The sequence below is a fragment of the Mustela erminea genome, chromosome 18 (genome assembly GCF_009829155.1).
Source record: "Mustela erminea isolate mMusErm1 chromosome 18, mMusErm1.Pri, whole genome shotgun sequence".
NCBI classification, from domain to species: Eukaryota; Metazoa; Chordata; class Mammalia; order Carnivora; family Mustelidae; genus Mustela; species Mustela erminea.
Window position 1 is genome coordinate 8,130,712 of NC_045631.1, and position 72,089 is coordinate 8,202,800.

Consider the following 72,089-nt stretch of genomic DNA (forward strand, 5'->3'; position numbering starts at 1 on the left):
TTCTGTGGAATCTAAAATATTGCACGCCCAATGTCAGCCCGAAGGAGATTGGAGCCTATATTACAACACTAATACGGTACTGAGATCATCGGAATGGATTTATTTTTTAACTCCCCAATTCAGAGTTTTTCTTTTGTGAATTTTCTTTTCCTTGTTTACTTTATTGCAGGCAGAGGTATGTTTTTATACTGATTTATAAGAGCTCTCCTGAATGAGTCAATTAACAACTTGACTGAATGGAGAATTCTTATTTTATTTTATTTGTTTATTCCAGAGAGAGAGCAAGAGAACGGGAGGGAGAGGAGAGAGAATCTGAAGCAGACTTCATGCTGAGCATGGAGCCTGAGGTGGGGCTGGATCTCACCACCATGAGATCATGACCTGAGCAGAAATCAAGAGTTAGCTGCTTAACAGACAGAGCCACCCAGGCACCCAACTGAGTAGAGAATTCTTGAAGCATATTGCTATCCTTCAAAACTCTGTCAACCTTGCTTCCCAGAACCTTGGTACCTAATGCTGTAAATGTATTTTTTGATTATATGTTTACTTCCGGAAGTGGATCTCAACCCGGGCTAATTTTGCTGGTGGGAGATGTTCTTGGCTCTCACGTTTTTGCCAGTAGGAGGCGCTACTGGCACCGAGTGGGCTGAGACCAAGGATGCTGCTCTCTTAATGCATTCTTAAAATTAAATAAGTTCACCAAGATATATCTTGGTTTTATTCGTGTGTGTGTGTGTTTGTGTGTGTGTAATTGTCACATGTTAAGAAAATTTTCTGCTAATTGCTTTTGTGGGTTTTTTTGATGATCCTCTGCATTCTACTTAGGATCCTCTATACAATTTTAAAGAGAGAGAGAGAGAGAGAGAGAGATTTATTTGAGAGAAAAAGAGAGAGCTGGGAGAGGGGGGAACGTAGAGGGAGAGAAAGACTCAAGCTGACTCTGTGCTGAGCATGAAGCCGGACCCTGGGTTTGATTCCACAACCCTTAGATCACTACCTGAGCTCAAATCAAGAGTCCACGCTTAACCAACTGTGCCACCCAGGTGCCCCCGCAAGACTTCATTTTTAATTTTGTCCTAATTTATGCTTTTCACTCTTTCTTCAGGTTTCGCTGTGGCTTTGTCTCAGCACTATGGGTTCTCTGTTTCTCTCCATTGACTGCTTCATTCTCTCATTTCTCTTTCCTTATTTCATAAAGCCCATCCACTTTCATTACATTGAAAAGTAAAACATTTACCCTTCTTAACCATTCTTACAGTTTCTGAAATAAACCTTCTTTGGAAGCATACTCTTCATCTTTTTTTTTTTTTTTCCTGTTTATGTTCACTTCCTTGTATTTTGTTGGCAGATTTTGCACTATTGCAACATTGTGTTTTCTTTTTGTTTTGGCTTAGCCATTTTGGAGTGGATTCTAATCTATCTTGTTCTTAGTCTTGTTATTTATCACAAAATAGTGTCGATGAATTTACTTTGGGTTTCCTCCTTGTTTGTGTGGGCTCCGTTTGAATATCCTGCATGGAGAAGAGAGAGGGAGGGCTGGTGTAAGTGTAGATGATTGGTCAGAATTCCAGTAGCCTGGAGGTGAGAAGAGGTCATAGAAGATGAGGAACTTTGTCAGTAAACATTATTTTCTTCTACCTTTCATGTGCCCAAGTCGTGAGATACCATTGCTGCCAAGTTGAGGGAATATCCTTTCCCTTTGAGAGGATGTCCCTGTGTTCTCATACTGATCATCTACTTTAAAATTATATGAGTTTTGTGCCTGAAGATTAATGGCAACCCAACTAGCAATGCATTATTTAGAAAATACGGTCACATACCTGTCTTTTGTTTCTGAGGCTGCTGGTCTACAGAAATGGTCACAAGTGCTTTGGGATCTCTCTCTGTCTAAATGTCTACTCTTCCTATTCCAAATGTTAAGTCGTCCAATGAAAATTAAGCTCTATACTGCTTTTAAGAAGACCTTGATGTGCAGTCTCTATGGAAAGCAGTGGGGTAGTTTCCCAAAAAATTCAAAATGGAATCACCCTATGATCCAGTAATTCTACTTCTAGGCATATCCCCCCAAAGAGCTGAACTCATGGACATGGACAGATATTTGTACCCCCAAGATGATAGTAGCATAGTCAAAACATCAAAGAGGCAGAATCATCCCTAGACAGATTAATGAGTAAATGAAATGTAGCATAGACATGCAATGGAATATTTTTTAGCTTTAAAAATAAAAAGGAAGGAAATTCTGACAAATGCTGCTACATGGAAAAACCTTGAGGAAATTGTGCTAAGTGAGTCACAAAAGGACAGATGCTATATGATTCCATTCATAGGAGGAAACTAGGGTAGTCAAATTCATGGACATAGAAAATAGAATGATGTTTTCCAGGGTCCAGGGGAAGGGGAAATGGAAAATTGTTGTGTAAGGGGTACAGAGTTTTAGTTTGGGAAGATAAAGATGTTCTAGAGATAAATGGGATGTTTACCAACAATGTGCATGTACTTAATGCCCCTGAACTGCATTCTTCAAAGTGGTTAAAAAGATAAATTTTATGTCATGTATACTTTACTATAATGAAACATTAAAAAAAAAAAAAATTCCTAAATCCCACCCCCCACCAAGAAAACACATGGAGTGGGAGTCCAATTCCTTAGTATGTACGAGGTTATAAGAGACTATACATTTAACCTGATAACTAAATAAGCTAAATGAGCTACAAGTCATAGGGTTTTTATTGTTGTTTTTTCCTGGAACAACCAAAGAGAAAATTAAGTGAACTAAACTTCAGAAAACAACAATCTCTATAGAAAAAGAGATGACTGCTCTCGTGTCTGGCAGAACAGTAGTAGGAGAAAAATGCTCCATAGAAGAGAGTGAGTAAGAAGACTCTCACTAGAAGTTTGGAAAACTTAACAGGTATATGTAGGCTGGTATGACAAATTAGAAGGCTGAGAAGAGCCCTAGTCATAGAATATATTTGTCTCCCCACACCAAACATCTTCCACATGCTGGATCATGAAACAAGTCTCATATTATCTAATCACAATGGTATTAAATTAGAAATTTATATCATAAAATTACTTTAAAGATCCAAAATATTTGCATATTAAACAACACACTTTTAAATAACTGAAGAGTCCAAAAAGAAATTATAATACACATTAGAAAATATTTCAAACTGAATGATAATTAAAATACAGCATCAAATCTGTGAGAGGAAGCTAAGCAATTCATTAGAAGAGAATGTTATAGTTTTAAATACTTACAAAAGAAGTTATAAAATTAATTATCTAATTTTCTATTTCAAGGAATCTAAAAAGAGCAAATTAACCCAAAAGCAGAAAGAAGGAAATGATAGAAGAAAATAAGCACAGAAAACAATGAAACCAAAATCAAACAACATAGAAAATAAAGTGAAAGTTGACCTCTAAAAAATAAAAATAATAAACCTTTAGCTACACAGATAAAGAATAAAAGAGAAATACAAATTATCAAGATCAAGAAGGAATGAGGAGATACTATTACAGGTCCTATAGTCATTAAAGGATAATGAGATATCATAAACTTGATTATGCCATAACTAAACAATGTGATGAATTTGACAAATTCCCTGATAAAGAAAATACATGAAATGTTCACACAAAGAAACAGAGAATCTAAATAGCTCCATATCTCTGCAGGCTTACATAGATTCAATGATGAATTGTATCAGATTTTTAATGGAAGAAATTAATACCAATTGTATCCAAACTCTTGGAAAATAGAGAATGATGGGAGCTTCAAAATTAATTATTTTAGGGTATCATTAACCTTACATCAAAACCTATTCCAAAAAGAGCAATTATAGACCATATAGTATAGTATTCATAAACACAGGTTAAATATGACCTAACAAAATTTTAGAAAACACAAGTGACCAATATATAAAAATGATAATGCATTATGTACAGAGGGTATTAATCCTTTATCATCCTATAGACAAAAAATAATTTGGGATGTAACATAGCTTTTTTTTTTTTCAGATTTTATTTACTTATTTCAGAGAGTGAGCCCAAATATGAGGGGCTGGGGAGAAGGAGGCTCCCCGCTGAGCACAGAGCCCAATGTAGTGCTCAGTCCCAGGACCCTGGGATTATGACCCGGCCAAAAGCTGACGCTTAACAAGCTGGGCCACCTGGGCACCTGTGGCATGTATCATAGCTTTAAATGTAACAGTCAGAAATAGAAAATTTCTAGAAAAAAAAATTAAGAAAATATTTTAGTTGATTTGATGTAGGCAAAAATTTCTTGGACAAAACACAGAAAACACTAGCCAAAAAGGAATAAAATGATAAATTTAACTTTATCATAATTTTAAATTTCTACTCATCAAAAGGTAACATTAAGAAAATAAATAGATGGGGCATAGTCTGGGAAAATATTTGCTTTACGTATGTCTGACGAAAGGACTCTAATCCAACCTATACAAAGATATCCTACAATAGATAGTAAAAATATGAACATCCCAATTAAAAAATTGAAAAAACAAAGTTTAAAAAAAGTTAAAAAAATTTAAAGGCTATTAAAAAAGGAAAATATGGGAACAGTTAACATTACTTGTTGTCAAGGAACTGTATATTACATTAGAGTATGCATTTCATAACCACTAAAGTGACTATAATGACTGATTATAGAAATATTGATAAAACATGGAATAATTGGAATTTCTGTACATTGTTACTGGGAGTACAAAGAACAAGAGGGCTAAATCTCAAAGGTATTATTTTGAGCCAAAGAAATCAGACACACAATGATCACATATCTATGACACCTAAGAGTAGGAAAAGCTAACCTATGGTGTTATATTGAAGAACATTTATCAGGTATGAAAATGCTAAAATTTTCTTTATATTGATTTAAAAACTCATAAAAGATGAGATCTGTACATTTCACTATATGTTATTGTAACTAAGCCTGAGGGGCTCTTGGGTGGCTCAGCTGGTTGAGTTTCTGACCCTTGATTTCGACTCTGGTTGTGATCTCAGGGCCATGAGGTTGAGCCCTGTGTTGGGCTCTGTGTTTAGAGTGGAGCCTGCTTAAGATTCTCTCCTCATCTCCCTTTGCCCCTCCCGCTTAGGGGCATGTGTTCTCTCTCTCTATCTAAAAAATAAAATGGAATCAATAAAATAAATTCTCTGAACAAGGTGAGAAATGACAGCTTTTTAAAAGTAAAAAAAAAAAAAGTAAAGTAAAAAACTTTACTTTTTTTTTTCCTTCTTCTTCTTCATACCACTATAGACCCACTCAAGCTCCAGGCCTTCTCCTTTCAAAAGAAAGTAGTAGAATGGCTTTCCAGAAAGCTTCCCTCTTGCTTCTTACAACATTGCATTGTTCTCTTGGGAATCAGGGGAGGGGGATTTTCTCAGATTCTTTTATCTTCCTTAGCTTTGGTTCAAATTTTATTGTATTTGGCAGAACTTCCTCACAGCCTATGGTTACAACCTTGCCTTGCTTCTTCCCCATAATTTTGCTTCTTTTAAAAATCCTTTCAGTCAAGAAAAGTATCTTCACTTAAATTATTTGCTGGAATTTGTACCCCTGTTATTTCATCAACCATTTAGGGCAACCGAGTGGAGTGCCCAGCCCTTGCTCATTTGGGGGCCAGCAGTCTTAGTTTCTTGCTCTGATGAGAAACTTTCTCTTATTCCTGTCCCCACACTGTCAACTTCACTGCTGAAGGATTTCTTTACCATACCTATAAACACCAGTGGCCATTTTATTGGACACCTACAATGGTCATAAAATATTTGTTTGGAGAAGTATTTGACAAATGTAGTAAATAGCGGAGGGTTAAAAGAAAAGTAGTGCAGATAATTAAGGGACTCTGAATATTGATTTATGAAGAAAACTGAAGATATTAATATAAACCACATTTCTTTCCTGACCACCCAGTGAACAAGAGAATGGATGAGACAGTAACCCCTGATAGAATGAAGAACCAGAGGAGAAAGACATTTGTGGGGAGTATCAAAAAAATTCCAAATTTTCAGAAGGAATTTAATAAAGGAACATGTGGGCTGAATATGAAGATAAAGTTGCAATTAGTGGAAGGCTTCGGGCAGGGTACCCTGCTCTTAAAGATGTGGGGTGACCACCGCATACCTATAATTCTAGGATTAAATAAAGCTCAAAGATGCTTATGGCAGAGCCCCCCCACAGATACCAATCTCCTGTGTGAGGTGTCCTCTCAAACTTTTCTCATCATCCTTTTTATTCATAATGCCTATTAATAAAGGAAAAATAAAGAGAAAAAAAGGAGGAAAAAAAGATCATGCATGCCAACCATGTCAGCCCTTTGTTTTTGTGTTTTAAAGAAATCAGTCTAGGGAAATATAAATCCATCTGTATTCTAGTATAATAAAGACAAAACTAGAGTGGGGAAAATGGACAGATGCTAGTCAAAGGGTACAAACTTCTAGTTATAAGATGAATCAGTTCTGGGGATCTACTAATTACAGCTAACAGCTGTATGATACACTTGAAAGGCGCTCAGTGTGTAGATCTTAGAAGTTCTCACCATAATAAAGAAATGGTAATTATGTGACATGATAGGAGGTATTAGCTAAGGCTTTGGTGGTAATCGTTATGCAGTACAAAAGTGTATCAAATCAGGGACTCCTGGGTGGCTCAGTTGGTTAAGCTTCTGACCCTTGATTTTGGCTCAGGTCCTGATTTCAAGGTCCTGGGATCAAGACCTGTGTTGGGTTCCACTCCCAGTGGGAGTCTGCTTCAGACTCTCTCTCCCTCTACCCTCCTCCCACTCACACATGCGTTCTCTCTCTCAAATAAATAAATAAATATTAAAAAACAAAGAAAGTGTACAAAGTCAGCATGTACACCTTAAATTTACATATCAAGTTGTACATCGGTTCTATCTCAATAAGGCTGGAGAGAAAGAAGGTCTAAGCCAGTGATTGCCCTGTGTCTATAATATGATCTGTTAGATTGGTGAATAGAGATCTAGTCCCCGTGTTTCTTGCATTCAACAGGATAAGGTTGAAAAAACATTTCATTGGAAAACAGAACGCTGCTGTTACCTCTTTCGGTAAACCTGAATGACAGCCAAACAAGGCTGGCCAGCTCTTTCCTCACCCCATGGGAGAAGGTACATGTGAACACGTCATGGCATCTCCCGAAACCATGTCAGGGTGGGCTGGACAAGTTAGCACCTGTGTCAGAGTTGTGCTCTGGCTTTTGTTGACTGCATTTCCTCTGCCCACTCTTTGTCCCCTAGATCATGAGCTTCCTGAAGGCCAGGTTTGAGTCTTTCCTTTATCCCCCGAGGCATGAAAACAGCAAGGCCGGTTGTCTCTCTATAATAGATCTGGTATGGACACACACTTCTCTACCTCCATGGCCACCATCTTGGCCTGGCCAGCGTCAGCTTCTTCCTGGATGGAATGTTAAGTAGCCTGACTAATGACCATATTTCTTCCCTGGCACAGTGCAAGATGTTCTGGCAAGGTAACTGGTTTAGCCTACTTACTGTTCTCTCCATATCATGCTTTTCCTCCCATCTAAATTGCCTTCCTCTGACCCCTTTCTTTTCTTCATGTCGCCTTGCTGAACCCTCTCCCAGCTAGGTAAACTTGACAGAACATCTCATGGGGTTAGTTGTCATTTAATGAGTATCTAGTACATGCTAGACATTGTGCTAATTTCTGGGCATATAACTATGAATAAGATAATGTCCAGCCTTCTAGGAACATACATTAATACTAATATATACCAGTGGTTCCCAAACTTGGCTAAGCCACAGTCACCCTGACATTAAAAAACAAACAAACAAACAGACAACAAAAACAAAAAACCGAGATGACTCAGGTGACCAATTGTCAGTCCTGAGCTTGTTTGTGCCCTGATCCATTTCCCATCTTTCCTCTGTCCTGCTCTGTAACCTGTTTTCAGCCTCTGTTGTCAGCTGGGAAAAGGGAAGATGGGAAATTAGAGGGAAGGAGGAAAGGAGAAGCCAGTGTGTTCCTGCACGTCTCTGGTTTGGGTGTTGCCTCCCGCCAAGATGGTGGTGCGGCTTCAGGTCCCTTTATCTTAAATATTTGAGTGGTTTCCATTATTCCAGTTGGACACTGACCACTGTAGTTATTGGTACCAGAAGGGACCCCCAAAAATCAAACTCTTAGGGTAAAGTCCTGGGATTGGGGTGCTCATGCCTTTGAGTTAGGTGACCACCTTGCAGGATGGTGAGGGGTATCAGGGTGCCATAGCATATGGTAGAGTCACAATTGTTTAAATTTCTCACCTGTTCTTGCTTGGGGTGAAGCGTCTTACTCATTGTCATGATGTGCATCCCTCCACCCCACAGCCCAAATGCTTCTGACCAAGGTACACATTTTCACAGAGAAAAAAGTGCAGAAAAGGATTTTTACCATGTTTTCCATCACCAGCAAGCAGCTGGCCTGATAGGACGTTGCAATCTCTGCCCAAGTATTCAGTATGCCAACTATCGGGGTGTTGCCTCTCGGCTCCAAATTCAATTTGGGGTGGCGGCTCTTCCTTACATATTCTAGTCCATCTGATTTGGAGTTCCCGTCACTTTGTACTAGCCAATCCCTCGTTTGTCCAATTCTCTGTCATAGCTAATGATTCTTTATGTTCAACTTACCTTGTTCCAATTAATGAATAGTTTTTGTTTGTTTGTTTGTTTCTCCTGACTGGATCCTGACTGAGGTCCTCTGTTACAATTTCAGCTGCCCGACAGACTGTGGCATCATACTTCCGGAAGCGATTGCCAATATATGGTGTCATTTTCCCAGTCGCTGAAATGAGTCCAGGAACCCAGAGGTGGAAGTCATGATTGAATCTGATCACCCATTCACAGAGATTTTGTTTTGAATTCCTAAAAACTTTGACTCTTATGGTTCGGTTCTTACTTCGTAATGGAGGACTGTGCTTAGGGGACACAGCAAAGGCCCCATCAAATTAGCAGTGGGTTGATGGGTTCCTCGCCACACTGAACTGCCAGAGAGACAAGGGATGTATTTGGCAATTTTCATGCATTTCCTCAGTAGAGGTGAAAGTCTCCAGCTGTTGCTAACTTCTGGGTTGACTCACAAAATTCCTTGTAGGATACCCCAGCTCTCCAATCCAATTTGGTCAATAAATGTTCTTTATTGAAATATCAAGAATAGCATTTGGGTTTTTTGTTTTGTTTTGTTTTGTTTTTTGACTAAACACTGTCCAATAGACAGGCTTAATTAAACTGCACATCCCCCTGCTACCAGTCCCTCTCTCCTTCCCCTCCCCGGCTGTATTTTCTCCAAGGCACTTACCGGTGTATAACATACTTAGTTATCCCCTCGCCTGGGTCACTTATTTGTGTATGCTTCACAAAGGGAGAGTTTGGATCCATTTTGCTTTTCACTGATGTTTAGCTGATGCCTAGAACCACGCCTGGCATGTTGTAAGCACTCAGTAATAACTGTTCAATGAATGATTCCAGACAGGTATACATTTTGAAAAGGACGATGGTGTGTAGCGACTTGGTGCATGGTGGTGAATTCTCCAAATCAGCCCATAACTTCAATGCAATTCATATTAAATTTCCAGTGTAGTCTTTTGCTGAAATTAAGAAGCTGAAGCTTAGGTACATAGGGACAAATGAAGTGACACGATCAGCGAGGCATTGGAAGATGGGAAAGAGAAGGCTCACCCTTCCACTGAGTAAGATTTCTTATAAACCATATTAATAAAGTCTGATGGTCATCTAGGAATAGATAAAACAGGGGGATAGAGAAGAGATCTACTCTCAGATCTACTGCAGTAATAAGTCAGTCACACCTGCAAAGGTAAGAGAAGACAGAAAGGTACATGATAAATTGGTAAGAGGATGATCTACTGCTATGCAATTTGCAGCACACAAACATTTACTATTCATAAGCAAGAAAATGGTATTAGTTCTCCACTTTATACCAGGCACAAAATTAAATCCCAGCTGAATAATTGAACAAAACACGAAAATCTTAATTATAGGACTTCTAGAAGGAAATGTTGGGAAAATACCATCACGTCTTAGGCCAGAGCAGGATTCCTCCAAGGAGACAAAATAACACAAGTCATGAAAGGAAACATTTTTTATAGATCTGATTCAATTTAAATTAAAGTATTTCCATATGGTAACAGGCAAAATGTTATATGATGGGGACAAATGTATATTTTTTATAGATTGGTCAAATATATTTCAACCTATGCAACTGACAATGAAATAGAGTCCAGAAAATATTTTTTAAAATATCATCAGTTCGTGAAAAATACAAATAATCCCCAAAATAAAATGCATATTCAACAGAAAAGAAAGCCTGAATGGTCAATAAACGTAGAAAAAAATACAAATGTCACCTTTAACCAGGAGAATGAAAGCTAAAACAAACAGAAATGATTCACTATTTCAGTCCCAAAGAATGACAAAATTTTAAAAAGTTTGATTCAGATCCTTTGTCTGTTTTTAACTGGGTTATTTATTGATTTGCTATGTAATTGTTTGAGTTCTTTATATGTTTTGGATATTATCAGATGTATGATTTACAAATACTTTTTCCCATTCCATAGATTGTCTTTTTACTTTGTCAATCATTTACTTTGCTGTGCAGAGGCTTTTCAGTTTCATATAATCCCACTTACGTATTTTTTATTTTGTTGTTTGTGCTTTAGGTGTCATACTGAAAAACAAAAACAAAAACAAAAAAACAAAACCCAAAACCCCAAAACTTATTACCAGAAGCCATATCAAGGAGTTTTGTTCCTATTTCTTCGAGGAGTTTCATGGTTTTAGATCTTACATTTCAGTCTTTAATCCATTTCAAGTTAATTTCTGTGAGTGGTTTAATTCTTTTACATATGAATATGCAACTGTCCCAACAACTTTTATTGAAGAGACAGCCTTTCCTCCATTGAGTATTTGTGGTTTCCTTGCTCTATATTACTTGCTTTGTATGCTTGGGTTCATTTCTGGGCTCTTCATTCTGTTTTATTGGTCTGTTTGTCTGTGTTAAAGCCAGTGTCCTGCTGTTTTGATCACTATAACCTTATAGTAGAGCTCACAATCAGGAAATGTGACACCTCCTCCTTTGTTCTATAGACATTTCTCCAAAGAAGATCCACAAAAGACCAACAGATACTTAAAAACATGCTCCACATCACTTGTCCTTAGGGAAATAGAAATTTAACCCAATGACATATCACCTCACACCTGTTAAAATGGACATCACTAAAAAAACAAGAGATAACAAATGCTGGCATAGATGTGGAGAAAAGAGAACTCTTCACACTGTTGGTGGGATTGTAAGTTGGCAGAGCTACTTAGGGAAAACAGCAGGAGAATCCTCAAAAAATTAAAAATAGAACTACCGTAAGATCCAGCAATTCCGCTTGCAGGAATATACCCAAAGATAACAAAAATACTAACTGAAAAAGTTATCTGCACTCCCCTATTCATGCTGGTGTTATTTACAAGAGCCAGAACATGGAAACAATGTTAAATGTTCATAGATGGATGAATGGAGAAAGAAATGGAATATGATTCAACCATAACATCAACAAGGAAATCCTACTGCTTATGTCCACATGGATGGACCTTGAAGGCATTATGTTAAGTAAAGTAAGTCAGACAGAGAAAGACAGCAACTACATGATCTCGCAATAAACAACCTACAGAAAAAGACATCAGGTTTGTGGTTGACAGAGGTGGGGGTAGGGGGATCTGGAGGAAGGGGGTCAGAAGGTACAAACTTCCAGTTTATAAGAAGAGTAGGAGCTGTGAATGGAATGTACACCATGAGGATTACAGCTAACACTTCAATATGGTATACAGGAAAGGTGTCCAGAGACTAAATCCTAAGTGTTCTTATCACAAGGAGAATTTTTCCTTCATTCTTCCCTTCCTTCTTTTCTGTTTTAGTGTATCTATATGAGAAGATGGATGTTAACAGAACCTACTATGGTAACATTTCACAATATATGTACAGTATGCCTTGAACTTATACAGTGACGTATGGCAATTATCATTCAATGAAGCTGGAAACATTTGAAATAATAAAATAAAATAAAATAAAAAGATGGAAATTCCAAGTTGCCAACACAAACATTTTGCTGACGGAACTACTTCATAAAGTCATAAAAATGCATTGAAGACCAGGTTGGCTGTGTTTGTTAAGAATGAAGTTGTAGGATCCCTAGGACTCAGGAATTTTACTACCTAAGAAACTGCAGAGCAGATGTATTGGAGATATATAAAAGAATATCATGGCAGTGTTCTCTGTTAAAGCAAAAAAAAAAGAAGAAGAAAAGAAAAAAAATCTCAATTTACATCAACAGCAAAATTGATAAATTGTGTTCTATCCACAGAATAAAGCTGTTGAAATGAATGAAAAAGGTTTTCATATAGCAGCCTGATTCAGTCCTATAAACACAGTGTGAGATGAAGAAAGCAATTTGTGGGAGGATAGATGACATCTTCGTGGATATTTAAGATTGACACTCAAGGATAGTAACCATTACTTATGGAGGCTTATAGTTACAGTAACATGCACAGGAAGGAGAGTCATGGTGTGCTCGGCCAGGAAGGGACAGGTGGAACGGGAGACGAGTACACAGAGGCTCCAACTGTATTTGTAACAGCGTATTTCTTAAAATGATAACATAAAACAAGTGTGACAAAATGTTGGCACTTGCTAACTTTGGCTATTGGGTACATGTGTGTTTGTTCTTCTTTTTTTTTTTTTTCGTATTGCATAGCCAAAAAGATATTTGCCAGAAACTGGTGTCATTATTTTCCATTTTCCCCGAAGCATGTCAATTTAATACTCGTAGCTTTGTAAAATTTAATATGCCTTCCAGAGGCTCTGTTTTTGTCTGTGCCTCATCTCTTCTGCTCTGTTCTCATTAGGATGAGATATTAAGGTGGTTGCCAAGTGAGTCAGTCAAGTCGGTAAAACCAAATGTTAATACGACTCTGGAAAAATTTGCAGGGATGCTGTGTTAGCACACACCTGCCACAAAAGAAGTGCTTATTGCTAAGTGCATTGGTCCTTATGTAAATTAATAGCTATTCTATGAAACAGAGTTTAAAGAAATAGAAGCATCTTCTTTTACACTATTTTAAATCTTATTGGATTATGCTTTATCCAACTATAGTACTCTCTCTTACTCCCTTTCTCTCAAACATAAAACCAGGATGGTTCTTCCTTCACTTGGGTTATGAAGGGTAAGTTCTTTCGCTATCTCTCCCATCAATTCCACAGCTCTGTCACTGGGCTCCATGACATTCATTCATTCTGGTTTGAATCAGAAGGGTTTGGTCTGCTCTTAGGGATAGCTGATGCTCTGCTCCCTTTTCTTCAGGCATTTACTAAATCTTGTATTTAATCCTAGTCAGTATACAGGCATGATACAGAAAACTCCATGATACCGCTACCTTCCAAGACTCAAAGTAGAAAGATACTCTCCAAAGTAGATTTACCTTCTAGATATTATGTCTTTAAAAAAGCGGGGGTGGGGGGGTGTGAACGTGCACCTGTGAGCAGAAGGGAGGGGCAGAGGGAGAGGGGGAGAGAGAGCTTCAGGCAGGTTCCATAGCATGGAGCCCATCCTGGCTGGGCTGGATCTCACAGCCCTGAGATCGTGATCTGGGCTGAAATCAGCAGTGGGACACTTAACTGACTGAGCCACCCAGGCACCCCTAGATTGTGTTTCTAATGACTACTTTCGATCCGATTTTAAAAGGTTAGGTACTCATGATGTTTTCCTCCTTCTTTCTGAAAGAAATGATTCCACCAAATAGGAAAGAGTTTTCATTTGGTTTAATCACAGGAATCCTACAACAATCTTAAGGTTCTTTAAAAAAAAAAAAAAAACCAAGCAAGGGACACCTGAGTGTCTCAGTGGGTTAAAGCCTCTGCCTTCAGTTCAGGCCATGATCTCAGGGTCCTGGGATCAAGTCCCGCATTCGACTCTCTGCTGGGCAGGGATTCTGCTTCCCCCTCTCTCTGTGCCTGCCTCTCTGTCTCCTTGTGATCTCTGTCTGTCAAATAAATAAATAAAATCTTTAAAAAAACAAAAACAAAACCAAGCAAACTATATCTTAAAGAGATTTTCCCAATTTTCATGCCTAGGATTGAAAATATCTTTTCCACTTAGAGCACAGTAATGCTTATTACAGAAATTTGGAAAACACAAAACAGAAGGAAAAAAAAACCAACAAACCAAAACATTCTCTAGAAAGAACCATTTACTGTTAATAGTTTTGCTGCATTTTCTTCCACTGTAATATATATTTTGTATGTTTTCTTCAAAGATAACTTAGATAATCAATATATATCTCAATTACAGCAGTCATTTTTAAAATGATATACCTCTTTATAAAAGTAATATAAGCTAGATGTCAAAATATGAAAAAAAAACATACAAAGAAAAAAATGATCCCTCATATGCCTACTGAACAGATAACCACCTAACTAAAACTTTTGGTATGTTGATGTATAGATTTTTTTTTTCTTTTTGCCAAGTGTGAATGTGTGTTTGTGCATGTTTGTGTATTTTCCTGCTAGTTGAGATCATGTTTCATACACTAATTGCTATGCATAGATCACAGGAACAGTTACAGTTCCTAGACAGAAGACATGTAAAGAACACTTTAATAACAGATAATATCTGCCTCTGGGAGGTTTATGACTCATTCTTAATTTTTAAAAATCTCAATGTCTCATCATTCAGTATGGGTTCCTCTGATTAACTGCTTTTAATTAAAAATTAATACCGAATTTAGGGAAAAAAAAAAAACCAGAATGCAAAAGGTATACAAATGAAAGTAAGTTTCTCATATTTGAATTTTCTCAATCCTTTCCCCAGCAATAAATAGGTGGGGCCAACTTAGCTGCCCAGAAATATTCTTTGCATAGAGCAGAACACATATATATTATCACTTATATGCTCTATGGATACATGTGGTGGTTTTTAATAATATTCACATTATTAAATCCACTTTTTATAGATGGGATTATATTGCATACGTTGTGCTACACCTCGATTTTTTGTTGTCTAAACATTTGGAGGTTTTTGTCTGGTTTTTGTTTTACTCTCTCACTTCATAAATATCATTCCCTTCTGTTGCACGACTGTAGGGAGATAAAACATTAATTTATCCAGTCCCCTAACAATGGACACATATGTTGTCTCCTGTATTTTGCATTGGCAAGTGATGTGGCGATGAACATCCTAGTGTAAGTCTTTCTGAAAGCATGAGAAGACAAAATGGTGAGATATAGAATTTCTGGGTCAGTGAGTGTGTCCATTTAAAATTTGTGTATATTGCCACATTGTTGTCCAAACTGATTTCAATCTTTTGGTTACAGTGTATCAGTCACGGGAGAGAGTGACTACTTCTATATATTAGCTCATACACTGAGCATTGGGAAGCTTTATGTGTAATTGCTGATACCTTAGATGCAAAACTTTCTCATTTCTTAAACTGAATTTTAAAATTATTTTTAATTAATAATTCTCTTCTTATCTATCAGCTATCAGTTACTATTTTCCTATGAATTTCCTGTTTCTTCTCTCCCTATTTTTTTTTTTCTTCTATTGGATAGCTAACAGCTTTGTTTTGTAAAAATTCTTTATACGTTTCTTTAGATGTTAAGGAAATGAGAGCTTTCTTTGTAATATTTGTCACAAAAATTCTTTGCAGGAGTTCATTGCCTTACAACTTTGTGATAATTTTTTTTTCATTAATAAACATTACTTGTTATATATGAGCTTAAGTAATTTTTTTTAAAGCTTATGGACTTCATTTGGCTTTATAAGTCCCCTTCATGAGATGCATGGATGGCTCAGTTTGTTAAGTGACAGACTCTTGATTTTGGTTCAGTCTATGGAATCGAGTCCTGTGTCAGGCTCCATGCTCTGTGGGGAGTCTGTCCCTCTGCCCTTCCCCCTGCTCGTGCCCTCCCTCTCTCTCTAATAAATAAATAAAATTTTTTTTTTTTAAAAAGGCCTCTTCATTACATCAAGATTATTTTTAAATGTCTCATTTTTTCTTCTCCTTCTGAAGTATTTTTTTAAAAATCCTCTTTAATTTTTAATGCCTTTGGAATTTATTTTGGTTTAAGGAATGAAGTAATGATCCATATTTCTTTTCTTTTTCTTTTTTTTTTTTTCCAAATAGCCTATTTTTCAACCATTATTAGAAACTATTCATCTTTTAGCTCCTGGATAAAAACAATTTTAATGATTGTATTCGTTCCCTATTGTTACTGTAATAAATTATCACAAATTTCATGACTTAAAGCAACAGATTTATTCTCTAGCAGTTGTGGAGGTCAGGAGTCTGAAATGGGTGATCAGGGCTGCATCCCATCCGAAGGTCCTAGGGAAGAGTGAGCTTATGTTGTTCGGCTTCTAGAGGAAGCCCACAAGGCTTAACTCGGGCTTATGTGTCCTCTCCACCTCAGTGTCTGTCATCCACCCTCCTGGCTTGTAGTTACCTTCCCATAAGAAAATTTCAATACCTGCCCTGTCTTAGGGATGGCCACATCTATTAGAAAATGCAAACATTTTACCGGTGTGCTTCAGATCTCTTTAAAAAATAAATAGGGGGGGCTGGGTGGCTCAGTGGGTTAAGCCTCTGCCTTCAGCTCAGGCTATGATCTCAAGGTCCTGGGACAGAGCCCCACATCAGACTCTCTGCTCAGCAAGGAGCCTGCTTCCCCTGCCTCTCTGCCTACTTGTGATCTCTCTGTCAAATAAGTTAATAAAAAAAATTTTAATAAATAAATAAATAAAACATTAAAGATAAACATGAAACCCTCGAGCCTTTTCCTCTCCTTCCATTCTTCAGGATTCATTACCACTCTTCTCAAGTTGATGTACATCATTCCCATGCATGTCTCTTTCCATTTCTTGCATGTATCCAAATCTAGATATAGTTTACTGCTTTATGGTTTTAAGTTTTAAGTTTGGTTTTAAGTTTTATGTAGTTTTATGTAGATATGTATTGTTTTCTTCAATGTGTTATTCACAATGCATTTTCTGGTTCACAATATTTTTACGTCAAATTTAGTTGCTGTGAAATACTCCATTATAAGAAAAAAAGGTTTATTTATGTCTCTACTGAGGTTCGTCTCCTCCTCCTCTTCCTCTTTCTTCTCTTCCACCTCCTCCCCCTCCTCCTTCTCCATGCTCTTGGTAAGATAAAATGCCCTTATGAACATTCTTACACGTGTTTCTCCTTTTCCTATGTTAGGGATTCTACAGAACAGCTACCTACAAGTGCAATTGTTGGGTTCTAGGACATGTACACCCAAAATATATTTTATCTATCATCTATTTCCAGCATCAGCATATAAAGTGGTACATTCTGGCTTTTGTTTTTGTTGGCTCTTTTTACCATTTTTTGTTTGTCTCTATTTCATTAATTTATCCTCCCTTTGTTAGTTTTTTATCTTATGTTTCGGAGTTCATTTTGGTTTTTGTTTGTTTGTTTGTTTTGTTCTACTTAAGGGATTCAAGTTGTATGTTTGGCCATCAATTTTAGATTTAGTTTCTAAGCTTTGAAAGCTGTTAATTTCCCTCCAAATTATCATCTTAGTGGTTTTTCTCAGTTTACCTAGGCAGTATTGTCCCCATTCTTCAGGTCTCCATATTCTCAAATTGTGATTTTTCTCCAGATTTCTTCTCTGACTCCTCAGTTAGTTACATGTGTTCTTTTAAGATGCCAAAACATTGAAGACTGCTTGTCTTCTTATTATTCACTTCAATTTTTGTTAAAGTCAGAAACCACATTTCTTTAGTACTTTTACCTTATGCAGTTAAATCACCTTTCAAAGTGATGGAAAACTAAGAAAACACGTCTCCCATATTTACCTTTATTTTTACTATTACCAGCACTCTTCTTTTCCTTTCATAGACCATCTATTTGACCCCCTTTGTCACAAAATTTATTTTTTAAATTGTAACCTTCTTGTACTATAATAAATGTGCAGTAAACCTGTAAAAAACCTGTAAAACTTTTTAAAGAAAATTGTAACCTGTTCTTGTACTATAATAAACGTGCTTAGCTTTTGGTTGTTTGAAAACAAAGTCCTGTTTTATGCTTATTCTTTGAATATTATCTCTGTTGACATGTATGGTATTTGGGATTACCTTTTTTTCCCCCTTTCTGTAGCTTCAAGATGCTGCTGTTGTCACCTTGTTTAAAGTATTCCAGAAGAAGTCTGCAGCAATTTTTTTTTAAGATTTTATTTATTTATTTATTTATTTATTTATTTATTTATTTAGAGCACACATGAGCAGGGGGAGGTGCAGAGGGAGAGAGAGAGAATCTTTGGCAGACTCCCCATATAGGGCTCCATCTCAGGACTCTGAGATCATGACCTAAGCAGAAATCAAAAGTCCGTCATAACGAGCTGAGTCACCCAAATTCCCCTATTTTGAGGCACCTTCTCTCTTCAGTCCTCTGTACCTCATTCTCATTCTGCCCCGCTCCAGCTTACCTACAAAAGGTTTCATCTTTGATTTTCAGTGGTTTGACTCCAATGTGCCTAGCTGTGGTTTTTTTGTGTGTTTATTTTTCTTGGTATTTCTTGAGTTGTTTTTATTTTTGTTTTTGTTTTAAGACCGATAGTTGTTGTCTTTTTTTAATTAAAAAAAATTCTTACGTCTTATCTCTTCAAATATTTCAGTCTATTCTCTCTCTGTTCCAATCACATGTACCCATATTTGTTGGGGGGGGGTTGATTTTTAATTTTCCCTTGTATGTACATGGAGATGGTTCTTTGTGGGCCATTATATGAGCATTAGAAAGAACAAGAGAGTAAGATGTTATATATCAGTTGCTTAGCTTTTGCTGTTTTCTCAGGAATAGTTTTAACAAATATAGGCAGCCTCCAAGATGGCTCCCAACTCTACCCATCTCTTAGCATTCATGCTCCTGGCTGGTAACTTCTTGTACCGAATGAAACTGATAAATGTAACCAGTAGGATCCTGCAGAAAAAACTGGGTGAGTTATGAGACAAAAATGTTCTGCATGTATTGTCTTGCTGTCTTGAATTGCTCATTTGGGGGGAATCCAGGTCACATGAAGACAGCAAGCAGCACATGGAGATATGATGCATCCTGCCAATAGCCATATGAAGAGGTCATCTAGGAAGAGGACCTCCAGCCCCATTCAAGCCTTCAGCTGACTGCCTTGGTTGTCAACTTGATGGCAACTTTGGGAGCAGTTCTAAACTGAAACCACTCAGCTAGGCTGGTCCTGGGTTCCTGCCCCACAGATCCTGTGTGACAAAACAGACGTTTATCATTGTCTTAATCCACTAAGTTCTTGGGCTGTTTTTCAGCAATGGGTAACTACCACAGATTTCATTTTGTTTCAAGGAGATGGAAGCCCCTTGCTAACGGAATCTCTCTCTAGCTTCTGTGAAGTCCGATGCCTAAGAAGATGGGTCTTTTACTTCTACTCAGTTGGACTAGCTGAACAGCTATGGAGATGCTTACTACTTATGATGAGTAATTTCATGTGTCAACTTGATTGGGCCATGAGGTGCCCAGATATCTGGTGAAACATGATTCTGGATGTCTCCGGATGAGATGAATGTTTGAATTGGTGGATTGAATAAAACAAGTGTGTGGGCTTCACCCAATCTATTGAAGGCCTGAGTACAAGAAAAGGCTAAAGATAGGGAAAATTTGCTCTTTGCCTGTCTTCAAGCTGGGACAGCCATCTCCTCTTGCCTTCAGGCTAGGACTGGAATTAAAACTATACCATGGGCTCCCTTTGATTTCCAGTGCATTGACTGTAGCTCTTAGGACCTCTCAGCCTTCCTACTTACATGAGCCACTACTTATTAATCAAACCATCTGTGAATCTTACTGTTTTTTTTTTTTTTTTTCTTCTGGAGAACCTTGCCTACTCCACGACTCTTAGCAAGAGAGTGTTTCGGCATTTTCACATTTAGTCCCTCCTTTTCTGCCTTCTTCTGATGGCAGCCAGGATCTACGGAAGACATCCTTATGAGGTCCACATTCTCCAACTGCAACATTTTAAACAAGGAGTCTTTTCTGTTATGTCTTCAAGTCTTGGATCCCTTGACATTTCTTTTCCCAGAGTGTCCGATGCCACCACATTTCAGACACTACTTACCAGTTGTTTTGTAAGAGAAGGTAAAGTCTGTGTACTGTGTACAGGTTGGTTTAGAAGAAGCCCCTAGAGAAGGAGGACATGACTGTCATAGTCTTTTATTCATATTCTCATAGTAATAAAAATTACTATTTGTCAAATCAATGTTACAACAACCGAATTGCCTGAGAGATGAAGAAGGTTGGGTTTCTTTTTTTTTTTTTTTTAATAGATTTTCTTTATGAAAGAGAGAAAGAGAGGGCACAAGTAGGGGGAGTGACAGGCAGAGGGAGAAGTAGGCTCCCTGCAAAACAAGAAGCCCGATGAAGGACATGATTCCAGAATCCTGGAGTCATGACCTGAGCGGAAGGCAGACACCTAATCAACCGAGCCACCCGGGTGTCCCGAAAGTCATGTTGATAAAGTTATGGACCTGGCCAGTTATCAGAATGAAGTAATAGATGATTGACAATAAATACTGAGTTATTAAAGAAGGGGCCATGAATAGTGGCAGTTCAGGGGTGTGTGTGTGTGTGTGCATATATGCATATATGTGGAATTATCTTTCTCAGATGAGTGTGCGCTTGTGGTTGGACGGGAAAGATGTTTCAGGATATGTAATGCATGGACTTCATCACCGTCCACTTGTGAAAGCTGCATGTGACGTGGATAGGTCCCCTTGCCTTGGGTCATTGAGTTAAGCCGTGCCAAAAAAGCCCCAAACACAGCACGCATGCGGAGATCCAGGTGACGCTTTATACCCACCACCTTTTTCTTCCTTCCTTCCTTCCATCCATCCCTCCTTCTTTCTTTCCTTCCTTCCCTCTTTCCTTCTTTCCCTCTTTCCTTTTTTAAAGACTTATTTATTTGAGAGAGCACGTGCACAGGAGGGAGAAGGCAAGAGAATCTGAAGCCGGCTCCACACTGAGGGCAGAGCCTGATGTGGGGCTTGACCCATGACCGCGAGATCATGACCTGAGCAGAAAACCAAGAGTCCAACGCTCAACTGCTGAGCCACCCAGGCACCAACCCCCCAAGTTGCTTTCTTGCTCATGATGTTAGCTGGCAGGACAGGCCTCCAGGGGTTCACATCAGACCTAGCCCTTCAGGTGAACTTCATATATACATATTTGCCAACCCTCTCATCAATGCTGTTGATTGGTTGTGAGTATGCCTGTTTATACGATGAGGTTTGATGAGGTAAAGTGATTCCTTTAAGCCACATGGCTAAAGTGGTGGAACGAATACATCAATTCTAGTTTCTTGACTCTGAAAACCACAAACTCTCCAGTAAAGTATATTCCCTACAATTTAAGCAGCGCTGATTCCTACTCTTCCGTGTCGAATATGTGAGTAGCCCAGATTGTCTGCAAACTTGAGAGCCAGTTTCCTCCTCGGGGATGCTCTTAAGTAGAAACTAAATGACTTGAAAAAAAACCTTGCAGTGGCCATGGAATCTTCACAGATGAAAGCCCTTCCCTGACCCATGAAACCGACCCTGACAGACCATGTTGCCTGTCCTCAGGCCAAGGTTGGGCTGAAAATTACTCTCTAGAAATCACTCACAGTCTTTATCCACATTCAGAAGCACAAAGCTTATTCAGAAATTAGGTCTGGCTGTGCTTTGTGTCCTGCATCTGAACGAATTAGCTCAGTCATGTCAGCTTGTTGCTACAAGTGGCCAAATTTAGAGACTCAATACCTGGAAAGGCAGATGAGTGCCAAGAGGAAAAGGGTCCCCTCCACATGAGAACAGTTGTTCTCCAAGTGTGGTCCCTGGACCGGTAGCATCAGCATCTCCTGGGAGCTTACAAAAAAAATGAGATTCTTGGGTCCTAACTCAGACCTGCTAATTAGAAATTCTGAAAATGCTAGTTATAAAATACATGTCAAGGGGATGGAATGTATAACATGGTGATTCCGGTTAATAATATTGTATTGTAAACTTGAAAGTTGCTAAGAGAATAGATCTCAAAAGTTCTCATCATAGGAAAAAAAAAAATCTATGTATGCTGATGGATGGTAACTAGACTTATGGAGATCATTTTGAAATACATACAGGTTTCAAATCATTATGCTATACACCTCTGTCACCTCTGTTATATGTCCATTTTATCTCATTAAAAAAGAAGAAAGAAAAAGAAATACGGGGGGCAGACCCAGATATCCAAGTTTTAATAACTCTGCCTGTTGAGTCTGGCACATCCTCAAGTTGGAGAACTTCTGGCTTTGAATACATTTGCAGTAACACCTGGGAGCACAAAAGGGACAATAAGGAGATGAGGCTGGTTATGTTCCGCCCTTCTCTATTATATGAAGAAAGTTATACAAATGTCCAGTCTTCTCATGAAGTATCATCCCTACTTTCATTTTCTTCCTTCTTTCTTTCCTTCCTTCCTTCCCTCCTGCCTTCACCTTTCTTTCTTCCTCCCTTACCTTCTTTTCTTTGCTTTGCTTTGCTTTGCTTTGCCTTGCCTTGCCTTGCCTTGCCTTTTCTTTTTCCTTCCTTCCTTCCCTCCCTAATGTTTACTCATCCAAAGGAAGGGAAATCAACTCACACTGAGAAAGAGGCCATTTTAACCTCCTGTCAGTTTCTTGAGTGGTGAGCAGTTTTATACCAAAGTCAAGGCACCCAAGAATGGAAACCCACTGGCCAATCTTGTTTCAAAGATTGCTGGAAGGGGATGAGAACGTGTCACCCATTGCCTTCTGGACCACAGATGTAGATGTAAGAATAAGTGGTAGAAGTGAGGCTGGGGTCCATTCTGTTGGGATTCATAAGACTAGAAGACTCACCACCCAGTCCCCTATCTGGTTCATCAATCCTCGGAGAGGTGGGACACCCACGTGGTGTCTCCCCACGTGGAAGAGGCAGACGGAGAGCCGTCCGTCTGTTTCTTGTCACTGGTGGAGCTGACAGCTTTATATCCTTAGTGGAGGGGGGAACTGAAAGGAGTTGCTGTGAGTGTATATCTGTGTGACAGGAAGGGAAGATGGATATTTTTATAGAGGAAGAACTACACTGAACAAGGGAAATTAAATGGAAAGACCATAAAGGTCTCAGGTTGGCAAAACCAATTAGTAGATGTTTACAGAAGATAACCCCAGAGGTCAGATGGGAATTGCTTTGATGTTAGTACTCTAGAGTTTGAAAAATGAATTAGCATCCTCTACACCATAATGCAGTAGAAAGAGACCCTAGGCTCCCTCCTGCTTGAGCCTCTAGCCAGATGTGCACCCTCAGGCAGGTGACCTAGAGTCTCAGCCATCTCTTTCTTCATCTGTGGAAGGAGGGGATTATATGAGCTCATCCTAAAGGGCCTTTCCAGCGCCAACATGCCTGGAAATCCTCTTTGACGTCTGGAAAATTGGGGGGAACGTTTCAGGGCTCCATCATTTATAATTTGGCTCCTTGGGATTTTGTGGGCCATGTATGAACTTCCTTTTGACGAGATGGGGAGAAAGAGAGAGTTTCTCCTCCCTTTTACGTCTAGTCTAGTCTAGTCTAGTCTACCTCAGCCGCTTTGAAACAGGAATCATTTACATATAAATGAGAAGAAACTCCTGGGGAATGCCCTCCCTGGGGGTGTTCCCAGCTGTCTGATGAGCTTTGCCTTCCTGTGCGCCATCGATTTCAAAAGCCAAAATCCAGAAGCTGTTGTGTCAAGTCCAAATAGGCGAAAAGTGAAATTATATAATGGAAATTTCAAATGTGTTCTCCTGGATGCTCTTAGGAAAAGTACAGTTGTAAGAAATTTCTGGACAGCCAGGGAGAAAAGAAGGAATCCTTGAGGAAGCCAAAAAGAATAGGTTTGCATTTCATGTCCCACTGGAACAAAGTGAAGTCCCAGCAAATCTGTCTGGGAAAATGGAGGGAGTTGAAGGAAACTTGCCCACAATGACACAGAAGTAGAGCTTGGGTCGGACCCGAAGTCTGTCTAAAGAGAAAGGAAGAGATTATTATTGCTACTATTTCTACTATGATTGAAACCAACAGCTCCCATTAATTGAATTCATCCCAGGTCCCAGCCACTGTGCCCTTCAGTGATAGAATTTATTTCAATTAATGCTGTCAACAACTATGGAAGGAAATTCTCAGGGCTGGCAAATGCTTAACAACCAGCCATGCATCTATATTTATATATAAATATGTAAACATAAAAAAAATTTAAAAAGCTCCGTTTTATAGCTTTGTAGTCTCTGCCAATTTCCATGGTAGACTCGCCCACCGTGGCCAATGTCAAGCTGGCAATGTTCTATCACCAAACGCAGAGCTGGGAGGAGTTGTGTAGGCTCCTGTGGGCAGGTGCAAGGGGGCTCTAGCACACTCTTGATTCTTATTCTCGTTGTAGAGATGAAGACCCAGAGACCCAGAGAGAGAGAGTAACTTGGCCAAGACACACAGCACATACATGTTGGACTCAGATTCTGCACGCAACAATCTGACTCCAAAACTTGGGTTCTTAGCCATGATGCTTCACCGACATCTGGGAAATAGTCTAATTCAAACAACATCCGACCCCTCCCATGCACTGTGAACCTCCATTCTAAGCCTCGGTTTGATCCATTCATTTGACTCTCATATTTCTACAGACTCTGGGTACTTGCTGTCCTCAAAATTCCTGTGCCCACCTCAGTTTCCACCTGGACTCCCATAACTGTGTCTCCTCTCTTCTCACATGATCCCAAGAAGAGTCCAGGAATGTTCAGGGCAACTTAAAACCATAGCTGGGACCTTTCCCCAAGTGCCAGAAGTTCAATTTTCCTTAGTATTTTTTAAATCAGAGAGTCAAAGACCATTTGATGAATGTCACATGTGGGGAGGAACGGTTACACAGAAGCATCTAGATGGTACTAGAAGTGTACAGCTAGCTCAAGGAAGTTTCTCTTTCTTACTCTTGACTTGCCGTTGATAGAGGAACATTTTTGGCGGAGTTACCAACCTCTGACCTGCAAAGCTGTGTTTCATGAAACTTTAGGGAAGTGTTTCTGACTTGGATGGAATGTCTTGGTGTGATCAGAATGTGGAAACCACTCTCTCAGGGAAGAAGTCCCAGTTCTGAAGAAGAGAGGATGTCTTTGTCTTCTCACAGGACAGAAAGGGAGAGGAACACATGCCCTCCTTGCATATCTCCCAAGATTGCTCAGTGGGCTTCTGTGAAAGGGGCATGAAACCTTGTGACATGATACAAATACAAAGTAGAATCATTTATCCTAGAGGAATACTGCCTAGAGGACCATGTAGTTTTGTCAAAACTCAAAGAATTGGGGTACCTGGGTGGCTCAGTTGGTTAGGCATCTGCCTTTGGCTTAGGTCATGATCCCGGGGTTCTGGGATCAAGCCCTGAGTCGGGCTTTCTGTTCAGCGGGGAGCCTGCTTCTCCCTCTCCCTTTGCTTCTCCCCCTGAGTGTGCTCTCTCTCTCTGTGTCAACTAAATAAAATCTATAATTTTTTTTTTTAAATTAAAAGAAACAACTCAGAGAACCCTTTGGAAAATAATGAAACCAAACTTTTATGTATACCATTCTTCTCCAAACTCCAAAGATCATTTTCTTGATATGTAGAAAGTATCTCTCATATTTAAATGCCTACACTTATGTATATAGTGTGGACTGAGGCATTGCAAAGAAATCCATATTGATAAAAGCTATAGTTTTGTGTCCATTTGGGTAGCAATTTTATGAAATTCCTTATTAACTAATATTTTTAGAAAGAAGGGTCACTTTTTAAAATTCTCAGAATTCACTAAGCTGCTAGTTTAATAAATACTACCTTTCACTTTAAGGATATCATAATAGTGAATTGTTACAGTGAGTGCTGGATTATAACTTAATATATATATTAATATGATATACATATTAACTTAATAGTTATTGGTTTTGACATTTTCTTTGAGATCTGTCTTTTAAAAAAAGATTTAATATACATTGTTTTATGCCTTAGAAAGGGGAAATGAAAACATTCTGTTTATGGTTCACCATTTTCAGGACATTTTGTTGGGAAAATAGAAAATTTTCAGAAAAAAGATCCTAAAAATAAATCATGCAAAGCTCATGTCAAGCAAATACCTAGCTTTTTTTTTAAAGCTGTTAAGTATCTCTAAGTGTCAATCCAATGGGTAAAAGGTTAAAACAGGCTATTTCAGATCCCTTACTCCAAACATAATTGAAACAAATAAAAAATGTGTAACAATATTGTGTTCATAAGATAGAAATCGCTGGAAGTTAATAAAAGCAGCCGAAAGGAGAGAAAGACAGGTAAGTAAAACTTACTATGTTATACAATTTAGCCCCTTTGACTAAGTTTATCTTTTTTAAATTTTTTAAAAGATTTTATTTATTTATTTGACAGGGAGAGATCACAAGTAGGCAGAGAGGCAGGCAGAGAGAAAGGAGAAAGCAGGCTCCCTGCAGAGCAGAGTGCCCGATGCAGGTCTTGATGCCAGGACCCTGAGATTATGACCTGAGCTGAAGGCAGAGGCTTAACCCACTGAGCCACCCAGGCTCCCCCATTTGACTAAATTTAAAGAGACATTGATAATAAATAAACTAAACCAGATAGGTCCAAACAGGCCAACCAAAGACATCATTAAACTAAAACTAAATTAAATTAATTTAAAATCAATGAAAATCTTAATTACATTAAAACTAACAGTTTTAATTACAGTTACACTCATTCTGATTTATGCCTCAGCTTTTTTAAAAAATGCACATTTTCAGGGGTTTAAAGATAAGAATTTGGTGGGACTTGCCATATAGGGAGGCTCTCATTTTCATGGACAACCACCGTTTAGTTGCAGATTTGGAGAATATACGAGAGGTTACCTCTCAAATTTTAGAAGCTTTGGAATCAGACACAGACAGCGGGGCTCCACGCAGCAAGCGTTTCTGATTCAGTAGGTCTGGGGTTGGGCCCCAAGTGTACATTTCTAGCAAGTTTCTGGGGGATACAGTTGCCCCTGGTTCAGGGACCACACTTGGACAACTGCTGTTCTGGAGTGACTAACCTGATCTCTTTGTTTTACAGGCATTCCCCAGAGCCAAATCTAGAGGCAGGAACCTGATTCCCAGGCCACCATCATCCTGCTGTTTCTACCAGCACAAATTCTCTGGAAGGATCACAGTCTTTGGAGCTTAAGCCTTGTTAATGATGAGAGGCTTTTCTATATACTCCTGGGCAAAAGAAAAATATACATTCGCTAATTAGCTGTAATTGGGCAGCCCTGTTAGCAATAAAGTCTGTGCTAGGGGATTTGAAGAAATTCTGACATCTTTTTTCGCTCTTACTGACACAGGCAATCTGGAGACAAGAAAAAGATGGAAAAGTAGCCCAAAGAAAGTCTTCAAAATGAGAATCAGAAAATAAATGAACCCTCACACCTCACAAAGTTTTTTAAATCCTTTGATCTAAGTAACTAGCAACAATATCTGAAGACATAAGACACCTTTCTTAACACATTATGCATTTTCATATGTAAAATATATTTAATTATTAAAAGGTGGCATGGTACTTACCCTGTGCTGGGCATTATCTAGAATACTTTACAGAGGAAACTTTAAATTGTCCTGGTAGCTCTATGACAGGGCATTATTCTCGCTCCCATCTTGCAAGATGAAGAAATCATGACATGGAGAATTGCAGTAAGTCCCCAAAGCCACATGGCCAGTAAGGGGCAGCCCAGGGATTCGAAACCAGGCAGCAGCGTGAGCCCAGCACTTGTGCTCTTGGCCACCTCTCTCTGAGGCTTGATTATAGGCTCCAGCTAGAACAATCTCGCCCACTCAAAACCTGCCCGTGCATTACAGTTCCCGGGAGTGTGTTGAAAATGTGCTCATGCATCGTCCTTCCCTGACCAATGCAATCATTTCAGGTAGGATCCAGGCACTGGTATGTTTATGTGGTTTTTTATTTTATTTTGCTGTTTTAGGAGGGAGAGAGAGATAAAGGAGGCAGGGCGAGGGGCAAAAGGAGAGAGAATCTTAAGCAGGCTCCACCCCGGTGCAGAGCTCCATCTCACGACCCAGAGATCATGACCTGAACCAAAATTAAGAGCCGGATGCTTAACTGACTGAGCTAGCCAGGCACCCCACCAGTGGTATGGTTTAAAAGAGCCCAGGGGCTGCTAAGGTGCAACCAAGATGGAGAAGAATTGTGCTAGAATGTCAAGTGACTACCTTGAGCCTCTAGTGTGTGTTTTCTTTGAAAATAATTGAGGACAGGGAGGCTGACAGGACGCTGACCCGCACTTTGGAGAGGAACAGTGGAGAGAGATGGGTCCCAGACCCTTCGCTGCAGGGACATCTCTCCAAGTATGCCACAACCAAGAAAGTAGGAGGTGAAATTACATCACTCAAATGGATGAATTATAGCAATGCATTGGATTCACCCATAAGTGGATTTGGGTTATTGGTGACTGTACCCTTTGTCCAAACAACTGTACTCCTCCCATGCTTTATTTGATCTTCATTCTTGTTTTATACACAGAAATAACCTAATTTATCACGCACACCTTGATTGATTGATTGATTGATTCATTGACTGATTGATTTTACCTTGGAAATTCGGATCTAATGAATCCTGGCACCTTCTTTGTTACCTGGCCAGAGAGCATCGGTCTGCAAGTTTCGGATTTCAGGGCAAACTTGTGACTGATGCTGTTACCAGCTAGTCCGGGAAGGAGTTGAGACTCACATGGAGAAAGAATTCAGGTTGATGCTGTTAGGAAGAAATGGCTGGCCTCAGGGTTACCTTGTTTCCCTTTGAAAAGTTCTTACTGTAAGCCGGCAGCGGCGCCAAAACAAAATTAAAACAAAAGTAACCACAAGGCTTTAATACCAATTAAATGAGATTAAGGAGGAAATGATTACTAAGAATTAAATAGTCACAAATAACAACAACAAAAAAAATAGTAACATTAACAGTGTACGACCGTCACACATTAGCACTCTCTAGTTCCTGGTAATTGGGGTCGGATCTGATGGGGCAGAACAGCAGCCGCTTGTCATCCCATGAACCTCCCAGGCCAGGTCTTAATCCTCCCAGCTCACCGCCCCCCCCCCCCCAAGCAACTGCCACCCATCTCATTTACAGTTGCAGGGAATGGGTGTGGGAGCCAAGGACCTTTCTCCAGTATGTTGTGATTTGAACCCCGCTCTGACGCCAAATCAGGATGCGATGCATAAATTATGGGGCCCCTGCAAAATGAAAATGTGAATTAAGAATTTCAAAATGATGGCAGCAGAACATTGAACCAAAAGCAGGGTCCTCCTAAGGGTGGGGGCCTGTAGTTCACAGGTCACACGCCACAAAGCCCCCCCTACTCCATGTTCTTGCTGCTGGAAATGGGTTCAGGTCTGACGGCATCAGCCTGCCCTGGGAGCTAATTAGAAATACAGAACCTTGGCCCCCTCGGAGAAACACACTGAATCAGAGGCTGAGTCTTGACAAGACTCCCCAGGGGGAGTTCTTTGTGAGACCAGTAAACGTTGAGCCCTCTCCCCTGTGCTGGCCTTTGTGAGGTGATTTTCAGAGGACTGTGATCTAAATCACCGCATCGCCACTCAGGGTGCAAAGAGAGCCAAGTCCTTTATTTCTCCAAGTAGCGGCATAGCTCTCATCTGTACATATTAGCAGGAAGTCCTGCCTCTCCATGAGTCCTTCCTTCTTCCCGCTCAGGAAAGCCTGACCTGACCAGCCCCAACAGACCCACCAGGGCAGACAGGTGTAAAGCCTTGGACAGATACGGGCACACAGGTACAGAGATGCTCCTGCTGGCATGCATCCTTAATGAACCCCCATGTGGGAGTGCTTAAGGTGCACTACGGGACCTCTCGTGCAAGCACCTCTTTCCCCGCAGGACAGTGGAGTTACCTGGGATCAATACAGTCCCTGAGTGAGACTCCGGTGATACTGAATTTCAGGATGTTATGTATGCATCCTGGTTCACTTCCTTCTGCGAAGTTCCTGTGGTAAGCAGAACAATGGTCTCCCAGAGACGTCGGCATGCTGGGGACCCCCCAAACCTGTCAGTATGCTACCTTACATAGTCAAAAAGCTTCTGCGGGTGTTACGAAGGATCTCAAGATGGGGAGATTATCCTGCATGACACAGGACTATACACGTGGACCTGATGTAATTACAAGGGTCCTTACAAAGGGGGGCAGCAGGGTCAGGGTCAGGGGAGATGTTGGGGAAGGAGAGGCCGGAGTGACATGTTACTGTGGCTGGAAAAGGTCGCAAAATGGTTCTTCCCTGGAGCTTCCGGAAGAAAGGCAAAGCTCATTTTATGCCAACTCATTAGAGACTTCTGACTTCCAGAACTGGAAGAAAATAAATATGTTGCTTTTAGCTGCTAAGTCTGTGGTCTTTTGGTATAGCGCATGGGACCCTGATACAGATCCTAAGTAAATGTATCTGTCTCTTCCCAAAGCAATAAGCTCAGCGTATGAAGTCTGCCTCCATGGGACTCCAGATCCCCGAAGACCTGCCTCCTGGGAAAACAGATGTTTATCACACACCCATGAGAGGCCACTCACATGACAATAATGTACCCCAATTTGTGACGTGTCACCCTAGAACAATTTGCCTTAGGAATTCATACTCCTAGAAGTTTTTACAGAAAATTCCGGCACAATTTTAAAATTCCACCTCCTCGGTCATGAAGTTACCCGAGACGCTGTAGCAGGTCGGGATGTCTGCTGATCTACCACGGCATGTCCACACTTCCTTCCCTCTCCTAGTTGCCCTTCTAAATCTGGTGTCTTCCTAACTTCACAGACTCTCTCTGTCCCACAGAACCTACTGACTTGTCCTGTCTGGATGTAGATGGGCACTCTCCCCTTTCTTTGCAAATTTCCTAGTATCAGTGACCCCCCCTGCTTGCTGATTTCTGGGCAAAGGGACAGTATAGTCCGCAGGTGATGGGAAGGAGAATTCAGAGTAACAGTTGTCTTCTCTGATGGAGGGGAGCATGCACTTAGATCCTGGCTGCATGTGTGAATCCCTTGGAAGACTTAAACAAACAAAATACCCTACCATAAACCCCTTAAATGAGAATCTCATGTGGTGTGGCCTGGATATCTGTATTTTAAATCCATCTTCCAAAGTGTAACCAAGTTCTGACACAGAGGATGACCCACTCATGAGATGAGTCCTTCAGGTGGGAAGTCCTGGGTTTCGGGTGGGGGAGAGGGTTACCCTGCAGAATCCACCACAGACCATAGACCTATCCAAACTGAAAAAATAACCCATGGGGACTATGACTCAGTAGGTCCTTAGAATCCAAACGTGCCCTTGGGCTCCCAACATTAAAATTCTGCTGTAGGCAGAGAAGCAGACGGGGGTGGGGGGAGCAGGCTTCCCACCGAGTAGAGACCCCGACATGGGACTCAATCCCAGGACCCTGAGATCATGACCCAAGCTGAAGGCAGAGGATTGACCCACTGAGTCACCCAGGCGCCCCGAAAGTCCTTACTTCTTTGAGTGAGAATTGAATTATATGCAAGGGCCTACTGTAGACACCCCTGAGAGATACATGCTTCTCTCAGCTTCCTATGGAGCCTAGGGCTTGGGGGTTGTGCAGAAAGCCACTCCCCATGTCCCCAGCTGCTGGATCATCCTGCTAGCCCAAGAGGAACTGCCCTCATGTCTGTTTTGTCCCATGCCTGACATTGTACACACCGTGATCTCTACAAATTAATGGGGTTCCTCAAAGCAGCACAATAACTGGGTGTTAAAGACACCCAGGGCTCAGGCTTTTGTGGTTGGTGTTTCTTAAGCTCTGTGCAAGGGCAGGGGGCAGACATCTGTTGCTTTGGAGTCTACAAGAATCACCAGCCCCTCACGCCTTCCACATGAGCACAACAGTGTTGTGCCACGCCGTACCTGGATTTAATAACTGGTGATTGAAACGATTATAGTATTTAGCTTTAGATCTTGTTCCAAAGGCAATAAATCTTTTCTGGTGCACAGGCATGCTGTGATAACCCAGATGCTGATGGAATCTGTCAATGGCATCTTCTCCACTTTGAACATCACTGCCTTCTCCAGTGGCCGAGGACTTTCTGTGAGCCGATACTCACCTGGGGCTCACAACGCAGCACAGCACTGTTGAAAGGCTCTTTCCCAGAGCAGAAGTCGCCTTTCTAGAGGTCTCCGAGCTTGTTCACGGACCCTGATCTGTCCTGGAAAAGCGGCAAGTCCCAGAGGTGTGTTGGTGCCATGGCTGGTGGTCACCTTTGCATTCAAACATGTCTGCAAGAAAGGACATGTGCCAGGAGGTGTGGGATGGGGGAGATGCTTATAGCAGGAGGAGAAGCATTTCTGAGACTTTTGGAGGAAGTATCACCATCCCGTGGAGACTTTTATGCAGGAACCCCAGAGAGAAGATAGATTTGGGAGGGGGATACAGAAAGACGAGAAACTGGACAGGTTTCTTGTCCCCACAAAGCCTGAGTTGAGGTCTGCCGGTGACAGGAAGGGACAAGCTGCTAGCAGTTCAGCTTTTTCCATTCTAAGGCCTTGTGTGCTGGGCGGGGCAGGAAAGATACCCTAAGAAGAGTGAGCCACAGAGATCCTATCCCTTCAGGGGAGGGTGTCAAGTTTAGGGGAGGAACAGCCACAAATAGCTTTTCTGGAAGTCTTGCCAAATGGGACGTTTCTGTGTTCCTTCTGTAAACACCCTCTACCTTGGAGCTGGGCAGGAGACTCTCACCCCCCCACCCGCCGCCCCGGGAACCACATGAGCCTACTGGGAAAAGCTTAACTGTTGAAAAATGCGGGTCTGTGGAACCTTCACGAAGGTACTAGAAATTAGCCAACCTGAGGGACTTGTTGTCCGCAACTAAAAGTCGTCTTTCCTTTTTTTCAGGCTTTTGTGTTCTTCTTTTTTAAGTTTTAAAAGCCCCTCCTTCCTGTTTTAGTCAGCCATGGAACTTAGATACTTCCTAATTTTGCTGGTGTTCATTTTTGGACTAAAAGGATAACAGCTTGGGGTGCCTGGGTGGCTCAGTGGGTTAAAGCCTCTGCCTTTGGCTCAGGTCATGATCCCAGGGTCCTGGGATCGAGCCCCACATCGGGCTCTCTGCTCAGCAGGGAGCCTGCTTCCTCCTCTCTCTCTGCCTACTTATGATCTGTCAAATAAATAAATAAAATCTTAAAAAATAAAAATAAAAAAATAAAGGATAACAGCTTATATGGTGAGCTGGGGGACAGTTTCTACCCAGAGCCTTATGCCCTAGGAGCAAATCACATGGTTATTTATTTTTAAAGAAGCAAGATACTGTTACATAAAGGCATTCTGAGAGAATGTCTATTCTAGGGCACAATTTTTCTTAAGCTAATATTTTCTTTCAACGTTCTTTCTCAGTCTGACTTTTTTTTGAGGCTGACACTGTTTCTTAAAGATTGTCACATTCTTTGGGATAAACCTGGGATCTTTCTTCAAATTATACATGTCCCTGGGGCTTGGTCATTTTGTTTAAAAATAATGTGCCTTGGGGGCACCTGGGTGGCTCAGTGGGTTAAGCTGCTGCCTTCGGCTCAGGTCATGATCCCAGGGTCCTGGGATCGAGCCCCGCACGGCATCGGGCTCTCCTCAGCAGGGAGCCTGCTTCCTTTCCTCTCTCTCTGCCTGCCTCTCTGCCTACTTGTGATCTCTGTCTGTCAAATAAATAAATAAAATATTTTAAAAAATAAAATAAAATAATATGCCTTAAGTTCGTATTTATTTGGAAATTTTTAGATGTGCCCCCAAAAGGTCAGGTTCCCCTATACCTCCTGATGCAAACTTAGCTGATTATCAGAAGGAAGTCATTCAATTGAGTCTTAAAAGGGTTTCTACCCTCATGTGAGGACATGTAATTTTTGGCACAAGTGCCATGGGAAGAACACAAAGTTTGCTTCCTACCTCTTGGCCTCAAAAAATTATCAGAAAAGCTTCTGATTAGGGGAAAAGATGCGGAATCTCACAGTGATGCCCTTGGGGCTCTAATCTATAAAAGAAGGGCAAATCCATCTGTCCTACAGTTTCCACATCCCTCTTCGACATAGGGTTGAGGCCGAGATATGCTTCTAGAAGGTGAGAAGAAGCTTTATGAAGAAGTCTGTTTTGAATTTTTATGCGATCCCAAGAGACTTCAAGATACAGTTTCCGATCCCTCAGAAAACATTCTGATCTACTCTAGATTTGAACACTAAGATTAGATGAAACGGTGATAAACGCAAAGCATCTGAATTTTAGTGAATTGCTTAACTCCTGCTCCCCCGGGGTTGCCTTTAAATGCATCTTTAATTATAATGGACACATTCATCTGCTGCTTAAAAAAAAAAAAAAAAATCTTTGTGTAGGGAATCACGTGTGAAAGCACAGACCTGATTGTCAAGACTGGCATATGTTTGCCTTACATCCCCAAATTTCAGGGACATTGCCTAAGAACAAGCAGACTTAAAAAGGGAACAGACAAGCTTCAATCTGCAAAGGAACTGGATTGCCAGACCTACCTGCGTCAGCGCCAGTCACCTACACTGCTCCTGGCTGCTTCTCCGTCTTCTACCGTCTCGCTGTCTACATTTCTCTGGTTCTTGTTAGCTGGAACTGATGATGCCCATAGTTCAGATCTGCCCTGAACCTCAAGTCTTCTATTCACCTGCACACAGGTCTCCCTTGGACAGGCTCTTCCCTTCTTCAACTACCCCCTCGTTCCTTGCTTTAGAAATCAGTCTCTCACAGAAATCTCAGTTTTCCAGACGCCTGGGAGGCTCAGTCAGTGAAGTGTCTGACTCTTGGTTTCAGCTCAGGTGGTGATCTCAGGGTCGTGAGATAGAGCCCCGTGTCAGGCTCCCCGCTCAGAGTAGGGTCTGCTTGACATTCTCCCTCTCCTTCTGCCCCTCCCCCCTTGCTCTCTCTAAATTAAATAAATGAATCTTAAAAATAAAATAAAATAAAATAAATCTCAGTTTTGTTTTCCAGTCCACATAGTATGAAGATGGTTCTCGTTAGATGGGGTCAGAACTCCCATCAGGCGCTACTCCTGGCAAAAACATGAACATTAGATTGGCTTCGATTAGTATTGTGAAACTGACAAATGATACATCTGGTGAGACCCTAGGAAAGAGAAGCCAAGTGACCCTGGGCATCGTCCAAAGCTAAACTTTCCCTTTGTCACTCTAAAGGGATGTGTAGCGGTCCCGCAATGAAGTACAGAGAAAGGAGAGTCCCTAAAGATCTTGGCACAGTCTCAGAGAGAAGGAGGGACTGGGCAACTGGATGTGGTTTCCATGCCCATTGGAAACCCATCTTACCACAGAGGAATCCTGCATCAGGCAATCTTAACTGGATCATGAAAGAGTATCACAAGCTGTTTCTTCTATCTTTTTTGTTGTTGTTGTTTGTTTTTAAGATTTATTTATTTATTTGAGGCAGGGTAAGAGGAGCAGAGGGAGACAGAGGGAGAATCAAGCAGACTCTGCACTAAGCATGGAGCCCAACTCGGGGCTCTATCTCACAACCTATGAGATCATGACCTGACCCAAAACCAAGAGTCATTTACCCAAATAAATGTGCCACACAGGCACCACTGCTTCTTTTGATTTAATTCCCAATAAGATTTGTGATTAGGTATTGGTATGTACACGTATATGCATAGGTATATGTATATGTATATGTATATGTATATGTATATGTATATGGAAAGAAGGTGTGGGTCATGCCGAGAGGTGGATTCCAGGAAGGCGACCTCTCTCCCTGTAAATTACTAAGTTAGAATATGGGTTCTATCAGTTAGTCTTTCCAACTTGGTTAATGCCTTCCCTCCTCAGTCCCAGTACGCTGAAAGAACAAGTTTCTCAACCCATGAGTCTGGAATCCAAACTTGAACGTGGCAAGGTCACCAGAAAATGCCACTTGACATGGCCTTGGAGGAGATGGCCATCTGCGTGCCACAGACCACAACCAGCATGCTCCCCTTTGAACCTCTCCAGATGGCCCATGTTTGTATGTCTCAGATGTGAGAATCAGATTCCCTCATTCATGAGAGAAACACTTAGTAAATTCAAGCTGACTGGAACATGCCTCAACCCGTAAGTGATGGAAAGTTTTTTCCAGGCCAGTTTTCCAACGTTCCCATTTTCTGTCAAGAGTTCCAGGATTCTTTAAGATTATGTGTGTGTGTGTGTGTGTGTGTGTGTGTGTATAATTTATTTAGAGAGAGAGAGAGCATAATCAGAGGAAGGGGCAGAAGGAGAGGGAGAGAGAGAATCCCAAGCAGACTCCCTGTGCCCCACACAGGGCTCTATCCCAGCACCCTGAGATCATGACCTGAGCCAAAACCATGAATTGGACACTCAACTGACTCAGCTACCCAGATGCCCCAAGAGTTTCTTAAAGTGAGCTGAGCTTAAGGGCTTAGCAGCACGAATCTCAATCTTTCTATGGTCAAACAATGTGCCCTGTTGATTATTTTAATAACACCTGGACTGTCTCACCTTCCTTCGTCCACCATTGCAGACCTAAATCCGGATGTCATTAGCTTACACGGGGGTAAAAGCGGTGGGTTCCTGACTCTCGCATTTGCCTCTGATGTCATTTCTAAACTCCTCCATCTGGCACACCTCTTATAATTAACATGGCCAATTAGATCCAAACAACCCCTTCATTAAATTTATCCATAATGTGGCCTGACAACAGCCAAACCCACCTTATTTTCGTTGTTCAAATATAGACGTCACGCTCACTTGTCTTGTGGGCTATCAGTTATCTATTGCTGACTAACAAACCATCCATCCCAAATGTTCACACTTAATATGCCAATATACATATATATATATATTTTTTTCTTACAGAGCTGCAATTTGGGAAGGGCTATGTGGTGGACAATGAGTGTGTTCTATGTAGCATCAGCTGGAGCCCCTGACTAGGAACCAGAGGATTGGCTTTCAAGATGGCCACCCCCATTGCTGGCAAATTGGTGTTCAGCCAGGACTGTGGGGTGGGTGTCTCTTCATGTCCACGGGCTGTCTGGGCTTCCTCACAACATGGTAGTGGGTTCCAAGGGTCAGCATCCCCAGGGAACCAGGAAGAAGTTTCATCACATTTTACGTCCTAATCATGAGGCTACCCAGATCCAAGGGGGAGGGAATGAGAGATCGTGCAGGCATTCTCTGGAAAGTGCAATCCACCACATGTAGCCCAAGAATGGTTGATTGGTTTAGGTTGGATAGTTCAGTGACATTTCCTACCTAGTGGGGCCAGGTGTCAAAGAATCATGTTCCTGGGGGTGCCTTTGCAGCTCAGTTGGTTAAGCATCTATCTTCAGCTCAGGTCACAATCCCAGAGTCCTGGGATGGAGCCCGGCTTTGGCTCCCTGCTGAGTGGAAAGTGTGCTTCTCCCTCTCCCTCTGCTGCTCCCCGGGCTTATGTTCTCTCTCTCTTGCTCACTCTCTCTCAAATGAATAAATAAGTAAATCTTAAAAATAAAAAATGATGTTCTAGGCTCTTGAAGAGTCCATCTCCTCTTACAGCTCGGAAAACCAAGACAAATAGAAATTGTGGCTTGCCTGAGTCATGGTGAGTGGCAGCCCTGGGAACAGCTGGCAGATTTTCATTCGGTAGGTTCGGATAGGGGTTGGGGAGTGTACACGTTTAATAGATGTCCTGGATGACTTGCCCGAACAGGCACGTTTGGGTCCCATGCTGCTGCACTTTACCACTCAGGGGAGCTATGGTTAGCAAAGGACACATGGGCAGAGGGTTAATGGAAGCTCAGGAGGGTGTGTTTGCAGAGCCCGGATATTCAAGCCCCTCTCCAAATGGAAGCCATTATTACTAGTCCAGAGCCTTGGTGCACCAACTAATCTCCCTGGATAATTAGGAGAATGACGAGTCAAGTTCCCCATCCTGCCCTGGAGACACGGGAATCAGGCACCGACTTGCTGCTGATAATTTAATCCATGCTGGTGTGCTGGCATGCTGCCTTTTCCCCTCAAATGATTCACGGAGAAAGGAACCTGTTGCCACAAGCTGGAGTCCTTCAGGTACCAGCTGCAGCTGTGAACTGGCAGAGGCAGGAGTGCCCTTCATTATGCAATTATCCATAATTAGGTGCTCATTACTACTTTATCAGCGGGGAGCCAGCGCCCACCTGTGCAGGGCTGTCGCGGGGGGACTGGCAAGCCGGTGGAACAGAGCCTTGCTTGTTGTCTAGGAACGTGACAGGGAGACTCTGCCGTCCCAACCTGCACGGGAGGAGGGGGCGGGGCCACGCAGCATGCAGACAGGTGCAGACACGTGGAGGCCAACTCTGTAAATGACGCAGACGTCCTCATGATGGCGTTCAGGTTTGGCCTAGGGTAGATGCCCATAGAGAGTGAGAGTGGAAGGACGTAAGGGAGATGCCCCTTTGTCCTCAGACAGTGAAAAAGCATTTCTGTTCAAAACAAGCTTCCTTAGTTTAGAAACGAGGGTTGGGGCTGGGGAGGAGTGGGACAGAACGTGTTTAATTCTTTCTCCGTGAAAGAAATCATCTGCAATGAAGTACCTGCTGGGCCCAAATTTGGAGCAGGGGTGCTTTCTTAAACCTCCTTTTACCTCCTGCCCCAGAGTACCTGGCAATTGCTGGAACACTGCCCACGTTTGGATAAGTTGGGGGAGGGGCGGGGGTTCCTGGATAAAATACAGGTGGAAAACAGGAGATCTGTAGGGTAGGTCCACCTTCAAGACACAGAGAAAATATGTGTGATGGCCTTGTTCCCTCAGGGGACAGGAACGCAAACATCCAAATACTTAAGGTAATTCTTTGGTGACAGGAAAGCAAATATCAAAACACTTAAAGTAATTCTGTAAGGAGAGGGCTTACTTTTCATGGGAAAATAAGCAAGAGACAAACACATTATTACGGATAATGAATTGGCAGAACAATTAATTCTTCCTGGCCTTCTAGAAAAGAAATTGTAAGAGTAAATGTACTGATGTGCCTGTTGAAATGCATTGTAAAGGGCTGGTAGTTAAAAGATTCAGGTTCTAACCCACAGACACAGGTACACTTACTTTGGGGACCGCAAGTTCAGAATTAGCCTCAACATACATGGGAGTTCTGGAAATAGGGGTGATGTTTGCACAATGCTGTGAATAGCCTCTAAACTTAATTTTACACTAAATATACATAAAGAAGTATGAATTTAGAAGATGCTACGGGTGTCACTTTTGAAATATTTCATGGATAATACTGGTTCAGGTAGCGTGATAGTGAAGGGAAAGATAGAGCAAAGGAATAGAGTGTTATTTTGCTTGTTATACCAAATTGATTAAAACTGTAAATACTGAAAAAAATACCATAAGTATTCTAGACAGCAATTTGGGAAAAAAAATTTTTTTTAAAGTCATCTTGTGTGGAAGGTCCTGTTTAAGCTTTATAGAAATCCTCTACACCAAAATTGTTAAATTGAACCACATAAGTTAAAATTCTTGCATGGTGTATAGCAATGTTTCTAAATATCATATGCAAAGTCAAGACCTACGATGTAAAGAAAATATAAAGGAACTTATGTGTACATCTAGAAATATATTAGGGTGGCTATATATATATATAGGCATATATAGATACATATGAAAGAATATAAACATAAAGAAGGGGCGCCTGGGTGGCTTGTCGGTTAAGCAACTGACTTTTGGTTTCAGCTCCGGTCCTGATCTTAGGGTTGTGAGATAACAGCCTTGTGTCAGGCTCCCAGATGGTTGTGGATCCTGCTTAGGATTCTCTCTCTTCCTCCTTCTGCCCCTCCCCCAACCCTGTGCGCGCGCGCTCTCTCAAATAAATAAATAAAAAGAAAAACTTGGAAAGTGTGATGAAGGACTAATTTTTGTGGTATTCAGAACCCATAAAAATTAATTGAAAAAAAATCCAATGGAAAAAGGTAAAAGGGGCAGGAATGAGCAGTTTACAAAAATAAGTAGCACTAGTGAATAAATAATACCTCTCACTCAAAATTAAAGACATGCCTATCGTGTCAACAATGCAATGTCAGTTTTTACCTGTAAGATTGGTAAATATTAAGATTTGTAGTAGGGTGGCTCGGTGGCTTGGTCGTCAAGGGTGTGCTTTCAGCTCAGGTCATGATCTCAGGGTCCTAGGATCAAGCCCCACATGGGGTGTTCTGCTTGGCAGGAAGCCAGCTTCTCCCTCTCCTACTCCCCCTACTTCTTGTGTTCCCTCTCTCGTTGTGTCTCTCTCTGTCAAATAAATAGATAAAATCTTAAAAAAAATGGTTTATAGTAGACTTGAAAGTTGTTTAGAGAGTCAATCTTAAACCGTAGCAGAGCACATGAAATCTTCATCGTGTGCAGAGATAGAGGAATTAACTTGATGGTGGTAATGGTTTTGCGATCTATATGTGGATCTAGTCCTCATATGGTCCACCTAAAACTTACATACATGCCAGTAATATCTCAATAGAAGATAATAAAGGGCCACCAGTCACTTTCTGTGAAGCCACAAGCAATTGCTAATAAGGATGGAATCCTATTAGAAGGAGTCAATGCCTCCTGTGTCGTTCTTCTACTTCTCTGAAAACATGAAGGCATGATCCCTTGGCATTTAGATCAAGGAGAATAGAAGCAGGAAGGACAGAGGGATCTTAAGAAAGGTCAGCTGCATTTTTGTTCTCTATTTTTAATTTATTTTTATTTTTTAAAAGTATATTATCAATTTATTTGAGGGAGAGAGAGCACCAGAAGGGGGAAGGGCAAAGGGAGAAGAGAAGCAGATGCCCCAGTGAGTGGGGAGCCCATTGTGGGGCTCAATCCCAGGACCCCAGGATCATGGCCAGAACTGAAGCAGGCCTTTAACAGACTGAGCCCCTGAGTGCCCCCAAGAAAGCTCAGCTGCATTTTTAGGGACTATTTTTATTACATGAACATTTGCCCTGGCTATCTCTTCTGCTTGGAGAGCATATTCCCTAAATATCCACTCAAGTAACTCCTGACCAGTAATGTCACTGCAGCCTACCCTGATTACTATCATTAAAACTATAAGGTCTTTTGGTCTCTTTTAGATTCCATCTCCCATAGTTTGTAACACTTTCTAACAGATTATTTAAGATGCAAAAAGATACATATTATGTTTATTTTTTTGTTGGTTGTTTTTTCTCCACACTCGCTCTCTTTCTCTTTCTAACACACACACACACACACACACACACACACGGGCACACACGCACACATTATGCATAAACAGCACACAGGAAGGGGGTATTTTCTGCACAATAATGCATTCTAAGCATTTATAAAAGTATCTAACACATGACACAAGCTCAAAAATTTGTGGAATAAACAAAAGGATGAATGTCCCTTCGTGCTTCTCTCAGATACCCTTTTGTGTTCGAATCTTAGCATTTTTGTTACTGTTACAAGAATAGTTAGTGATTTTGATCTTTATGATGGGTAATGCTTCAGACAAACCATAGTGATGGATAGTCGATGACATTTTGTCCATCCACCTCTCTGCCATGAGCAGCCCATGTAACCTTGGAAGTGCCTTCCCTCTGTGGGACTGGAATAGAAACCCAAGATCTTTATTTTGATATATCACCTCGATTACTCATTATAGAAGTGGAGACACCAGATGCTGGCTGTGTCCTTTTCTCATCTCATTGAATGAAATGAATTGGGACGAGTAGGGCAGCCATCCTTCCTTGGGAGAGGAAGAAGTTGGGCACCAAAGACACGATGAGAAGCGGTGTCTGTGGACAGGCAGTTAACAAAGTGAACTATCCAGGGGAGACAGAAAAGAGCAAACCATCACTGTAGTGGCTAGGCTTTAAAACTCCAGGGTGTTCCATTTGCCCTTTGCCATAAAAATGACAGAGTTGGGTTAAGGATTCTGCACCCTTTATTAGCCATTAGCATTAACAACAAAGATGAAAGACCCCAAAGGCAATTTTTGTCACTGAGATCTGAATTTATTTCCCTTTGCTGAATCTTAAATTAGTAGTTAACTGATGGTGAGATCTGTACCAAGAGGAGGTCATGTTTCCAGCTAACATTTCCTAAAGCCATTAGATATCCGTATTTCCCCCCTATAAATTCAGAAGCTGGAGTCTGACAAGACTAATAAGGGGGGAAAATCAACACTCAATCACACTATCTTGAGTTTATCTTTCAGAAGCAGATGTAGGCTCCTAGCCTATCTCTTGTAAGTACCCGGCAGGATGCAATATAAGAAGAACTCATAGATGGGAGCTTTAGTAGAGAAAATCCTTTTTGTGTTTGATCTTCCCCTTTTCCAGAAATACTGACAGTTGCTGGGGACCATTATCTACTTACCAGGGTTTACGTGTGGTTTAGATCTCCTAGATTACTTTTAAGCTAAGATCCAGTTGAAAAGAGAGTACAAAGGAAGTTTGTTTGTTTGTTCCAAACACAGAAATCGAGTGGGATAGTTCTAAAAGAACCTGTGTATTCCATTTCGGTCAAGGGAAGGCCTTTAATTCCACCTCTGGCTTCTAAGAATCTCCATATAGAGAATACTTTTCTAAATTGTCTGTTTATTATGCTGTCTCTTAAACAGCATGGCCGTAGCTTCTGGAGAGCAACAGAAAGTAAGGAAGAATACTAGTGTTTACGGAGGTCAGTTATTTACAGGGTATTATGCTTTCTCATACATGTGGCAATTTAATGCTCCCATTAGCTCTGTTTGGTAGAAACTGTTCCCATTTACAGACAAAGCTATTGCCTACAAGCGCTAGGATGGCAAGGTCAGGATAGACGGATCTGGAGACCCCGATTGGAGAGTCCTTGATTTAGACCTTTCAAGCTTTTATATTTCTGCTTAGTACACCATCAGGCCTTCGTTTGATTTAGTCAATCACTAAATATTTATTGAGTGTCAATTACCTCTTCAGTGTTATGCCAGGTTCCAGATACAGAAGTTATCAAGAGATTCATCCTTCACACTTATCACTTAGTCCCTTCGGAAAGACTATATTCGTCTTTATGCACATGGATAAATGTATGATTTTAAGATTGTGATAAGTGCTGTGAAGGAAATTACAAGATGCAGTGAGACTCAGTGAGGAAGAAATTTCACCTGGGCTGTTCCAGGGACAAGAGATTTAGCAGAAAGAAGATACCTAGAAGATTCTGAGGTAGGAAGAGCACGTGGGAGAAATACAGGAGACCAGGGTCACGGGGGATGGTTGTCTGTCAGAGTTTGAGAAACAAGCCTAGAGAGATAAGCAGCAGCCAAGTCACAGAGAGCACCATCGGTCATGGGAATAATTCTGGACTTTATCTTTAAATCATTGCGGGGAAGTTTCTGCAAGGGAATGACATAATTGATTTGCATTATTTTAAGATCATTTAGTTGTTAGAAAATAGACTGGAGAGGATGTAGGATGTAGGAAGTAAGTTAGGAAGCTATAACTATGGTCCAAGTGAGAAAGGAATGAGGCAGGAGAGAATTCTCTTCCTCTCCCCTCTCACTTTGGATAAATGCTGATGGAAGATGTCAGCAATGAATCCAGGTTTGAGCAACTGACCCAAGATGGTGTTATCCGCTGAGGTGGAAAAGTCAAGGCAAAGGCAAATTTAGGAGAGTTTTGGGGGGAGGATGGGGGTTAGCATTCAACTCCAAGCACACTGAGGTAGAGATGATTCCGTGAAGTAAATGGCACAATGGCAGCTTATGATTCTGTGACTAGGAGTTCAAAGAGGGGTCTGGACCGGAGATATAAATTGGGGCTTGGTATGTGAACGTGGGACCTCAACAGTATCGCACAACGATTAAGAATATTTGGAGTCAGGTAGCCTAGGTTTGGGTCTCAGCCCCATAACTTATTGTAGGACCTTGGACAAATTTCCTCAGCCTTCCATGCCTGCTTCCCTTTTAATGTAAGGGAGAACATTCACATAGAATCCTCATGAAAAATGACTAAAAAGCTAGTGGGTGCCAAGAACTTAAATCTTATTTTAGTTTTATTGGTAATAGTAGTAATAATAGTAGTAATTTAAAAATTGAGCATACGAGGGATGCCTGAGTGGCTCAGTTAGTTAAACGTCTCATTCTTGATTTTGGCTTAGGTCATGATCTGAAGGTTGTGAGATCAAACCCCACACTCAATGGGGAGTCTGCTTGAGATTCTCTCTCTCCTTCTCTAAAAATAATTTGAGCATATGAAATAATTTGAGCAAAAGACTAGAAAACTTGCCTAAAGAGAGCATAGAGTAAGAAGGAGGACAAGCCCCAATTTCTAAGGAAAGATGAGTCTGAAAAGTCAATCAAGAAGTAGACACCAGAGAAGTAGGAGAAAATCAGAAGTTGGTGACATCATGGAAGCCAGGAGAATGGAATGTTCTAGAAAGATGGAGGAGACAAGTGGGAGGAAAAATTAAAATTGAGAAGTCTCTCCCATTTGGCCACACGGAATGCATCACTGACTGTATCCAAGGCAGTCTGAGCAGAATGGCGGAGTGCGGGACTGGATGGAAGAGAGAGGGATGGTGTGCATTTATGAGGAGCAGGACGCAGTGAGATAGTTCTGAAAATGGGGATAATTGGAGCATGTTTGAATATTGTAGGCAGAGATCAAGGGGGAAGAGAGAGACAGGGGCAGCAAGATAGAGAGGAAGTAAGGACAGAGCATGGGAGCGAGAGAGGAGACGAGGTCCACTGAAAGAGAAAAAGAAGAAGGAGTCAGTATCAGAATGATGGAGAAGAAAGTCTTCCATTGTAACTGAAGAGAGCAGAAGAGGCAGGACAGATGCAAGAGGGTGCCATTCTGGTGATAGAACTTGGTGTCTTGTCTGCTGGTGGTGGTGGAAGTCGAAGGTTGAGCAGTGGTCAAGCTATGCAAACAGTTCCTGCAGAAAGTGCAGCTCACCAAGAAATGTACGCTAATTCCTGGTAGTCTGCCTTCAAAGCCTTGATTACCTGTGACTCAGTTGCAAGTCCCTTTTCTAGCAGACATCATATGCTCAGGGCTGCCCAGACGAGGTTTTGGTCAGGCTCTCCTAAGTTTGTTATTTTCCTGGGTGGATGCAATGGAAGAACAGAGGCACGAGGAAAACACGGAATTTGCAAGATTTCAGGGCACAGTGGCCCTTGTGCTCCTGAGCTATAGCCAATAAGGAAGTTGAGGAACTGTTTTGTGAAAAGATCATAAAAAGGTGGGTGTTAATTCTGTGGGACAAGGTTGCAGAGGGCACCATAGAGACATGTGGGAGGAAGTGAAGCTGTAAGATTTCAAGAAAGGGAGCAACCCAAGGTAGGGGGAGATGGGCCCCCACCTAGCAAAGGGTAATCAGGTGTGTGTTAATGCCTTTCAGAGTTTCAAATAGACTTGGCTGTCATGTCTTGTTTGTTTGAGGGTGTTGAGGTCATGGGACCTTCAGAAGCCACATTTGAATCTGGAAGTTGAATTTGTAGTTAAAGAGACACAGAGGAAGAAGCATTAGGTGACGGAGATAGGCTCATACACCCAAATCAAAGTATTTAGTACATAGAATCTTTTTCCCATGTGGACAGGATGCTGTTTCTGGCATAGGTACCACTGTTTGTCCAGAGAAAGTGAATCAGTGACATACAGTGCCATCATCGCCCTGGCTGGTGCCTTGGATCTGTCCTCTAGATCAACCAGTCCCCACATCATTCCACATGCCTGCATTGTGTGCTTTTCTGGTGCAACTTCTCCTCAGTTAAGGATGACAGCAGCCAACAGCAGTCGACAGCAGCTGCATCCCTTATAAACAGAGTGTGTAACAGAGTAGGGGCAGGGCACCGTATTTATCACTTTATGTACACTGTATCACTTAAGACAGCAGTGTGAGAAAGGCATTATTACTGTCATTTTATATATATATTTTTGTCATTATATATGTGTGTGTATTTCTCTTTAAAGATTTATTTATTTATTTATTTATTTGAGAGAGAGAGAGAGAGAGTGCACGTGCATGAAGCCCGATGCAGGGCTTGATCTCCCAACCAATGAGATCATGACCTCAGCCGAAACCAGGTGTTGGATGCTCAACCGACTGAGCAACCCAGGAACCCCTCATTTTATATGTTTTTAAGGCTGATAGAGCTTAAGCATGTTGTCCAAGTTCACCCCAAGACAAACTGGTCGACCCAAAATCCTGACCCAAGAAAGCTGAGTTCAGAGTCAGCTCTCCTTACCACCGTGTTGGGATGGTTCCCTCTACCAGTTCATAGTCACCATATACGTACTGTGGAGGCAGGCATCAGCTGTGAGGGTATCTCTGGGAATAAAAGTCTGTATTATCCTGACTATTTGAATTGCCGCATGGATTTTATTCTAAGCAAAGGCATACCATTCCATTTCACGAATATTCTGATTTTATTTTAACTCTGCCTTATGAGGGTGCCTGGGAAGCTCAGTTAGTTATGCATCTGACTGTTGGTTTCACCTCAGGTCTTGATCTTGGGGTCATGAGATCGAGTCCTGCATCAGGATCTGTGCTCAGTGGGGAGTTTGTTTGAGATTCTCTTTCTCACCTTCTCCCTCTGTCCTATCTCTACCCCAACACCCCCCCCCACACACAATCTTTAGTAAAAAAATAAAAAGTAAACTCTGCCTCATGTATGCACATCTAAACTTTCCCCTCTTTTTTCCCATTTCTGTTGCAATTAAACTTTCTGGCACATATATTTGTAGAGCTGTACAAAGTCATGTCAGTAAGATAAACACCAAAAGTGGAGTCGCTGGGTCAAAGGATGTATGCATGTTTCACTTGAAATGTGTTCATACCACTGTCCAAAAATATATCCTCCCGCCAGAATTATAAGAACATTGTCTGTTTTCTTGCCTATTTAGTAAGCTTATAAGTTTGTGCCAATCTGATAGGAGAAATATGATCGCTCATTGTTTAATACATTTATTCCACTAAGGGAGCCGAATTTCACCGACTACTTTTCTTTTTTTCTGTAGGCTGCTACTTTATGTATCCTGCCCATTTCCCCCCCCTCACAGGGTAATTATTCATTTTCTTACTGAGTTATAAGAGTATTTTATGCCCGAAGGAAATGAGTTCTTTATCATGTATATTTTCCCAGTATATTTTCCCAGTTTCCTAGTTATCTTGCCTAAAGGAACTTGCAAGATAGTTAAGTCCCATTTGCGTGTGTTCCTTTTTCAAAGGTGATCACAGGCAAGGATGTGCTCAGACATTTTCCTGAAGCATATGTGAGAAATGTAACATTACTTATCAAAATGTCGGCAGAGAAGGTAATTAACTTTTCACTTCTCACCATTCCGCATGCCACTTTTTAAATACTGCGACTCGACAGCTCTTGCAACTAACAAGGCCACGCCCCTGGCGCGCTCTCCGCATATTTGAAACCCAGGAACTGGAAACACACCATTTTTAAACAGACAGTGGTGGCCTCTCTCCCTTTCCTTGCTGCTTTAAGCTCCCAGGTTGTGAGTTGAGCGGTCTTTTGAGTCCGAGAACCGCAGTAAAATTCTTCTGTGGGCCACGCTGATGTTAATGGCTAACATTTGGGGCAAAGGTCTCCTCCATGTCCACATCTGCAGCTTTGTACAGACCTCACCTCCAAGATGCCTGAAAGCGTGAAGCCAGGCAGGGCGTAATGTGTATTAGCAAGACAAAGAGCCCACGAGGGGAGAGGCGGAGAATGAGCTGTAATTTACTGAAGATTTATTAGGCCTCATGAAATCTGCCTGAACCACCCATTTTCTGGCTCATCTGCCCACATCTAAATAGAATGGCTTTGTTAGTGGACGATGGTCATTTAGAATTATCCAGCAACAAATCTCAGTGCTCAGAAAGGCGGACCGACGGGAATCGCACAGAGGGGAGAGTTCATGCTTTGCACACAGGACCCCAGATCTGGAAATATGGAAATGTGGGAATGCCAGGGCCTCGCTGGGGGCCTCTCCCTTGACTTTTATTTGTGGTCTGAGTCCTTTGGGGGCGGCTTCTTTGCTTGAGTGTGTGGATAAGGCTCAGGAGAAAGCAAGGCAAAGGTGCGTTCATAGAGCAGCCCGGATTGCGTGAGGGTGATTTTCAGAGAAATGTGTTGAATGTTCTGCTTTTTGGAAAAACGTTGCCCAAAACTTAAGACTCAATGGAGCATGTCCAGGTGTATTTTAAAGCCCAGCTCGCAAGCACGAGATCTCTCTGGGGCTACACAATGTCAAAATAGCTTCTCCCTAATTTGAATGAAAGGTAAAAGTTATTGGGGCTTGGTTTTCCATTAAGCCTTAGGCTTGCAGCTCATTAATAGGGTGTTAGAAATTCTCCTAGATTTTATTACCAGAAACTTCCCTTTGGGTTTTATCGCATTGCTGGACTCACAGGTCTCTATTTGCCCATCTATGCAGTGGGTAGATGCTGAAAGCTTCATGACAAAGCAAGGCATTTGGAAAAAACGTGAACGTTTATGGATTTCTCCCCAGAGAATATGATCTCACTCCACTCCACTTGACTTTGGAACCCAAAAGATATAAAGGGAGAGGTCTATCCACCTTAATAAAATTCTCATCTGCCCTTACTGCTGATGTAATGTGAAAAGGACTCATTCTTAAACTTAACAAGAAGAAGGATAAATCGTTCTTTCTGCGGGTCTTAAAAGTAGTAAGTAGGGCTGATGGAACACAGTCAAACAAGGGAGGGCGCAGTGGGCAAATCCACATCAGGCCCTTGAAATCAATACCAAGGCAGTGGCTAGAGAGGAACGTATGCCAAGATGACACAGCACCCAGCCAACGGCATTACATTCTTGGCCTTGGATAAAGAAGGGGAAAAGCAAGAAGCTTTTAGAAGCAAACACACTACTTTAAGCCATGCTTGGTGATCTCAGGGAGCAGGTGGAGTCAAAAGCAAACAGCTTTGCAACAACGTGTAAGTTATTTGTTTCTCCACCCATGTCATAATCACCTGTGCGACTGTGGGTCGGAGATGCACACCCGTCTTCAAGTGTCCTTGGTGAAACCGTCTAAACAATGGGATAGTCCTCAATTAATGCAAATGAGACCACAGTTGTCTTGTCTGTAATTGTCTCAACTAGCCAAGCGCCGCCGTTCTTTGGTGAAAAGAGCCATCCCAAACTCCTTGCTCTCTCTACCCCTAAGGGCCCTGTACATGCTCCATGCTTTATCTCTTTCTTGTGGCTTTTATCCACATCACATAAAAGGGACTCTCATGCCTTTATGCAGGCAAATAAAAAGTAGATTTAGAGAGGAGAGATGAAAAGAGCACATTCCACCGATGGCTGACTTCAGGATCCAGCAGCCTGGTGTTCAGACGCTGGCCAAGTTAAAAGTTGCCCTGGGTTCCTTTACATCACAAATTCAGAGGGAACCATGAAATCAAGCATGTGCCCGTAAGGACTTGTAGTACATTAAAATGAAATTGTGTCATTTGCAGCTCTTGAAAAGGGATTTCCAGGCCTGCCGTTTAGCCTTGGCTAATGGGGAAGAAGAGCTCTAGAGCTAGAGGTTTGCAATTTGCCCGCTCAATCTGTTTCCATTTAAAGAATACTTTCTCCAAAGCTAAAAGCAGGTAATAGAGCCTCAACCACACCATTACCCCGAAAATATCAACTTTCCCACTGGTTCCGAAGTTCTCGGGGGTATGTTCCATGGGAAACGTCAGCGGCTCGTGCTGTTTCCCCCAAGCAGATAATGATCAAACAAATCACAATTAAAATTCAGTTAGCTCTCCAAATGAAAAACATCAGAAGAGAGGGGTTGAGGTCTTTCCAGAACAAGCCTAGCTTCAGAAGGGTGAAGACGTGGACGAGAGGGTAATGGGTCTATTTCAAGGCTGTGCCATGTGACAAGGTTTGTTTTTTGTTTTTTGTTTTTTTAATCAGAAGGGACCGTAGAGACACAATTATTGTGTGCCATCACACTTGGACAGCATTCAAACCACCCTGCAAACCTTAAAAAAATTTTTTTTACTTATTTATTTATTTACTTAGAGAGAGTGTGAGTTGGGGGAGAGACAGAGGGAGAGGGAGAGAGAGAATCTCCACCAGACTCCACGTTGAGCGTGCAGTCCAATGCAGGGTTTGATCTCAGGACCCTGACATCATGACCTGAGCTGAAACCAAGTATTGCATGCTCAACCAAATAAGCCACCCAGGTTCCCTTGAACTGCCCTTTTAATTAGGGAAGTCAACCTACCTGGAATCCGGTGGCATCTGTACCCTAGCCCCACTGTAATCTTAAACACGATTTGATTGAAACTACTGTCTTCGTTATTGCTATACACCCTCTGATACTCCCATGAGGTATCAGAAAATGTGTGTATTCGTCTCTGTGCCTGTTCCTGGCCCAGAGATCCTGAAACCCTTATATGGAAACAGGATGATAGGAGTGTCTTATGTTCTAATGAGGTGCCTCCAGATGGGCTTCTGGATGGCTTCTATGTGAAGGTTAGGTACCCAAAAGATCAAGCCATGATTAGAAGCTTGGGGTTTTCAGCCCCAGCCCATCCCCCATCGTCCAGAGCGTGGGTGAGGGACTAGAAATGGAGTTGAAGATCAATCATGTCTACACTCAGAAGACTCCATTAAAAACTCCAATAGTAGAGAGTTCGGAGAGTTTCCAGGCTGGTAAACATATCCATGTGCTAAGAGGGTGATGCACACCACTCCCCAGGGCTGGAAACTTCTACACTTGGATCCTTCCAGACTCCGCTATTGTATCTCTCCCTCTGACTGTTCATCTGTATCCTTTATTGTGTCCTTTAATGAACTGATAAAACCTATATAAGCATTTCCTTGACTTCTATGAGCTGAGTTCACAATTAATCAAACCCAAGGAAGTACTCTTGGTAACCTCTTATTTACAAATAAGTTGAACAGAAGGTGTGGGTTACCTGGAGATCTACTACTTGTGGTCGGCATCTGAAATGGGGCAGTCTTGTGGGACTGAGCCTTAACCTGTGGGACCTGATGTTGTCTCCAGACATAGACAGTGTCAGAATTGAGTTGAATAGTAGGACATGCAGCTTTTGCCACAGAGTAGTGCTTGTTGTGGAAACCTCCCCAGCCCCTCAATCAGATCTGGTGTCGGAAGTGCTATGAATATAGTAGTTGTGTGAAGGTAAAGTGTACTGAGGTTTTTCCTAATACAACACCCATAAGCACAGGCTCTACATCCCCTTAAAGAGAGAAGTGGCTGGCCAAAGGGAACCCCACTGGCCTTCGTTCCAAGATTTTACTCTTTTTGACTCTACTCTCAGTCACCCTTTCTTGCCTTTCCAACATTCAGCTCATTCCCAGGCTCAGTTCCATTTCTTTGCTTCCTACATCCCCTATGGGGTCAAGACACCAATGTAACTCAACTAGCCTTTACTAAAACCCTTCTTCAGCCCTTGACTAACCCTGAAAAGCCAAGCTACACTGGTGCTCCTGATGCCTCATGCCCTTCCTCCAAAGTCCCTGCAGATACAAATACAGTAACCTGTCTTAAAGCTCACTGTGCTCTGGAAATAGCATAGACTTTGGAGCAAATCGTCCTAAGTTTAAATTCTAGCTCTGTCACTTAGAAGCTTCTGTGTTTTATTTTTTCCCTTTTATCACCACAAGGTAGGGAGAATGAAAATAATACAGAGGAGCCGGCAGGTTTTGACAGTAACCTTCAAGATGGTCCCCGATCGTTTTCACCTTCTGGTGTTTGTGTTCTGTGATCTCCTTCTACCACTGAAACAGGTTTAGTCTTCTGTGACCAAGAGAGCATGGAGGAGGTGATGATATGTGACTTTTGAAGAAAAATAAGAAAGGGCATGACAGTTTCTTCCTTTTCTCTGGAAGCAGCACTGGGTCAGGAGGACATTCAAGCAGCCTTATGAAAAAGTCCAAATGGAAGGAACTTTGGATCTTCCCACCAGCATCCTTTACCCTGTGAGTGGGTCACCTTGGAAAAGGATCCTCCAGTCCCAGTCGAGCCTTCAGATGTCTGCAGCCCCATCTCAAGAGAGACCCTAAGCTAGAAATACCCAGCCATGACCTGCTAAACTCGTGATCCACAGAAACTGTGGGAGATAATATTCAGTGTTGCTTTAAAGCCACTGAGTTTTGGGCTTGCTTGTTATGTGGCAAACCATAACTAATACATGCGTGGTAGGTCCAAAAGTTTGTTTCATACTCCTCCACTAAGAACCTGAAACAAGCCCTTTACCTTCCTAAGCATGTCATTTCTTATAAACGCTCATCTCCCCACCACAGTGCTAAAGCAATTACTCTCAGCTATGTTGTACTATCTCCTTTATAAAGAGGTCCTTTCAGGGGCGCCTGAGTGGCTCAGTGGGTGAAGTGCCTGACTCTTAATTTTGCCTCAGAACATGATCTCAGGGTCCTGAGATTGAGCCCCGTGTCAGGCTCCATGCTGGACATGGAGTCTGCTTAAGATTCTCTCTCTCTGGTCAAGTAAACACCTGCCTTCAGCTCAGATCATGATCTCAGGGTCCCGGGATCCATCCTGTATCTGGCTTCCTCCTCAGCAGGGAGTCTGCTTCTCCCTTTTTCTCTCCCTCTGCCCCACCCAGCTGTTCATTTTCTCTCTCTCAAATAAATAAAATCTTTAAAAAAAAGTTATAAACAGGCCATTTTCCAGTTATCAGCAAAATGAAAAATTTGAATGTGAATAAAATCATTTTGCCCTTTTAGTCTGGTGAACATTTGAGAAGTCCAGTGCAGGTTGAGTTTTGGGTAGACAAATTCTCCCGTGTTTACCGCTGCTGAGAATGTGAAATATAATCCTCCCGAAGGATAACTGGAAACATGTATTTTAAAAGACTTGATTTAAAAAATATATATATTTTTTAAATAAATGTCTTTATAGTGTTTGCAAATTTTGACCCTGTAGTTCCATTGCTGGAAGTTTATGCCAACAAATAAAGGAAAATGGGCAAGTCATGGTGTATCCATATGGCATCCGTACAGTAGAAAATTTGAGGCTGTTTAATAATGAGAATTTTTTTTTCCTATATGTTAACCTAAAAAAGAATTTAAGGTATCATACAGAGTGTAATGCAGGAAGGTATATATTAAATTGTGAGCAGTGGTGGAGTGTCTGGGTGGCTCAGTTGGTTAAGCGTCCAACTCTTGATCTGAACTCAGGTTTCAATTCAGGGTCCTGAGTTCAAGCCCCACATTGGGTTACACCCTGGGCATGGAGCCTCCTTTAAAAAAGAAAGATTACTAGTAGTTATTTCTGAATAATGGGAATAAAACTAATTTTGGTGGTGGTGGTTATTGTTTTTTTTTTCCCCAGTCTTATATATTTTACCATTTTCTATAATTGGCATTTATTGCTTTTGCAATTTAAAAATTATTTAATAGATTCCCATTGCCTAGAGCTGTCTATCTTCAGGCCACACATCCATCTACATAAAAAAATACTTCCACACATTGATAGAATGAATGCTATAGAGATAGTGCCAGCAGAATTTAATGAAAATAAAATCTGAAGGATGATTATGACAACTGCTACCGTAAGCCAGGACATAAGCAAACATCCAGGGTGCGGATCATTTCATATGATGGTAGCATATCTGAGATTGCTAGAAACTGCTGCTTGTAGCTTTCTGGCCTTCCAGAAAAACTGTCATTTCAACATTTATGAGCCCCCCCCCCCCTTTTCACAAACAAATCATGCTACGCATATTACCGCATCTGTACGCTACCTTTAAAGTTCTCTACAATTTAGAATACAAGCTGAAAATCTCTTTCAGTACAGATGTGTGCAGTCAGTAGTGGTTTCTCAATTTATACTTAGAAATAATAGATTTAGTACTTAAAACGTACCTCTGGGTTAGGAAGAAGGTTTTAGTCAGTAGTAATAGGAAAGAGCTATCCTTTCATGGTATTGAAATGTAATCTTTTGAGAGTCGCTCCATCTTCTGGACACACTCATATGCACACACGTGAAATCTCCCGCCTGATTTCCGACACCCAATAGGTGATCAATACATATTAGTTAAGAAAGGGAGGGAGCGGAGTCAGCGATGTCATGCAGACGCTGTAAATATATTTTACCCAGAATAGAATGCAGCCCCTTACCTGTCCCTCCACGTCCTGTCCCATCCTGGGGTGTTCTAATCTCCTTCAGACAACTTCCTTCTCACTGTTAATGAGTGGTTTTATTTCTTTTTTTTCCAAAAAGATTTTATATATTTATTGGAGAGAGTGAGAGCACCCGCAGGAAGGAGAGGGAGAAGCGGACTTCCTCCTGAGCACGGGTCCCTAATTGGGACTTCATCTTACAGCCCTGGGATCATGACCCGAGCTGAAGGCAGACATTTAACGGACTGAACCATCCAGGGGCCCCTTAAAGAATGACTTTAAACACCCAAATGGAAATTACCCTATTCTGGGATTTGTTTTGCCACTTAGAAGTCACACGTGACCTTGGTCCCCTCCTTCACATTTTTGAGGCTCACTTTCTACTCCTGAAGAAGAGACAAAATAATTCTGCACTTTCCTCCCTCACAGGGTGATCACCGAGATGGAAGATAGCACAAGGGAAATGCTTTGTGCTATAAACCTTGCACCACTTGCCATGGTCTTTTTTTTTTTTTTTTTTTTTTTTTTTTTAAATTTTGCGAGATCTGCGTGACCCACCCCTCTTGTGCCTCCATCTGTCTATAAAGTTTTTGCTCAAAAATGGGCTGGAATCGATGTTCATTCCAAATCTGGGAGGATGGATGGTAGGCTCCACGATTCAGCCCGGGCTGCCCACCCAGGATCCTTTAAACACCTCCTCCTCTCCTCTCTCCTGCCCTTTGCAGATGTCCTCGGCTGCCTTGAAGAGGCAGACAATGGACCGTCCATCATTCAAGAAGCTGCTCCTCGTCTGAGCGGGCACCTCGTGGGTCTGTTTGGTTTGAAGCATTGTTCGGGGTTGATTTGATTGCTGTCCAAACAACAAGCTCCCCAATGAAGAGCAAGAGACGCTAGTCGCTAAGCATTTGAGCAAGCAAGGCATTATCTAGTACACTGCCCTTCCTATTTGCCGCAAGAGCCTGAAGGGCCACTCAGGAAGAGAATAGGGAGTTCTCTTGACACAGTGAATCAAGTCCAAACCAAACAAATTCCTCCCTTGCGAGGCCTAGAGGCTGACATGTTGTCTTCGATGTGAGCCGATGGTGAGGAGCCCCTTGGGCTCCGTCCTGCAGAAATCGCTGGTTTCCTTTTCACCTGGCCTGCCTTTTCCTAAATGGCATGGTGTCCATTTTTATCTATTTGCAGACTTGTATCCCTTGTGCTCCTAAAGACAAACAGGAGGATCAAAATGCATCACCCAGGAAAAATAAAATAAATTAAATAAATTAACAAAAAATGCATCACCCAGAAAAAATAAAATAAATAAATTTTTTTAAAAAATGCATCACCCAGAGAAAAACTACATTAGCCTCTGTGGGCTTCTGTGTGTGTGTGTGTGTGTGTGTGTGTGTGTGTGTAAAGCAGTGTTTTAGGATGCATTTTGAGCTTGTCACCCAGCTCTTCTTTGAACTCCAAAGAGTCCTCTGCCCTATTTATAAGAGGGCTTTCAAACCCTTTAAAACCAGTTCATACCATTGGGAATGGAAATGGTTTCCAAATTTTCACCCGGCAAACTACCCTACAGTCAACATTCTAGTAGCTAACTCTGTGCTATGTGGTAATGATTAAATTTCCTGCGGTGGAATTACTGGGTTGGCATAAAAATATTTCATAAAGACTTTTGAAATATTTGTCAAGCCGCCCTTCAGATAAGTTGTTCCAATTTTCACCCCACCAGCCTTAGATGTATTCTTTACAGTATTATAATATTTAATCTATGTGTTAACTGATGGGCTAAATGAAATCTCAGGGTTTATACCAATGTCTTTGATTACCCGTGAAAGGAACATCTTTTCACTTACTGGTCTTTTTGAGTCTGGTGTATGTGTGTGATTATTGCAAATGTATGTATACAATATTGCAATATATTTGTTGCATGTTCATATACTTTTATATATATATATACTTAAGTATATATTGCATATATATACAATTGCATATATATACAATAATCACACACTATATATTTAGAGATACTGGCTCAATTTTACTGGGTGTCTTATAATTTATTTGTAAGGAGTTCTAGCATATTAATATTAATTATATTAGCTCAACGTTTAATTATGTCACCAATATATTCAACATGTCATTTGTCTTCATTTGGTTTATTTATTATTATTATTATTTTTAACCTTGTCAAATAATTGTCTTTTTTGTTAGTTCTACCGAGGGTCCAAGCCTCTGTTTTGGAGGAGGTGCCAAATGTTCAAGGAGGCCATGGACCACTTGGAGAGAGTCTTGCGGTTGACACGTGGCTTTGTAATGCTTCCTCTCAAGCCTACAGCTGTCTCTGAACAGTATTGATCTGCAGAGGAAAGGAGGTCTCTAGACAGAGTTATCCCGATTTTCCCACTAGCTGCCAAGACTCGCACCTCCAAATTAGAAGGTGTTACTGGCCTTCTGCCAGGATTTTCTCTGCTTATTTCCCAAGGCACTACACGTCTTTCTCATGAAAAAGAATTATGACTTAGCTTTTGTGAATTCATTAAATCTGGACTTATCTGCACTGTGCTTTATGGGGAATTCCTCAAAGTTTGAGGCATATCACACCTTACTAGGCTCTGTGTTATTTAGCCTACCTTGAACTGTGTCACACAGGTGTTATCAGTACCTCTTCTCATGTGTCTGTCTCCCCTGGAATGTTGTTTGGTTCCATTATAAATGCCTGTTTCTCCCATTGTCTTCTGCCTTTGTATATGGCTAATGTATGGGATGTGTATTTCTTTTAAGTAGGCTCCATGCTCAGTGCAGAGCCCAACATGGGGCTTCAATTCATGACTTGGAGATCTAGACCTGGGCTGAGATCGAGAGTCAGATGCTTAAACCGACTGAGCCACCCAGGAACCCCAACATTTTGGGATTTTTTTATAGGAAATTTTATTCTAGCATTTTTCCACGTGGCCCTTGGATTACCAGGAGAGACAATTAAATCATGTGAAAGTAATACTTTTTTCTCCTTTCCCAATATTTACACATTTTATTTTTCCTGTGTAATTGCATTTGTTGAGATTTTCGGAACCATGTTAAATAATGGTTACAATGGTGGAACTGATGAGCTCCCAAGTTTTGGAAGGACTGTCTCTAGTATTTCAGTGCTGAGTAAAAATCCTGTTTTGCATTTTCTTTGTCAACCTGGGGGTGTTACTAACATTAGGGGGTAGAAGCCAAGGGTGTGTGTTTGGTACCTCAATGTATTAAATTACTATAAATGTAAGTTTGGCCAAATATCTCAATAGATGATTGTAAGTAACCAGTTTTCTTCCTCCTCCTCGTCCTCATCCTTCTTCTTCTTCTTCTTTAGGCTTTTTTCTTTTGACTTATAAAAGTAAAAGATAATACTTGTACATTTTCTTATACTGAGCTATCTCAGCACTCCTAGTCAAGATGTACTATTCCTTTAAACACTACTGTATCTGATTCTCCAGCTGCTTTGGGAATATGTTTTATACTATGCCACATGCAAATATGATTGCTGCATTTTTAAAAAATTCTCCCTCAAATATTCCCCCTACGAGTAGCATGCCTAAGTCTGGACTGAAGTCATCATGTTACTTAAACAAATCTCTCAAGACAGGTTTTAGAAAACCCAGTGACCAGACGATTTTTGAATTAAAAACCTCACAACACATTTCAATAGACAGAGGAAAAGACTTTGACATAATGCTCCTTCATGATTAAAAAAAAAAAAAAAAAAAAAAAAAAGAATGAGCAGACTAGGAATAGAAGGTAACTTCTTTATCTGGTAAGGAGAATTTATCAAAAAATCCACAGCGAACATCATACTTAATAGTGAAAGACTGAATGCTTTCTCCAAGGATCAGAAAAGGTCAAGAATGGCTACTCTCACCGCTTCTATTTAGCATTATACTGGATAAGCTGTCCAGGGCAATTAGGCAAGAAAGTGAAATTAAAAGCATGCAAATTGGAAAGGAAGAATTAAAATTTTTCTCTATCTGTGCTTGAGAAATATAAAAATGTAGAAAAACCTAGGAAATTTACTAAATAACTACTAGGAATTATTCCAACCCCATCCCCCGCATCAAAGCCCATCCAGCTTTGATGGAAAAGCTGTACTCTTATTCTCCTTTTCATGAATTAACTGACATAATAAAGACTTGCCTGCATGGCTAAGAGTGTTTTTCCCATCCCTCCCCCGCTCCTTCTCTATCTCTTTGCCTCACAGTCTCTCTCTCCTTCTCTCTGTTTCTGTCTTTCTTTGTCGTTAACTGCAATGAATTTATATAGATTTTGATCCAGGCTTTTGACACTCTGGGTCCCAGACCCAATAATTGCCCCAAACTTAGACAATTATGTTTGGGTTTGTCAATTGTTATTGAAATCCAGGAGTAGACATACCTGTACAAAAAAAACCCCTGAGATTATTCCAAATGAGGAATTTGTGGAATAAAAGTTGTAATGATTTGTCCATTCGGGGAGGAATGACTCATGGTTAATGCAATGCACTTGAAAAAAGAATTATTTATTTATTTGAGAGAGAGAAAGAGAGAATGCGGGGATGAGGCGATAAGGGGAGGGAGCTTCTTAGACAGACTTCCCACTGAGTGTGGAGCCTATTTTGGGGCTCGATCTCATGACCCTGAATAAATGATCTGAGCTGAAACTGCAAGTCAGATACTTAACTGACTGAGCCACCCAGGCACCCCTAATGCAATGTACTCATAAATAATTTTTTTTTTAAAGATTTTATTTATTTATTTGACAGAGAGAAATTACAAGTACACTGAGAGGCAGGCAGAGAGAGAGAGAAGGAAGCAGGCTCCCTGCTGAGCAGAGAGCCCGATGCGGGACTCGATCCCAGGACCCTGAGATCATGACCTGAGCGGCTTAACCCACTGAGCCACCCAGGCGCCTCATAAATAATTTTTTATCTTACCAACTGGAATTCATGAAACTGAATGTGGAGTTAATAGTTTAGGGTTAAAGTTTAGGGTTGGTAATAGTTTAGGGTTAAAGTCCTGGTTGCTTTGTGTTGGAAGAAACTTAAAATTAGCTTTATAACTGGATTTTTTTTTTTTAACCATTCGACCTCTCTAAATGTATTTAAACATCTCCTAGGCTTTAGATAAAGGCCAAAAATTTCCATGTAGTCCACAAGTCCCAACCTGAGTGAAATCACCTGTCTTGCCTTTTCTTGATTCTTGCTTTCTCCCTCTCTACCAGCAATCCAGCCACAGTGTCTTCTAACTGAGGAAACATGACATGTTCCTTCTAAATGCAGGAGTGTATGCCCCAGTCCCTTTGCCTGGACCTCTCCATCCTCCCCCCCTCAAACCTCTTCCCTAGAAACCCCACTTCCCCGAGATCTCTAACTTCAGGGGTACATTGCATTTGACCCAATGTTTGTGTCCCCATGAAATTCATAAGCCGAGTCCTGATGCTCACTGCGCAGGTATGCAGAGGTGGGAACTTGAGCGGAGCGGCCTCATGAATGGGACCAGTGTCCTTCTGAAAGAGAGCTCAGAGGACTCCTTTGCCCTTTCCACCATGTGTGGACACAGTAGAAAGATGGTTATGAATGAACTGGAAAGCAGGCCATCACCAGACACAGAATCTTCCAGCACATTGATTTTGGGCTTCCTGGACTCCAGAATGGTAAGAAAAAGATTTCTGGTTTATAAGCCATCCAGCCTCTGGTATTCTGTTATAGCAACCTGAATAACATGGTCTTTCTCTCCTTTGCCCGATGGGGTCCATTCTCCCTTGTCTCTGCCTTCACAACACCTTGCACTGCCCCTGGAGATGTTGTTCATTTCTTCTTGCTAATTTGTGTGATTGTTCGGTCCACATCAACATGACATCTGCTTCTGTATCTCTAAATCTTAGAAAATCCCTCATTCATACAGCGCCCCCCCCCATATTTGTAGAAAACATCAACCAAGGCCATTTTACAATGTAAGAAACTTAATCTTTTGCATGTTAAATTTTGGGCATCTGGAATTGTGGAAATAAAACAAATTTGAGTACTTTCAATTAATAATTCGACTCTTTGGGGCTTTTGTTTGTTATTTATTGCTTTAACCCATATAAGGAGAAAGAGCTGTCGTGAGCAATATTTTCTTGAATTTACAAATATCTCCGTGAGTATTTTGTCCATGGATCGTTTCCTCAGTGACCAGAGAGTGTGATGTATTGCTGACCTACATCGGTGTTTTTCAAATACTCATTTCTTTTAATGAGTCTCAGGACGTACTAAAAACTTTCGGTTTTTCATTTTGACTCCTGGATTCTCAGACATTTTTATTCTTGATTTTGCATCTTGACAAATGTATATTTATCAAAAAAGATACACATAACTCTTTTGCACCTCAGAAACAAAACTGTTGGGGCACCTGGGTGGCTCAGTGGGTTGAGCCTCTGCCTTCAGCTCAGGTCATGATCCCAGGGTCCTGGGATAGAGCCCTGCATCAGGCTCTCTGCTCCCCAGGAAGCCTGCTTCGCCTCTCGTCTCTGCCTGCTTCTCTGCCTACTTGTGATCTCTCTCTCTCTCTGTCAAATACATAAATAAAATCTTAAAAAAAAAAAAAAGCATTGGGGCGCCTGGGTGACTCAGTGGGTTAAGCCTCTGCCTTCAGCTCAGGTCATGATCTCTGGATCCTGGGATGGAGCCCCGCGTTGGGCTCTCTGCTCAGCAGGGAGCCTGCTCCTCCCCCACTCCCCACCGCCTGCTCTCTGCTTCCTTGTGATCTCCCTCTCTGTCATAAATAAAATCTTAAAAAAAAAGAAAGAAAAAAAAATTGTTGGCAGAACCCAAATGAAGGGGAAAGGAAAAGGAAGCTACTTATTATTATTATTATTATTATTATTATTATTATTATTATTTAGGAAGATACTTAAAGGGAAATTTCAGATGCAGCTATAATATCCATAAAGCTGGAAGCCAAAATCCCTATTGCTGATTCTTGGACAATCTGGTTTAAGGCTTTCCACTTAAAATAATTATGTGTACCATTTACTTATTTATTTTTTGTATTTTTGTTAAGCACTCTGTGGCACTTACAGTAAATAGTTGTCATAAGATTTTATGAAAAGATAGATAAAGAAAGCCTGTTCCTCTTCACCAGCTCTGCAGTAAGTAATCCTCCACCAGCCAAAGCCACAGATGGGAGAAAACCATAAACCATCACTCTGGTTTCATACACCATAAACGAGAAAATGCATGTGACAGCAAGTGCTTGGTGTTGGCACATAGTTGGCACTCTGGGTTTATTCATTCACTTCTTCAGTCCGCTGGAGAGGAGAGTTAACATAGATTTAGATCTTTATGCAAAGCCCCAGATTCTCTCCCAGAATTTAAGTCTATATACCTTCGCCTCTGCCGTGTCTGCCCCACGTCAACATCCATGTACCAAATGCTTTCCCTTCCCACTATACTTATTAGTTTTTAAAGATTTTATTTATTTATTTATTTATTTGAGGAAAAGAGAGAGACAGAGAGCATGAGCAGGGGGAGCAGCAGGCAGAGGGAAAGGAAGAAGCAGGCTTCCTACTGAGCAGGGAGTCTGATGCGGGGCTCCATCTCAGGGACCAGGAATCATGACCTGAGTCCAAGGCAGATGCTTAACCGACTGAGCCATCCAGGTGCCCCCCGCCCCCCACCATTATACCTATTATTCTCATTATGCCACAATAATGCACTGTCAGCAATCATCCATTCATCCAATAGTAGCCTTTAGTTTCAAGACACACACCAGCCTCAGGTGAGCTCTGACGGGAGTGCTTTTTGAAGAAATGCCTATGTTCAGTTGTCAGCAGAAACCTTCCCCTCTGTGGCTCCCTGCTCTAACCAAATGGCAGGCGGGACCTGAGGTCTGACTATCTCAGTGCTCCAATAAAAAGGATAATAAAATGAATGTTTGGTGAGAAAAATGCTTTTATGGCAAGTTGTGTAATTCAAACTTTTTGGTGGTGCTTTCACGTCAGATTTTTACGACAGGGTCGTTAAATCGTTGGCTCGATGTTTTAAAGGTCTGGGGAATTTAAAGGCAGAAAGTATACTCTTTGTAGTTGTGTCGGTCTGGAGAAGGAGGCAGGCGAAGAGGATACTTAGGGTTTGGGTTGCTTGCTGCAAGGCTTCTGGGCTTCTTTCTCCAGGTCGTCTCCCCTCTGTGATGGGTGGTACTTTAAGCAAAAGAGGAGGAAAGTAGAAGAGCTTCCAAGGAGTTGTAGGTTTTCCAAGAGAGGGGCAAGTTAGTCCTGCATTCTCCACACCTCACAAGGTCTTCTGTGGCCATAAATCTGAGACAAAAGACCAGGCCATTGCCTTTGAACAGAAGGAATCCCATCCTGATGACATGAATCTACAAGCTTCACTGTTTGATGTCCAAACCAACTGAGCTTCTCCTGACCACTGCTCCTTTTTGAATGAGGAGCTCAAACGGCCACATCTTGGTCCCTCCTAGAACCTTCTGGACAATAGGAAAGAGACACTTCCAGGGTGTTTGACTGCACTGCCCTCAGGAAACAATGGGCATAAAAGCCATCTGGATACGAATATCCATGAGAAAAGTTGTGAAGACCACATCTACCATCCCTTCTGAATTATCATTACCCAGAATGTCAATTCTGGATTAAAGAAAGAAAAAAAAAATACTGGTCTTTAAAATAAAAAGAAATTTTTGATCATGCACTAGCATGCGACAACGAGCATTTTTCATTGTACCGTATTTCTGTTATCTCTCGCTTCAGTAAGCTGGTGTAACTATAGAATTATTGGTTGCTGCTCCTTGCACTAGGTAATTCCAGCTTAGAACACAAAGAATGGCACACCATTTTCAGAGATTTTAGAAAGTCCTGCTTTTAGAAAAGTAGGACTAACACTTTAAGTTAATTATCCCCAAGTGGAGAGATTGATCCTCTCATGAGAGACACAGATAAGCATTTGCAATACTCCTGGTTTGGGTTAAGAATACAGCAGGAGCCTAGGGTCCAGAGAAGATCTGAGCAAAAGGGAAATAAAACACACACCCCTGAGCATGGAATATTGCATCCAGATCAGTCAGGATCTAATTTCATCTGTGTGTTTCGTGTATAAATCTCTGGATGAAGAGAAGAGTCCGAAATTCTATTATTCTTTCCCTTTAACAATGTATATTCTTTTGCATTTGTAATGACTATGTGGATGGATCATAAAATTTGGATTACTAGATCAAAGCATATATACATTTTAAAGTTTTGCCTACCTTTCCAAAGTAGTTTCACAATTTTATACTCTCCCTTGGCAGAGTACATCTGTACTTGCTTCTGTCACCACCAACTATATATATGTGTGTGTATATTACTATACTATACTACACTATAATATAATATAAACATATAATATGCATGTTATATGTGTCACATAATATATAATATGTATTTAATATAATATATGTATATTGATATATGCATACATATGTGATGTATATGAAATATACAATATATTGCATACACATAATATGCATGTAATGCATATGTACATATAACATGCTACATATAATACAATATAATATAGTATGTGTTTATAATCTACATATGTAGATATATGCATATGTATACATATGTAGATACAGACATATACATATAGCTACATATGAGATATATATGTATGTATATGATATATAGATACCTACATATGTGTATATATGTGTGTATATATGTATATATATGTATATATACCTACATGTAGATATATATGTATGTATATGACATAATATGTATGCATAACATAGATATATTTTTGGATTTGTACTTCTTTGATAAGGAGCAAAGGTAAATATATGAATATATTTTCACACATCTTCCCATTGGGAGACTACATCTTTGCTTGTTTTAATTTTAGTAGTATTTACTAAGACAATTAATACCTGATTGTATACCATAATGGTAAGTATCTTTATTTCAATATTCAGAACAGAAAGAGTGTAGGGCTGTGAGGGAGTTGGTGGGACAGGGCCATAGTGCTTGAATGTCTGTGAATATCTACCTAACAATAGGGCAACTGGACAGCCAAAGCAAAAGTCCGCAGACAACATTTAGCAGAACTAAGTGACAAAGTACTCTTGTGAAGCCCAAAACACAAGTTAAGTACAAACCATGGACAAATCCAAGACCATAGTCTATGGTGTCTCTTCATAAAAGAAAGGGGAGCAACAGGACAGTGTCTGAGGGACTTGGGGCAGGAGAACAGGAAGTAGAGACTGTATGCGTTTGCTCGGGATGCCGTAACAAAGTAGGCTATGTGGCTTAAGCAATAGAAATTTATTTTTGTACAGTTCTGTAGGCTAGAAGTCCAAGGCCAAGGTGTCAACAGAGTTGGTTTCTTTGGAATTCTGACTCCTTGGCTTGTGAATGGCCATTTTTTTCCCCAGTGTCTTTCCTTGTTCTTTCTTCTGCGTGTATCTGTGTTCTAATCTCTTCTTATGAGGACACTGGTCACTCTCTTCTTATGAAGGCCCACCCTGATGACCTCATATTACCTGAATTTCCCCATTAAAGACTCTGTCTCCACATACAATCGTTCTCGGAGGTCCTGGGGTTAGGTCAACATTTGAGTTTCGTGGGGACACAATTCAGCTCATAATGGAACACACTGGAAAGCAGTCAGCCAATGTGAACACAGTGGATGAAACTGGGAAGGGTCTTTCCCATTCACAGGGGCCTGAAGGAGGCGGGGCCTGGTGCGGTCAGGTTGCTGTGATCCCTCAACTGACCTACCAGGACAACCTTCCAGGACAGGGTCCTGAACTGAGCAGAGTACTGAAATTTGATTCAAAACTGAGCAGAAAACAGATGAGAGAGAAGAAGGAAATGGACAGTCTCAGTAAAAGTGAGGATATAGAAGAGAAAGAAATTTCCAGCCAACATATTTTTCAACAATTTACTCTAAATTATTACACAGAAAAGAGGAGAGGGAGTGCTATAAAGTTAGAAAAGAACCACACCTCTTTCAAATTTTTAGATAAACTAATTTCACATAAAAATCAGTAAGGGAAAGACATCAAGATCAAATCCCACCAAAAAATGTGTTCATCTTTATTGATTTATGTACATACAATAAAATTCATGCATTTCTCTCTCTCTCTTTTTAAAGTTTTTATTTATTTACATAATCTCTACACACAACGTGGGGCTTGAACTAAGGAGCCTGAGATCGAGAGTTTCCTGATCAGCTTCCTCTGACTGAGCCAGCCAGGCATCCCTAAAATTCATGCATTTTAAGCACACGCCATCAATTAACTTTGATCAATGCAATCATGTAACCTCCACCCCATTAAGTTATAGAGCATTTCTTGTTCTATAGAGACTTTGCATTTAATCTTCCCCATTACCCCTGTTCCAGGCAAACACTCATCTGACTTCAATCAGTATAGATCAGTTTTGCCTAATCTGGAATTTCATAGAAATGAAATCGTAGAGTAGATAGTCTGTTGCATCCCTGTACTTTCACCGAGTATACTGTCCGTGAGACTGATCCATATTGTTGCATGTGTGATACACAGGCTTTATTGCTGAGTCATATTCCATTATATTTATGCTATGTATTCTTTTGTATATATATTCATATTTTTTCATCTTTGCCTGTGTATGTTTTCATTTCTCTTGGACTGAGAGTGTATTTTCTGAGGCATAAGGTAAGTGTGTGTTTAGCTTTATAAGAAGCTATCATTGGTTAAGCAGCTGCCTTCGGCTTGGGTCATGATCCCGGCGTCCTGGGATCGAGTCCCACATCGGGCTCCTTGCTCCGCGGGGAGCCTGCTTCTCCCTCTGACGTGCCTTCCACTCTGTCTGCCTGTGCTCACTCTTGCTCTCTCTCTCTGACTAAATAAATAAAATCTTTAAAAAAAAAAAAAAAAAAAAAAAAGAAGCTATCATGACGTCTTCCATCTTCCATAGTCTCTCACGATGTACTACTATACCCACGTTTTATGAGAGTTCCACTTGCTCTGTATCCTCAACAATTAAATGTTGTTAGGTTGGTTTTTTTTTTTTTTTAATTTTAGCCACTGTATTTAAAATACGCAGTGTTATCTCATTGTGGTTTTCTTTTCTTTTTTTTCTCTCTTTCTCTCTCTCTCTTTTTTTTTTTTACAGCAAAGCTCCATTTTATTTATTTATTTATTTTTGAAATTTTATTTTATTTTTTCAGTGTTCCAAGATTCACTGTTTATGCACCACACCCAATGCTCCACACAGTATGTACCCTCCTTCATACCCACCACCAGGCCCTCCCAAACCCCTCGCCCCCTCCCCTCCAAAACCCTCAGTTTTTTTCTCAGAGTCCACAGTCTCTCATGGTTCGTCTTCCCGTCCGATTTCCACCAGCTCACTTCTCACTCGTATTTCCTTGATGTCGAAAAATGATTAGCATATTTTTGTGTGCTTATTGGTCATCCATATATTTGTATGGTGAAGTGCTTATTAAAGATTTTGGCCATTTTTTTTTTTTTGCCCACTTTGATTTTTTTTTTTAAGGATTTTATTTATTTATTTGACAGAGAGAAATCACAAGTAGACAGAGAGGCAGGCAGAGAGAGAGGGAAGCAGGCCCCCTGCTGAGCAGAGAGCCCAGATGCGGGACTCGATCCCAGGACCCTGAGATCATGACCTGAGCTGAAGGCAGCGGCTTAACCCACTGAGCCACGCAGGCGCCCCCAACTTTGATTATTTTTATTGAGATGTAATTCACATACCAGAACATTTACCCTTTTAGAGTATATACAGTTCAGTGTCTTTTAGTACCTTTTAAAGTGCTGCCACCATGGACATCGTCTAATTTCAGAACGTTCTTACCACCTCACAAAGAAAATCCATACCCATTAACTGTTGTATTTGTACCTTCTGTTTTTAATTCCTTTCCTTGTATTTCCTTGTTCTGCTCTTTTCCTTCATTCCTTTGGGTTAACTGAACGCATGTTACTGTTCAGTTGCATTTCTTCTCTTGCCTTCTTAGATACACTTCTTTTGCTTCTTTTTTAGTTACTGACCTAGTGCTAACAGATGCTAGTATCTTAGAATCTATGGAGAAGGAATATTGTAATCCTTTTTCTTTACATTTGACACTTCACACCTCGTACTTTATTCTTTTACTTCCTCAGTTCATACCAGACTCATCCCACTATTCGCTTTCTGTTCTCACTTCACACATATAATATATGTACAACAGTGTAATTTCACATACTCATGCCCCATCCTTTGTATACTCACCATTAATGTCTTTTATTTCTTTAAGATTATTTTTTATTTTAGTATTTATTATTTTTAATTTTTATTTTTATTTTATTTATTTATTTTTATTTTTATTATTTAAAATAAAAGATTATTATTTCTTTTTCTTATTTTTTTCTTTCTTTTCTTTTTTTAAAAAATATTTTATTTATTTACTTGACAGACAGAGATCACAAGTAGGCAGAGAGGCAGGCAGAGAGAGAGGGGGAAGCAGGCTCCCTGCTGAGCAGAGAGTCTGATGCGGGACTTGATTCCAGAACCCTGGGATCATGCCCTGAGCCAAAGGCAGAGGCTTTAACCCACTGAGCCACCCAGATGCCCCAATGTCTTTTATTTCTATAAATATTGTAATTCCCATTCTATACTGTGTTTAGGGTTTTTTTTGTTTTGTTTTGTTTTGTTTTGACAGAGAGAAAGCATGAATGGAAGACAGGGCAGAGGGAGAGGGAGAGAGAGAGAATCCTAAGCAGACTCTGTGCTAAGCACAGACCCCAATGTGGGGTTTTATGTGGGGCTAGATCCCATGACCCTGAGATTATGACCTGAGCCCAAATTAAGAGTTGGATGCTTAAGTGACCAAGGCACCCCTGTAGTGTATTTAATTTTAATCAGTTATATAAGGAAATCATGAGAAAAATGCTATTTTATATTTTCCACTCTGCATCCTTTTCTAGAGACCCAAGTTTCAATCTGCTCTCTCCCTTCAGCCTGAAAGACCTGATGTTAAACCTCTTACAGAGCAAGTTTTCTTACAATGATTCTCTTTATAAAAGAGAAAAGTAAAATTAAAATTCTCAGTTTTTACTTATTTAAAAATATCTTCACTTTAGTATCATTTTTGAAAAGTACTTTTATGTACATATAATTTTAGGTTGATAATTATTTTTCTTCAGTATGATAAATCTGTTACACCATTGTCTTCCAGTCTCTATTGAATTCAGTTAAGAAGTCAGTGATTATTTTTAGCCTTGTCTTTTTGTATATGGAGTATTTTATGCCTCTTTTATTCCCCTATAACTTTCACAACTTTCTCTTTACCTTTAGCTTTCAGTAGTTTGGCTACAATAAGCCCAGGTGCCATTCTTTTTAGATTTATTGTGTTTGGATTTTGTCAAGTTTCTTGGATAGGTAAATTTGTGTTTTTCACTATACTTTGAGAAATTTTCGCTGTTTTTTCCTTCAAATATTTTCTTCAATATTCATTTTCTCCCCATCCCCATACCTCTCTCTTCTCCTTTAAGATCTAATTGTGCTTATATCAAACTATTCTCTACTGTCCCTATTTGCTGAAGCTTCTCTGCTTTCCATAATTTTTTCTCTGTGTTTCAGATTGGATAATTTCTTGTGTTCCTCCTTCCAGTTTACTGTCATTTTGCCATTGCTAATGCACTACTAACTACTAATTCCATCTAGTACATTAATTTTTTTTTTTTACTTTTCAGTTCCAAAATTTCCATGTGGTTCTTATGGTTTTCATAGTTTCCATTTTTATTTTTGGTATTCCCTATTTTTTCACTCCCTGAGATCATATTTTTTCTTTAAATTTTTTCAAATATATATTTGTTTTTATTATTTTTTGAACAGATTTTCTCAATTATGTTTATATTTTATGAATCATGATTTTTTAAATGAAATTCTGGGCATTATGGATCATACAAGTACTCAGCAAATTCACAGTTGAGACTCTAAATTCCATTATTGCCCTCTGTAAAGTATTCCTTTTTGTCCCAGTAAGTGAGTAAATTTCCAGTTGATCACTTTGTACTTGTAGGCTTTCCAAGAACCTGTAATTTGTCAGGACCAGTCATCAGATTCTGCCTGTTTGGGCTTAGTTGTAGGCTTTGTTAGGGTGGATCTAGAGTAAGTTTTATCAATTTTTATTCTTAAGGCACAGTGTTTTGCAGTGTTTCAGCTGGATATCAGGGTATTAGTGAATTGTTAAAGAGATCACTACTAAAGCCATAATTCTCACATCCCTTGGCACTGTTCTCTTCCCAACATTGCTTGACCCCTAAAGTCTGTTCTTTCTCAGCCCCACAAACAGCTGCTACCTGTTAAGCCCTGGATGGACTCACCATCATCTCTGCAGTATATTAATCAGCAACAGACTCACAAGAGATCTCTCTACACAGACTTCTGGGGCTGACTCTCTATGGAGCTTCTTCCTCTCTATTGTTCTGTCCCACAGACTCCAGTCCCTGTAGCTTCTCTGAAATTTGATGTCTTCCTTGTCAGCTCAGAAAAGAATACTAGATCCTGCTCAAAATCCAGCTCTCTATGCTTTACTTGGGAAATTCTCCCAAGGAAGAAAGCTTATCCTGAGACTTATCCTGTGAGTTATTCTTTCCTCATCAAGTGCCTCTTCTTCACAGACTCCAGACAGTTGCCTCATATATTTTGTAATTTTATAGTTGTTTAATTGTAGGAGGATGAGTCCAGTACTAGCTATTAAACTGTGTCTGGAAGCAGAAACTATCCCACAAAAATTTATTATTAGATAAAAGGTAATGAGGAACCTAATAATGACAATGAAATTTGCCAAAGGCATGCCATAGAACATATCAAAACTGTAAAAGCTCCTTTAAGAAGAATAAAAGGTATTAAAGTGTACCATACATGATCGTGAAAGAACAAGATAAGTCAGAGTCAGAAATTCAGAAATGAAGTGCCAAAACTCAGACAAGATTTATAAAAATGTATACATTTTTAACAAATAGAAATAAAAAATTAAAATAGTGGAAACAGAGGGAGAATAAATGGGCAAAAAATAACACACTAAGAGAAACAGAAGGGGAAAAGAAAGAAATTTTTAAAAATCAAAAACTCAGTGGGAAAAAAATCAGAAATAGAATGTATTTGGGCAAATATAATAGAACTATTTTTCTTCTCTTGAGTTCTTTCAAATATTTTTGGCAGCTAATAGTAAAAATTATAACATTAGGTGATGGAGTTTTCAATAAATGATGTAATACATATGAGAACTATAACTCAAAGATGGGGAGAGCATAGGGACCTATGGGGTGGTAAAATTTCTGTACTACATTTGAAGTGGTAAAATACTGATTCTTAATAGATTATGACATGTATATTTTCATCCAACGAATAACTGATAAAAAAAGAGAGATAGATGGCAGATTGATAGATAACTATGCTAAATAAAAGATTAATTAGAAGGGGATATTTTAAAAGGTTCAAATATTATTTTAAAAGAAAGGAAAGAGGAAACAAAGAATATAAATGAAAACAAATAATAAAATAGTACACCTAAATACAATTATATAAATGGTTACATTAAATGTAAATGGTCTAAACACACCTACTAAAGACAGATGTTGTCAGAATATATTTAAAAAGAAAACTGATACAACTACATTCTGTCTACAAGAAACTCTATTTAATATAATGTTACACATACATTGAAATAAAAGAATTAAAATCATGGTTATATACATGCCATAAAAACACAAATCAAAGGAGAGCTGGAGTGGTTATGTTAATGTAGGACAAAGTATACTCTAGAGCAAAGAAAACTAGCAGGGAAAAAGAGTGATATTGTGTTAATAATAGGAATCAATTTATAAAAAAATATAGCAAGCTTAAATATATATGTACACAACAAGAGAATTTAAGATATACATGAAGCAAAACTGACAAAACTGAAAGGAGAAATAAATCCAAAATTAACACTGGAAATTAACATTCCTTTCTCACTAAAATACAGGGCTAGTGGGTAAAAAAGCAGCAAGAATATTAAAGGACTAACAACACCATCATCAGATGAGAATTGACAATTTATAGACTTTTCTATTCAATAACAGCTGAATTTACTTTTTTTTTTTTTTCAGTATGCAGAGAACATTCACCTGGCTAGACCATACCCTGGGATATTAAACAAAAGTTAACAAATTTTAAATATGCATAGCATAATCCCTGAATACAATGGAATTAAGCTAGAAATTAGTAAGAGAAATATAAGGGGAAAATACCTAAGCACTTGGATATTAAACAGCACATTTCTACATAATATATTGGTCAAAAAGAAGTTTCAGGGCAAAGTTAGAAAAAGTCACTAGCTGAAGAAAAAAAGGAAAGAAAAGGAAACCCAACACATCAAAATTTGTAGGCTGCAGCTAAAAAGTGTTTTACTTGGAAATAATAGCACTAAATGCTTATATCAGAAAAAAAGAATGGTCTCAAAACAACAATTTAAGCTTTCATTTTTTTAAGATTTTATTTATTTATTTGACAGACAGAGATCACAGGTAGGCAGAGAGGCAGGTAGAGAGAGAGAGAGGTGGAAGCAGGCTCCCTGCTGAGCAGAGAGCTCAATGTGGGGCTTGATCCCATTATCTTGGGATCACAACCGGAGCCAAAGGCCGAGGCTTTAATCCACTGAGCCACCCAGGTGCCCATAAGCTTTCATCTTAAGAAACTGAAAAAGAAGAGCAAAATCCATCATAAGGAAGCAAAAATAAGGAAATAATAAAAGTAAATCATGGGAAAGATAAAAGTGGTTTTAAGAGGAAGGGACAAATATTGAAGAAAAGCAAAGAGGATCTAATATACGCTAATAGAAGTTCCCAAAGGAGGGAGGAATCAAAACAAAGATACAATCAAATACT

General features: G+C 40.5%; 1 long non-coding RNA gene across 1 annotated transcript; it reads left to right on the forward strand.

Annotated features, from left to right (window-relative positions):
• Positions 1-29,777: 29,777 nt before the first annotated feature.
• LOC116578504 lies at positions 29,778-55,065 on the forward strand. Its single transcript, XR_004280912.1, has 4 exons — positions 29,778-29,914; positions 32,132-32,367; positions 51,955-52,041; positions 54,634-55,065. It is a non-coding gene; the product is annotated as an uncharacterized LOC116578504 (long non-coding RNA).
• The last annotated feature ends 17,024 nt before the right edge of the window (positions 55,066-72,089 follow it).